At 33.3% G+C, this 72,089-nt stretch overlaps 4 protein-coding genes across 5 annotated transcripts; 2 read left to right on the top strand and 2 right to left on the bottom strand.

Annotated features, from left to right (window-relative positions):
• Nucleotides 1-11,669: 11,669 nt before the first annotated feature.
• LOC120071662 lies at nt 11,670-14,261 on the bottom strand. Its single transcript, XM_039024034.1, has 2 exons — nt 13,913-14,261; nt 11,670-12,358 (listed from the first exon to the last, which is right to left on the bottom strand). Exon 2 carries the CDS (start codon nt 12,308-12,310, stop codon nt 11,894-11,896), a length of 417 nt encoding a protein of 138 aa, XP_038879962.1. The 5' UTR covers nt 12,311-12,358; nt 13,913-14,261; the 3' UTR covers nt 11,670-11,893.
• Nucleotides 14,262-35,409: 21,148 nt separating this feature from the next.
• Nucleotides 35,410-39,270, top strand: LOC120071674 (octanoyltransferase LIP2, mitochondrial). 2 transcript variants are annotated; one of them, XM_039024048.1, is made up of 3 exons: nt 35,410-35,677; nt 37,538-37,738; nt 38,204-39,270. In XM_039024048.1, the coding sequence occupies exon 3, from the start codon at nt 38,550-38,552 to the stop codon at nt 39,255-39,257; it is 708 nt and encodes a 235-aa protein (XP_038879976.1). In that variant the 5' UTR covers nt 35,410-35,677; nt 37,538-37,738; nt 38,204-38,549; the 3' UTR covers nt 39,258-39,270. The 2 variants fall into 2 exon arrangements, with proteins under 2 accessions (XP_038879976.1, XP_038879977.1); XM_039024049.1 differs by lacking the exon at nt 37,538-37,738.
• A 13,890-nt stretch (nt 39,271-53,160) lies between these two features.
• Nucleotides 53,161-55,847, top strand: LOC120071602 (G-type lectin S-receptor-like serine/threonine-protein kinase LECRK3). Its single transcript, XM_039023947.1, has one exon. It carries the CDS (start codon nt 53,275-53,277, stop codon nt 55,714-55,716), a length of 2,442 nt encoding a protein of 813 aa, XP_038879875.1. The 5' UTR covers nt 53,161-53,274; the 3' UTR covers nt 55,717-55,847.
• A 12,135-nt stretch (nt 55,848-67,982) lies between these two features.
• LOC120072105 lies at nt 67,983-68,420 on the bottom strand. Its single transcript, XM_039024518.1, has one exon. It carries the CDS (start codon nt 68,418-68,420, stop codon nt 67,983-67,985), a length of 438 nt encoding a protein of 145 aa, XP_038880446.1.
• Between the last annotated feature and the right edge of the window lie 3,669 nt (nt 68,421-72,089).

Raw genomic sequence — 72,089 nt, 5'->3', positions numbered from 1 at the left:
GTAGATCTGCCTGATGGGGTAAGACCTATAAGGTGTAAGTGGATCTATAAGCAAAGGAGAGGTGTAGATAGAAAGGTGCAAACTTTTAAGGCTAGACTCATGGCAAAGGGTTATACCCAGGTTAAAGGATTTGACTATGAAGAAACTTTCTCACCTGTTGTCATGCTCAAGTCTATCAAGATACTCATGTCCATAGCAACATTTTATGATTATGAGATATGGAAAATGGATGTCAAGACTACCTTTCTTAATGGTAATCTTGAGAAGACCATCTTCATGGCTCAACTAGAGGGGTTCGTAGTTCCAGATCAAGAGCAAAAAGTTGCAAGCTTAATAGGTTCATTCATGGGATGAAACAAGCATCTAGATCATGGAACATTAGATTTGACAGTACGGCCAAGTCGTTTAGCTTTGATCAGAACGTTGATGAGCCTTGTGTTTACAAGAAGATCATCAACGGCTCAATAGCTTTCCTGGTACTGTATATGGATGATATTCTACCCATTGGGAATGATGTAGGGTTTCTGACTAATATTAAAAAGTGGTTAGCTACCTAGTTCCAAATAAAAGATTTGGGTGAGGCACAATATGTTCTAGGGATCCAGATCATTCGGGATCGTAAGAACAAGAGGTTAGCCTTGTCTCAAGCATCATACATCGATCAAATGTTGATCAGGTACAAGATGCAGGATTCCAAGAGGGGTTTATTACTATTCAGGCATGGAATCTTTTTGTCTAAGGATCAATGTCTCAAGACACCTCAAAAGGTTGAGGAGATGAGACGGATTCCCTACGCTTCAACTGTAGGAAGCTTAATGTATGCAATATTGTGTACCAAACCCGACATTTGCTATGCAATAGGGATTGTCATTCGATATCAGTCCAATCTAGGATTTGATCACTAGACGGTGGTATAGACTATCCTCAAGTATCTTCGGAGAACGAGAGACTACATTCTCGTGTATAGAGATAAGAATCTGGTCCTTACAAGATACATGGACTCTGACTTTCAGACCCATAGAGATTCTTGCAAATCGACATCAGGGTCAGTGTTCACTTTGAATGGAGAGGTTATAGTGTGGCGAAAGATTAAGCAAGGATGCATCGCATACTCCACTATGGAAGCCGAATACGTAGCCGCTTGTGAATCAGCTAAAGACCTGTCTCTTATACACATCTAGATGTGTATAAGAGACAGCATCTAAAGTGTTTGAGGGTCACCTGGAAAGTCTAGGTCTGCGAAACATGCGCATCTTGTCTAGGGCAAGTAGGAGATGATATTGGGGTATGCCCTAGTGGAATTCTGTCTCTTATACACATCTAGATGTGTATAAGAGTTGGGGTATGCCCTAGTTTATTGTATATTGTACATGTATTTATCTTGTATTGTACATTAGTTTCCCGAGGCATTAGGACAAGTGGGAGATTATTGGGATTGGTGTCCTAATTCTCCCAAAATCTCGTAGTTTGTAATTTATACACATTGTTCTGAATAAAATAAGAGTTATTTTATATGGCATTTACTCATATCCAATAAAAAAAGCTTCATGGTTATTGTATGTAAACTTAAGTATGTAGATGAGATATATAAGTGGATCATGCCTTAAGTGATAACCTAAATAGGTCTGTAGTATAAGGATTAAGAAGGGATTCCTGATCCTGGTGACACTACGGATACAACCCGCTTTGTAGAGGTTTGCAAGTGTTGTGTACTACTACAGATGATATATCCTGACCATTCATGTGGAGACATGCAAGCGGGGGTGTCCTATACAAAGAGTTTGTATAAAAACAGACCATGAGATGATTAGTCTCTGTATATAACATCGTCGATACTGGAAACTTACATCTCACCTAAACGACCATAAGTGACATGACCTCAATCCTAAGTGTTTTGGGAACTCCTGCTTTTGAGAGTGGTCCTTGATTAGTATGGGTGAGAATGGCCAGATTGCCAACTCAATATGCCTATTTTTTGGGGATTTGTCTGATTTTGGAGCTAGGAACTCAGTTACACAAGATGGAATTAACTCCTTCCCCGAACAGGGGTAAGTAGATAGATTGCTCCATTAAAGGCTGATTCTAGGGCTTGAACATAATGGCCATAGCTTCTCTTTGAAAAAGAGGACTCAGTCATAGTATGACTATGACTTATGTTTATTAGAGGGATCAGTGGTACTTAAGGAGTTAGATGTAACTATAGGGGCATAACAGTTATTGGCCTAGCTGTACTTACGAGCAATCTGTGAAAGGTTATCGCGCTGTTGATTGGTTGATATGGACACATAATATATTTGTAGTAAAGAGAGTTCAACTGTCGATCTTTAATGTAGTGCCTTGCAGTTAACAGATGGTGGATCCCGTGAATAAAGAGTTTAGTCAGTTATTCACATACTGTTGAAGCTTCGAGCTACAAGTCCATAAGGTCCCTTTGGTAGCTCAATGGATTCAAGTTGAGAATTAGTTCTTGGTGTTGGTTTGAAATGTTTAAATTGAAAAGAGTAAATTCGATTATATATGATATGATCGGTGTGATGTATGTGATACATCAAGTGGAGGATTAGTGTAAATAAGATGTACATTAAGTGCCATGAGATAGAAAAAGAATTATGGTTTATATGTTTCATGAGATGAAATATTAAAACTATAGGTTATAAATATAGTATGGTAAGTTGGTTATCATACATATTTATAATAATATTAATTTCTTTTTCTCTAATAACCAATTGAGTAGGAGGTTATTGGCAGTTTCATGGTAACCGTGAGATAAAAAGAAAAATGTTTTCCTAAATTTAGTAGTTGATGATTTGAGATTTTCCATTCTAGGAAAGAGTTCTCATGGAAAGGCTTTCAAGTGAATGAGATTTATTAAATGATAGCTAAAGAGAGACTATACGATCGTGGAGTGACACTGCACAATAGCTCACTCAGCTGGCCGATAGCTAAACAATCGCGGGGCTTTTGCTAAACGATGTAGTGCATTTGTTAAACGATTCGGCATCGTCTATACGATAGATTTTGTCATCTCCCACTTGCTCAATCGTTTACACGATTGTTCTTTCTCTCCGGGTCTCCGTCATCTAACCAAGTCCACATTGAGCTCACACTTCTGGATTCTAACATCGAGAATACAAGGTAGCCATTGTGGTGGTGTCGTACTCTACTCGATATAGTCGAGGTTTTTGGAGGCGTTCATTGTGTTCGTATCTTAGAGATCGTTGTGTTCATGGTCGTGTTGATCGTGTAGTGTAGCGGTTGTAGATTTCGAGCGTTTGTGATTATTGTCTTTTTTATTGAACGAGCATTCGGGATCAAGGGAAGTTGAAGATGAGTCTTCAAAGCTATGTGTAATTTATCCCTTGATCTGTTGTAAAGCATGCTGTAATTCATTTTGTGCATAGCCTGTATGTTTCCCGTTTCTTGATTGTAATTATGTATGTTCATATACGAATGAAATTTGGAACGATCATTTTGCTGCTCATGGAAATCCTCATGTCTGATTTCCTTTAAAAATGCGCTCAATACAAAATCTCCCACTTGTCATAAACTAAATGTGGCATATCCCATAGACCCATGCTTTGTAGGTGACCCTCAAACACCTTAGCCATGAGGGCCTTTGTCAATGGATCAGCAACTTTATGCTCCTAAGCTATTTGTGTGATGCTCACGTCCCCTCGATGTACAATATCTTAGATGAGATGATAGTTCCGCTCTATGTATTTCTCGTGCTTGTGATTCTAAGGCTCTCAAGAATTAGCCACAACACCACTATTATCACAATAAAGGGTGATGGACTTTAACATGTCTGGAACCACTTCCAAATCAGTCAGGAATTTTCTAAGCTATATAGCTTCCTTAGCAGCTTCACAAGCCGCTACGTACTCAACCTCCATGGTAGAGTCAGCAATACACCCTTGCTTGGTGCTCCTCCAAACTATTGCTCCTTCATTAAGAGTGAACATTAATCCTGATGTGGATTTTCTAGAATCCTTATTAGCCTGGAAATCAAAGTCTATAGATCCTATAAGGATCAAATTCTTAGAACCATACACAAGCATGTAGTCCCTTGCTCTCTATAGATACTTGAGAATGTTCTTAACGGTGGTCTAGTGATCATATCCCGGATTAGGCTGATATCTACTAACTATCCCCACCGCATAGCAAATGTCAAGTACAGTACATAACATCGCATATATCAGCCTGTCAACAATCGATCCATAGGGGATCCATCTCATTTCCTCAACTTCTTGAGGTGTCTTAAGACATTATTCCTTAGAAAATATAACTTCATGCCTGAAATAGAGTAAATCCCTCTTGGAGTTTTGCATCGAAAACTTGTCAAGCATTTTGTCAATGTACGATGCCTAAGATAGAGCTAGCATTTTGTTCTTTCGATCTCTAAAGATATCAATGCCCAAAATAAACTACGCCTCTATCAAATCTTTCATTTGGAATTGGGTCACTAGCTAATTCTTAATTTTAGTCAATAGTTCTACTGTTGGGATTAGTGTCCCCATTCTCCCGGAGTCTCATTATTTGTAATGATACATATTGCTTTATGAATAAAATAATTGTTATTTCATTCTGTCATTTAATCATATCCAATAAACAAAGCTCCATGGTTATCTTATGTAAACTTAAGCATGTATATGTGATATACAAGTAGATCATGACTTACTTGATAACCTAAATAGGTCTGTAGTATAAGGATTAAGGTGGGATACCTGATCCTGGTGACACTACGGATACGGCTCCTTTATAGAGGTTTGCAAGTGTTGTAAACTACTACATAAAGTAGATCCTGACCATTCATGTGGAGACATGCAAGCGAGAGTGACCTATATAAAGAGTTTGTATAAGACCGGACCACGAGATGACTAGACTATGTATATAAAGTCATTGATACTAGAGACTTACATCTCACCTAAACGACCATAGGTGACACGACCTCAATCCTAAGTGTTTTGGGAACTCCTGTCTTTGAAGGCAGTTCTTTGATTAGTATGGGTGAGAGTGGCCAGATTGCCAACTCAACATGCCTACCTTTTTAGGGGCTTGTCTGATCTGGGAGCTAGGAACTCAATACACAAGATTGAATTCACTCCTTTCCCGTAGCAGGGATAAGTAGAGAAATTGCTCCCTTAAGAGCTGATTCCGGGGCTTGAACATAGTAGCCACAGCTTCTCTTTGGAAGAGGGGACTCAGTTATAGTAGGACTATGACTTATGTTCATTAGAGGAATCAGTGGTACTTAAGGAGTTAGATGTAACTATAGGGGCATAACGGTTATTGGCCCAGTTGTACTTATGAGCGATCTGTGAAAGGTTGTCACACTGTTGATTGGTAAAGATGGACACATAATATATCTGTGATAAGAAGAGTTTACCTGTCAGTCTTTAGTGGAGTGTCTGGCAGTTAATGGATAGTGGATCCCGTGACTAAACAGTTTAGTTAGTTAGTCACGTACCATTGGAGCTTTGAGCTACAGGTCCATAAGGTCTCCTTGGTAGCTCAATGGATTCAATTGAGGATCAGTTTTTGGTGTTGATTTGAAATGTTCAAATTGACAAGAGGTAATTCGATTATATATGATATGACTAGTATGGTATATGAGTTACATCTAGTGGAGGATTAATGTAAATGAGATTTACATTAAGTGCCATGGAATAAAAAAAAGAGCTATGGTTTATATGTTTCATGAGATGAAATATTAAAACTATAGGTTATAAATATAGTATGATAAGTTGGTTATCATTTATATTTATAATAATATTAATTATTAGATAATTATCACTTTTTGTCTAATAACCAATTGAGTGGGAGGTTATTGGTGGTTTCATGGTAACCATGAGATGAAAGGAAAAATGTTTTCCTAATTTTAGTAATGTTGTTGATAATTATTGTTTTGAGATTTTTCAATCTCGAAAAAATACTCACAGGAAGTTGTCAAGTAAATTAGATTTACTAAGCGACAACTTGAAGTAAGGTAAACGATCGTGGAGTGGTAGTAAGCGATAGATACTCAACTAAACGATGAGCTAAACAATTGTATAGCTTTTGTTAAACAGTCGATTAGCTTTTCCTAAACGATTGGGCATCGACCTATACGATAGGTTCTTCCATCACCCACTTGCTCAATCGTTTACACGATTGTGGTTTCCTTCTTCTTTCTACCTCAAACCAAGTCTACACAGAACCCACCCTCTGGATTCTCTCATCGAGAATACCAAAGTAGCCTTCTTGGTGGTGTCATACTCAACTCGACACTGTCGAGGTTCTTTGGAGGCCGTTCGTGTTGTTCAGGGTGTTCATGACCAAGGCGATAGTTTAGTTTGAATGCACGGTGTTCGTGCAGTATAGCGGTCGTGTTGGACGAGCATTCGGGAGTTGCTATGTTGCTGTGATCGAGCATTCGGGAGTTGCTATGTTGCTGTGATCGAGCATTCGTGATCAAAGAGCTTTATGATGAGTCGACTAAAGTGTGTTGCTCTTGTCCTTGATCATTTGTATAACATGCTATAATTTATGTATCTTTGCATAACCGTATGTTTTTGTTGTGATTGTAATTGTAAAGTTCATATACGATTGTAATTTGGAATGATCTTTTCGTTGTTTATGGAAATCCTCGTATTCGATTTCCTTCACCTACATTATTCCCAATAAGTAGGATCGTCTACATATAACACTAGAAAAGTGATTAAACCGTTGATACTTTTCTTGTAAATACAAGGCTCATCAAAATTTTAATCAAAGCCATAATATTTTATCACAGTATCAAATCTTATATTCCAAGATCGAGAAGCTTGCTTCAATTCATAAATAGATCAATTAAGCTTGCAAACCTCTTGATCTTGGGTTATGAATCCCTCAGGCTACTCCATATAAATGGTCTCCTCAAGATTACCATTCAGAAATACAGTCTTGATATTCATTTTCCAAATCTCATAGTCATAATATGAGGCAATGGATAGGAGGATCTGGATAGACTTCAATATGGCAATAGGTGAGAAAGTCTCCTCATAGTCGACTCCCTCAACATAGGTCTAACTCTTTGCCATAAGTCTAGCCTTAAAGGTTTGCACCTTTCCATCAGCATTATGTTTTCTCTTGTAATTCATACCTATAGGTTTTACTCCATCAGGTTGATCTACAAGATCCCATATTGAATTGGAGTACATAGACTCCATTTCAAGATCCATAGCTTTGATCATTCATCTTTGTCAACATCCTCCATTGACTTTTTGTAAGACAATGGATCCTCAAAATCTGTGTCAGCTACCACAGCTAGGATTTCTGTTAAACCCATGTAACAGACAGGTGGGTTCGCAACCCTTCCACTACGTCGAGATTCCCCTCAATTACTTGAGGTGGACATGACGTAACAAGATGAACCAACTTCAACAACTCTTGTTGAGTGTTGTGTTCTTCAAGTTCATTTAAACACAATCTTACTCCGCGGGGGCTTATATGCTCCCTAATCTAGTCCTCCTCTAGAAAGTAGCATTTATCGATACAAACACTTTTATTTTTTTTTTTTTTTAGGATCTAAAAGTAACCTACCTATGAAGGCATGCATTTCGTATCGATTTGATATGCATGGGTGAGAGTGACCCGTTCGTCGACCCAATATGCCTACCACTTTTGGGGATTCATCTGATTAGGGAGCTGGAACACAGCTACATAAGAAGTTCACTCATTCCTAAGTCCGAGGTAAGTAGATAAATTAACTCTTAAGGGTTGATTCCTAAGCTTGAACAATGTGGTATCCAACACCTCTTGATCTGAGAAGGGTTTGGTCATAGTTGGACTAATACTTATTGTTCATTAGAGGGATCAGTGGACTTAAGGATTAGATTTATAACTAACAAGCGAAACAATATCATTTTGGCCCAACTCGTACTTATGAGCATTTGTAAAGATCATCGCAGTGCTTGACTGGTTTATATCCAATGGACAAAGAATTATTATCTTAGTTGCGAAGAGTGGTAGGCTGGTCAACTCTTTGTGGAGTGACGACAGACAGTTAATTGAGTTGGGTAATTTATATTAAGCAAAGTTTAATTAATGTTCCAAGAACCATTGAAGTTTCAAATCTACAGGTCTATAAGTTCCTCGGGTAGCTCTCGACTGGAGATTATTGAGAATGCAATATAAGTTAAATTAAGTTTTGTTAAATGGTTCAATTATTGAGGAATTTATTTATATGTTAATTAGATAATATATTAATCTTTGATAAAGCGCGTTAATCACGCATAAAAAGTTTATTTTAGAAGTATAATAATATCTGAATCTGATTCAAATATTAATTATATGAATTGGATTCATATAATTATATTTAAAATTTGATTTATATTAACTACCATAGATTGTTGAGAGAATTATAAATTATAGGTTATATTATATTTGATATAATATAAATTATATGTTATGTGTTATATCTGATATAACATATAGTTGCATATAATATGATAAATTAGTTATTGTATTATTATTATTTAAATTAAAATTTGTTTTAATTTATTTTAAATTAAAATTTGTTTTAATTTATTTTAAATTAAAATTTGTTTTAATTTATTTTAAATTAAAATTTGTTTTAATTTATTTTAAATTAAAAGGGAGGAGTTATTGAAATAACTTCCTTCCCCAATATCTCTCTAATTTTGATCGTGGGATCAAAGTGATTGTAGAGGGATTGATCATCTTATTCTTCCTAAAAGCGAAGATGGTCTGTGTGGATCAATAACGCTCTCCCAAGTTCTTCCCTATATATATATTTTTCTCTCAAATTATATATATATATATTCTCTTCTCTCAAATTCTCTTATTCTCCCCTCTTCCCAAAATTATCACGGAGTCCCACACTCTTGTGATTCTCAACCCTTAAGGAGAATACGAAGATCTCACTTTTGGTGGTATTTCAAATTGGAATTGGGTTTTGATCATGATTCATAAGGAGGAAGATTTTTCGTGACCGATCAAGAGAAAATTTATGAAGAATTATTGGACTTCAAGGGTAAGCGTGACTAACCTTAAATTTTTTCTCTTCATTGCATATTGAAAAAGTATGTTGTAAATTCTTTCTATAATGCATATTTAGGTATTTATAATTTTAATTTTTGTGACAATTGAAAATTGAGACTGTTCCTCACTTCGCATTAGACCTCATAGTCCTCCACCTTGTTGATATATGTAATAACTTTCAATTCTTGTAAGCTTTCTTAATCATACTTTTATGTCTTCAAGATCCCTCTCATTCAGATGTGATCCTGGTTCATTCATGTCTCCCTCCTAAACTCGAATCATTAGACTATGATTATATAGCAATTGCAAAATAAAAGAAAGATTAAAAGTTTACTAAAATAGATATTTAATTAAGATTTTTTAATTGAAGTTTGAAAAATCACAAGGTTAAATCATGTAATTTACCTCTAAATTGTATGAAATTCGACTATCTTATTCTAAAAATTTGCTACTAAAAACTATCTCATTCTCTTTCTTGTAACAACAAAAAAAAACAAAATTCATTTAAAATCCATTAGGATTTGAAATTCCTCAAAATCATAATTAAGTTCCAAGCATAGCATTGAGTATCCCAAACCAATGTAATGTTTAATTTTATATTTAAATGCTATTTTCTTACGATTAAAATTAATTTTAAAATATTAAAATATTTAGAGTGATTTTGAATCTAGAAAAGTGGTTTAAACAATTTCAAAATAATTCTCAAACATCTCATTAGTTGCTTAGATTTCTAATTAATTGAACAAGCCAATTGGCAGCCTAATTTATCTCAAATGATGTCAACAATGATTATTATAACTCTTTCTTGTTCAACATTTAGGAGAGACCTTAAAAAAAATAATAATAAAAAATAAAAAAATAAAAAAGATGACGAAAGAACTCTTGAGGCAATAAATCAAGTTTAAGAAAACTTGAGAACATAAAAAAGATATGGTAAAACCAAATTACTAGGCTTATTGAAGGATATCACAAGATGAAAAGATTGTACAAAACTTTAGACTTATTTGGTAATTATTTCATTTTTTATATTTTGTTTTTAAAAATTAGGTCTATTTCCTTCCTATCTTTTACAATGATTTGTATACTTCTTAAGTACAATGATTGAATTCTTAACCAAATTTCAAAAATAAAAACAAGTTTCTAAAAACTACTTTTTTTAGTTTTCAAAATTTAACTTGATTTTGGTAAAAAGTAGATAACAAAGAAAATAAAACTTGGAGGTAGAAGTAATGTCTATAGGCTTAATCTTCAAAAATAAAATAAAAAATCAATTAGTTACCAAACGGGACTAATTAATAAGTTTATGGTAACTTTTCAAGTTCCTAATCTTTTGACTTATTGATGACAAGAAGGTATTGTTAAGATTTCAAAAGATTCTTAACTTTAAGATTGAAGAAACAATGAGATGCTTGGGAGTTATAAATTAAAATTGGTACCATTTTTTTAAAGAGAGATCTAAAAAGGATTTAAATTTTATGAACCATCTTAATTTATTATTTTTGTATTTTTATATCAAATTATACGCCAATATCATGTACGTACATTCGTACTTATGATATGAAGTATATATTGAGTTGTCAACATAAATGAAGTAATTAACATTTATTTTTATAATGTTGTCAGCTTATCTGTTGTACCTCTTGTATATATCGATCCCTTTAATTGCCTCTAAATAGTTTGCAAAAGTATGGTAGATATCGTAATTTCACCAATTTTTTTTTGTAAGAAAAAGGAATATCAAACATATTTAAAAAAGGGTAAAAAAAAAAAAAAAGGAATATCAAACATATACTCAATGTACACTTTCATCAAAAAGCATCACATTGAGGAGCCAAGAAGCTAATGCAAAAAATACCAAAATCTAATTCACTAAGCAATCTCTTGAATTGAACCCTAATCAACACTCATTTTCTTTTCATATATTCTTTTATTCTTTTATTATTTTTAATGAATTCAAATCTCATATTTAGCTCTTTTATGCTTATAACTATTTTAGTTCTTAAACTTTCAAAATATCTATTTTGATATCTAAAACTTAAAAATTAATTACTAAACATATCCAAAGCCCCTTATCTATTTATTAAACAATCTTTGTAATTTAGATATACATTGAAATTTTGAAAAATCATAGACCAAAATAAAATAATCTTGATATTTCAAGAATGAACATCTAGAAAAACAATTTTATATTATGTCATCACCTACTAAACACAACGTGGTTTAGAGTATCTCACACGCTTAAGTTGTAGAGGGCTATTTCACTTTTTATGAAAACAATGAGCTGCACAATTTACTTTCCACTATGAGGACATTTATCTTATAAAAAAAAAAAAAAAAAAATGTTTATATTCTCAGACATAATAACATCTCAAAAAGAAAAGTAAGCCAAACCAGATCTTTTCAGCATCAAGACTCACTTTATTCAACAACCTCATTCATGATCATGCTTCATTTCTTGAATCCTTCTCAAGAAACCATTTTGCAATACATGTGATACAAAACTCAATTTCATGAAGACATTATTTATAAGCAGAAATTGTAAAGAATGTTGATCCAATTGATTCTTAGTTAGATTCTGTTGTAAGGGATGAGACAAGAGAGAAAAATGTCTGTTGAGAGCATATTGTGAAGAGAAAAACACTAAAAAAAATTCCAAAAATGGTAACCAAAAAGAATATTAAAACCAGCAGAGTGAATTCTCAATTCAACATTTTTTTTAGGAATAAGCAAAAAGGAATGGTGATGGAAATAGTTATAGATGAGATTGAGAAATAGAAAATATGGTAATCTAGAAGATCGCTATGCCTCATTTTCTACCTTGAAAATTCTATCTGCTCCTTTCAGAAAGAAAACCATATTCTTTTAACTTGTTTCACTTGCAGTTAACACCCGCTTCAGCAGCTCGCCGGGGTTTGCTTTTTCGCCTGCTTCCATTGTGACGAAATCCATTTGATCTTGTTGATTCATCAGTGCTCGATCGTGTTCCGTCCCCATTTTCATCTTTGACCGGATCAAGCTTTTCTTTCACCTGTGAGTTTCTTCTCCTCCTTTTCCCATTCTCTGCTGCAGGTGGGCTTTTCATCTCCTTGCTCACAATGTCACTGCCTTTCAGGTTCTCGCTGTCCTCATCTTCGATCTTTTCAGCTTCTTCCTCATCAATCTCATCCTTCAACGGCTTCTGTGGCCTTCCCCTTCGCTTTTGCACAGGAATCTTCTCTTCCTCACCACTTCCAGCATCGTCATGATTCGTGACGGTCAACTTCCTCCCCTTTCCTCGACCTCTACCCATCCTCTTTTAAGAACTCCAAGAACGAAAAAATCACACAACAGATGATCACTGCCAAGCACAAAACAAATATAAAGCAATTACATATGAAACAATTTGAATTCTCTTACAAATAAATAAATTTCTTTTAAAAAAAAAAAAACACTCGTGAATTAGATAAACGCAACTTGCTCAAATATCGTAACCAGCTAATGGTTATACTTCACACATGAAGCATCTGATGCAATTACAACTTCCTCAAACTTATGTGTATAGTACAGACCCTTGAATTCTTTAGGGATGAGATGAAAGAAACTAAGCAAATTACAGGTCAAGCAGCCTAGGAAAAGGGAAAATTTATCAAGCTTCATCATAAGTTCCATCTTAAATCATGAAATGTAAACACATAAAAACTATATATATAAAAGTTCAAATATAAAAAACTATATATAAAAAAGTTAAAATATATTGTGAACATGGTATATAAGTATGAGTTTCTAAATTTGAATGCTTTTCATATCATTTTTATCCTCCATTGATAACAACAGTTCTCATGCTTGGCTTCGAGAATCAAATTAATATCTAAGTCCACACATGGAGGGTGCATCAAGAGTGTTATAAAAGATTAAACATACTCTAATCTATCAACTTAAGATTACAGGTTCACTGGTATAGATTCCAAATCCCTACAATATGATTTCCTCCCGATTGATTTTTAAAGTTCACATGTGAGGAAAGTGTTAAACGAGTATACATAAAAGATTAAATATACTCTAACCTATCAACTTAAGATTCGAGGCTCACTACTATAGATTCTAAGTTCAAATCCCTACAACATCATTTCCTCGCATTGATATTTAAAGTTCACATGTGAGAGAAGCGATATTAAATATACTCTATCCTAGCAACTTAAGCTTTTGGATTCAACGGTAGTTTTTAACCTAAAGCGAATTCAAAGTTCCTAAAGGATGTTTTTCTTGCTTATACACTGAAGTTGGAGAAATGTTGAACAAAGTTTCTCAAACTTAAGTTGACTTCCCCTCATTAGGTAAGCTAACAGAGAGCACGTAATTCATTTCACACGATGTGAAAACTCAAGCAAATGCAAAACAGAATCAAGAACAATAGAGAAGGATTCCCAAAACAAAAGGCACAGCAAGAATACAGCACATTCAGAAGAACTACAACAGGAAAATCAAGAAGTTCATGAAAGTTTCTTCCATTCTTGAACCCACCCCTCAACACAAATTGCAGCAAAGAAGAGAATTAAACAGAACCAAAAAGATAAACAAATCTCAATCGCAGATAACCCAATTCGAAGCAACAAGATTCTCACAAGCAAGAGACTAAAAAGAAACAAACAATAACAGAATCAAGACTGAAAGCTAACAAGAACATTGAAAAGAATACCCCAACAGCAGAGACAAACAAGATCCACGAAAAAGCAACAGAATCGGATTGGTAGAAAGCAAGATTAGAGCAATAAAAACAGTTAATCGACAAACTAATTCAATTTCATAAGCAACAAAAAAGCAGAAAAGAACAAAAGCAACGATTAAAAGAAGAACAAGAAACAGACAAATTGGAAAAAAAGAAAGAAGAGAAGAAGTAGAGAAATGAAGAAACCTGATAAGAAACGAAGCCCATATGAATCATTGGAAAGGACCCATTAGAGTAAATGTATTGAAGATGAAGAAGAAGCAAAGGAAGTTCACAAAAACACAGAAAAATTCATGTGGGTATTGCTGAAATCAAGAGTACAGAGAGAAAAAGAAGTGAAAAATTGAGATGCATAAGCAATGATCTGAAGAAGGGATTTGAAAGAAGATTGAAATTGAGGATTTAAGAAGGATTGGGATATGGGAAACAGTGGGGAAGGCCACTTAAAGACTCGCCCATATGAATCAGAGAGAGAGAGAGAGAAAAGAGGCGTAAAACAAAGAGATATTTGTTGATAGAATGTGAAGAATTTGGAGCAAAAGTCCATTGTATTCCGAGGCGTGTCCGTGTTAAGAAAGGCTTCAAATTGCAAGGTCACTTTCGTAAATTTGCTATCACTCAAGACTAGACTATTAAATCTTTTTAGCACGACATGTGCGAGAAATGAGATTGAATCTTCAACCTCTAAGAAAGAAAGTTATGTCAATTTCTAGTAAGCTAATTTCATTTCTGGTGAATATTAAATTTCTATCGACTAAAATGTTGGAATGTCAATTTTAAGAAAATATCGATAAAATGTCATCTCTGGAAAAAAAATACAAAAATAAAAAAAATTATGCTACGTATGATAACTATTTCGTTTTTTATTTTTGAAAATTAAGTTTATTTTCTTCCAATTTCTTATAATGGTTTTCATATTTTTTGAAGTATAATGGTTATATTCTTAACCAAATTTTAAAAAGAAAAACAAAATTTTAAAAGCTAATTTTTTTTAATTTTTAAAATTTGGTTTGATTTTTTGAACCATTGATAAAAAGTAGATAACAAAAGAAAAATTTGGAAGTGGAAGTAATGTATATAGACTTGATTTTTAAAAACAAAAAACAAAAAACAAAAATCTAAATAATTACCAAATGGGGCTTTAAAAATAAAATTACTTGAATTAGTAAATAAATATTGGTTAAAATATTATTTTGATCTTTGTACTTTAGAGTTTGTTCAATTTTAGTTCTCATATTTCAAATGCTCAATTTTAGTTCAATATTTTTAATATATCTTAAATTTAGTCTCTTTAAGTTAATTTTTTTTTTCGAAATTGGTTAAAAAATGATAATATTTTTGATGCAATAAGATATAATATGCGCATATGTTTCGAAAATTTATAATAAAACTGCTAATAGATAATAAAAAGTATTCAAGAAAAATCAACAATAAACTAGTAGGGCCTATATTTAAGATTTATTAAAAGTAACAAAACTAAAATTAGCCATTTGAAAGTACATTCATTAAAAATGAATAACTTTTAGGGACCAAAATAATATTTTAACCATAAATAGTCCACTTAAATTATAAAACAAGTTAAATATTTTATTATTTATATTCTATTCACATTAATGACATTTTTGTACTTATTCTTTCGTGTTTCATTCATTTTTTTTACGATATCATGAAAATTTTAGTTCATCCCTTGTATCAATGTTGAACCTATTAAAATGTAGACATGTTGATATGTCGATGGAAATTGAATATCATGTTGATATGGCATGTCAAAATTCCTATTATAAATGTGCATGACTTCGGTTTTGATACTAAATTCATTAAGACATATACTTTCAAACATAAATTGAATATAATTCAACTAGTTAAGATATACACAGTTAACCGAGGATAAAAGATAAGAATATCTTATCGCTCAGCGTTGAATTAAAAAAAATAAAAATCTTTGACATTATATTTTGAAACAAGTGGACAAAATATATGTTTAAAAAAAAGTATATCAATAAAAAATAATATATCAATAGTATGATATAATATTAATAATAAGAATTCTTTACTAGTTTAAGACATGTGAAATGGTTGATTTTTAATTTATTGTTTTTTTTTTAATGAATCACTTGATTTTTATGATTTCTTTTTTTAAAATAACTACTTAAATGAATATTTTATTGACATTTTAAAATTTGAGACCTCCAAAATTTAAAACCTTATGCTCAAGAAAATGAATTAATCTTTTTCCAAAGTGTGTTGTCATGGGAATCCTGGGAAAAAATTTGGATGGCTCCCTTTATTCATGTGTGAATTTCATTTCTCTTTCTCTTTCTCTAATTGAATGAAACAAACTACTTTACTTTGTTTTACTTGAAGAAATATGATGAAAAGTTTTTGTTTTTATTTCATCATTTAAGACTTTGTTTATGTTAAATCTAAACTAAAAAATACATTTTTACCAAGAGAATATAATAATGTTTGTAAATTTATCATATTTTTAGCTTCTTTTTTTTCCCTTTATAAATCATTCCTAAATCTTGGGTTGAAATTATTAATATCTTTATTCAATTGACTCATTTGGTATTTAAAATTAAGGTTAAATTTCGATTACTCAGAATATGTTTGAATAACTTTATATTTGATGACTAAAAACATTTTTTAAAAAACCCTATGCAACAAAAATCACTTTTTAAATAATTTGTTTGGTAATTAGTCTATTTTTAATAATATGTTTAAGATGACTATAATTTTTTTATAGAAAATAATCTACGGTAATCTTAAGAAGGTTATTATACAAAATACCTCTAAACTTTTGAGTGGATTTTGGTTATACTTTCTAAACTTTGAAATTTTTATTTTTAATTTTCAACTTTAAAATTTATTCCAAAAAAGTTATTTTTATTAAATAGTATAAGTTTAAAGCACAAATAGTTCTGGTATGCCTCCATCAACAACTAGTTTGACTCAATAAAGTTTCTTATAATCCTTTTTCCCTCACCTAAAAAAGTTTGATTATATGCTTGAAATGAAAACTACTTACAATTTTCATTGTTGAGTAACAAAAATCCAATGTGACAAATTTGTTTAATAATATGACACAATTAGCAAAAGAGTGATGTTAAAGCTTCAATGATATAATGTAAATATTGATTCACATCTAATATTGATATCGAACTCATAGAAACATGAAAAATATTGACATGTCGACAGAAATTTAATACTATGATTTTAATTTGGTATTTAAGGCCTCGTTTGGTAACCATTTGATCTTAGTAAGTCTATATCATCCACATTTCTTACAACGGATTTGCATCTTTCTTTAAGTATAATGGTAGAATTCTTAGCTAGATTTCAAAAATAAAAACAACTTTTTGAAAGCTACATTCTTAATTCTCAAAATTTGACATGGTTTTTTAAACCATTGGTGAAAAGTAGATAACAAAGAAAGAAATTTAGAGGTGGAAGTAGTGTCCATATGCTTAATTTTCAAAAACAAAAATAAAAAACAAAATAGTTACCAAGTTAGACCTTAATTTTTTTTTCTTTTTGATTTTTCAAAATCAAGTCTATTTCCTTTCAATTTTTTTTATAATATTTTGTATATTTTTAAGTAAAAGAGTTGAATTTTTAGCTAAATTCTAAAAACGAATACAAGTTCTTAAAAAGTATGTTATTATTTATCAAAATCTAGCTTGACTTTTGTAAATATTGGTAAAAACTAGATAACAAAACAAGAAATTTAAAGATATAAGGAATAATGTTTATAAGTTTAATTTTCAAAAACAAAAAATAATAAATAAAATTGTTAACAAAGAGCCTAAATTTCTGAAAGCATCCTTGTAGTGCCCATGTTGAAAAGTAGAAATCCAATGGACAAGTTTGATTTTCTATTTTATTGATCATGAACTTTTGTAATTTTATATTTATTTAATTTCATAATCTATAATTCTTCTCATGTTTATTTTGCCAAAAAAGTTATATATGAAAAAATTATTTTAAGATTAAATAGTAAGTTTAGACCATATTTGGTAATCATTTAACTTTTGTTTTTTGTTTTTAAAAATTAAATCTATTTCATTTACATTTCTTAGAATGATTTGCATCTTTTTTAAGTACAATAGTGGAAATCTTAACCAAATTTCTAAAACAAAAACAACTTTTGAAAACTATTTTTTTCAGTTTTCAAAATATGGCTTGGTTTTTTAAACCATTAGTGAAAAGTAGTTAACAAATACAGAAATTTGGAAGTGGAAGTAGTGTCTATAGGCTTGATTTCAAAAACAAAAACAAAAAAACAAAATGTTTACCAAATGCGGCCTTAGTTTTTGAACTTTTAGATAGGCCTTATTCGATCTCAAAATAACTTTAAGTATTTAATATGCATCTAAACTTTTAATATTTGTATATATTTGGTCTCTAAAATTTAGAAAGCATTTAATAAGTTCTTAAACTTTCAAACTTGTATTTATTATAGGTCTTCAAATTGTCATTTTGCATAAAAAAGATCCTTGACCTAGACACAAAGTTGAAAATTGAAAATTCTATTAGACACAAATTCATTGTTATATCTAATTGTATTTACTATTTTAAAACTTTTAAATATTTTAGGGAGTTCATAGATACGAAAATGAAAGTTCAAGGATCTATTAAGATACTTCAAAAAAATCAAGAAACTATTAGACATATAATGGAAGGTTTTGAAATATATTATATATTTTTTTATGCTAAAAAACTCTTTAAGCACAAACTTTGAAGTTCAAGGCTTAGACTTCTTTCAAATTTTAGGTTAAACTTGTAATTTAAGCCTATTTTAATCTTCAACATTAACTTTTTCATCCATTCATCAATCAATTTAACAAAAATAATTTGTAAGGGAAAAGTGGATTGAGATTTTTATTTTTTGAAAAATTGAAATTAACTAATTTTAAGACTTAATTAAAATAACTAAATTTTAGATATAAGTAGAAGGACTAGTTCAAGAATCAAATTTGTATTCTTAACCAAAAATATTTTAGATTGTTGTACTTCATTCTCAATAATAATTTTAGCAAAAAAATTGAATAATTTATTTTAATACTCACATTTGATCTACTACACATGTGACCTTTTTCAAATTGCTCATATAGGTATTTACTCATCATGTAAATATAAACAAGAGATATGTTTTAGTAGAGATTTCTGTGGAAATATTTGTAAAATATATTAATGATAAAGATGAAAATAATAGTTTCAACAAATTTAATGACTAAAATAGAAAATTTTAGGGTAATTTTCAAATAAAAAAATAAGATAACTTATTTCTAAATATAGTAAAATTTCACCATATATCAGTGATAAACTGCAATAGACCATAACAGATATCTATCAATATTGATAGATGTCAGGTATCTATCAATACTGATAGATATCTATCATGATCTATCACAGTCTATCACTAATAGACAGTGATATTTTGCTATACTTGAAAAATATTTTCAACGATTTTTCATTTAAAACAATTACCCAATATTTTACGTATACATAGTCAAGTTAAAAATTGAATTCAAACTAAAAATTAAAATTTAAAAACAGACATTATTTGTAAAATAGGGTTAATAAAGTTAAAAAGAAAAATAATTATATTATACATTTTAAAAAAAGAGATTCTCAAAAATAGAAAATGAGGAAAATTATTTAACTAAAATAGCAAAATTTAATCATTTTAGTCTTCTATCATTTCTATCATTGATAGACACGGATAGACTTCTATCAGCCTCTATCAATGATAGATTTCTATCAGTCTCTATCACTGATAGACGCTCTGATAAAAGTCTATCAATATTTATTAATATTTTTTTTATTATTTCTGTAAGTAATTTGATAATTTTTTTCTATCGGTGAAAATTTTTCTTTAAAAATTACTTGGAGTTAAAAGAATTGAACCAAAGTTGAGATCCAACATGCAAGCATGTCCTCTATACAATTTTATTAACAACTTCATTTTATATTTCTTTATAATAATTCATTTTTTAAATTTTATTCTAGTTTAAAATGACAATTTTCTATTTTTTTTTTCTCTCTATACACCCATAACTAAAATAATTTCTTTGCTTCATTTAATTATTCTCTGACAAAATTAAATTTTATGTAAATTATAATATGCGGTTGCAGGGCATTATTTCTTTGATATTATTGCTAGCTAAAAGTCTACATTAACCTATGTTTATATAAAATTATGATATTATAATAGACTAATGAATATGAAATTAAAATTAAAAAATTAAAAAAAAAGATACCATTATAACAAAAATAGTTCAAAATTTTATGTGAACTATATCTTTTTTTTAAAAAAAAAATCAAGATGTTAATTGTATTTAATAGTTTATGATTGAGATTTTTAACAGGTATAATATATTTTTAGAATGGAAAACAACTTGTATAAAGCTATAATGATTTATTTTTCAAAATTCTTTATAATAATGATTGAATTGTTTCTTATTATTTCATAATAATTTACTATAATTAATAGGTAATTGGTAAGTGGCTTTAATAGTATATGTATTGTCTTAAAATATTTTTGAACCAGTCTTTTTATTACTTTTACAATAATTGAACCAATATAATTATCGATGTTAATAGATATAAAATTTTATATTCTCGATCAAAAAATTAAAAGAAAAAGTTTAATAAGAGAAGCATATGTAATTAGTGTTAGTAACTTTAAGTCATTAGAATTGGAGAGTGAAGAGAGAAATGAAAGAGAAGGGAATTCCATGAAGAGAGAGTTGGAAGAATGAAAGAAAATTATTGAATTTAGTCGTCCCCTAACAATTTTTTTTATGTGCAAGGTTAAAATTTGTTTACCCATTATAATATTGTTGTTCTATTTACCATTGATCCCAAAATTTAAACGTAAAATATATACCAATGTGATACTTGTCACACACATTTCGATACAATCAAATGGTAAAAGAATGTGGAAACTAAGAAGTTCAAGAGTAGAATTCTCATTACCTCTTTGAGAGTTACGATAATGTATTTATAAAAGTGATTAACTTAACTTGTCCTGGTACAGGATTTCAGAGTCGCTTTATGATAATCCTTTAACTTGTTAGGCCAAGAGGTGTGCTTTTTTTGCATTTAGCTAGGATCGACCTCATCCTTGGTTGAGACCAAATTGAAGGAGTATGCGAATACCCACAGCGGAAAGATCGTGTAACAATTTTTTTATTTTACAGAACACCATTAACTCAAAGGATGGAAACATAGATACAACATTCTAATTAGCATGCTTACACAATAGTTTAGAGAGGAAGAAGAGATTAAAGGACTTACCTCTGAGGACTGATAACCTTCATGAATCCCCTCTATTGTATTGCTCAAAACAATTCAAACTCTTCCTTTTCTCTTGAACACATGAACGCAGCAAATGGAGTTTCAAACTCCGGACACCACCACAAATGAACCCTCGTTATTCTCAAGGTAGAGAATAGATGAGAGCTTTTGGTAGAGAGAGGGAAAGTTTTTGTTGAGAAAGCAATTACACAGAGAGTTTTTCTTCTTGAGAGATCGATTGAAATTGAGGGAAGAAGAAGACCAATTAAAAACTCTCTACCTTCCATCACCCACGTTAAACGAGAGGGAGAGAGTGAAGAGTTATCAAAATAAATCCCTCCTTAATAATCGTATTAATTAAAACTTATTTTTAATTTTATTATATATATATATATTATATTAAACTATATGTTATATCTTATATAACACATAACCTATAATTTATATTATATCACATATAATATAACCTATAATTTATTGTTGTCTCATTTAATCTATAGTATTAATATGAATCATATTCATATTAATTTTAACCTATAGTTTTAAATATGAATTTCATTCATATAATTAATATTTGAATCATATTCAAATATTTATTTTCTCTCAAATAAAACTTTCTATTATAATGTATCATATACATCATTTAGCTATTGCATTTATTTTTCTTGTTGCTGGTCATATGTATAGAACTAACTTCGGGATTGGACACAGTATAAAAGATCATTTAGAAGCACATATTCTGCCAAGGGGACGATTGGGGCATGGACATAAAGTTCTTTATGACACAATCAATAATTCGCTTCATTTTCAATTAGGTCTTGCTTTAGCCTCTTTAGGGGTTATTACTTCCTTGGTAGCTCAACACATGTACGCTTTACCTGCTTATGCGTTCATAGCACAAGACTTTACTACTCAAGTTGCGTTATATACCGATCACCATAATTATTTTGGAGAAGTCGAGATTGTTTAAAAAATCGGTCGTGATCAAGATTGTTGTAGAAGTCGTTTGTTGGAACTTAAAGAGAATTTTTCATAAAGCTTGGGAATCTATAAAGGTAAGAATGATTCTAATCTTTTTCCCTAAAGCATGCTTACATGCTTACATGTTTATATTCTATTTTAGTTTACTGAATTTGTTTATGTAAAAATCGAATTGTGGGATGCAAGGCGTTCAGAACGCTTCCACTACGGGATTGGATCCATTCAATTGGTATCAGAGCCAATTTCTTGCATCCACGTTCTTCATATTTTTCGAAACAAAATCAGTTTAAAGGTGGGTTTAATATTTTGCATTTGGAATGTTTGAATGTCGGTTTGCAAGATTGGATGTTTTCGATTTTGACACATAGATTACTTTTAATTTAATTAAATCGTAAGGGTCCGTTGTACTTTTTTTTGGAAAATTTAATTCTTACTTTGAGTTTGTAAGTCCATGTCGATTGAAAGAGAAACAGTTGCTCGGGAAGAAACAGAAGTGTTTGGGGCAAGTTTAGAGTAAAAAAGATGTGAATAGCAACATTCTGTCGCTTAATGTCGCGATGCTGCTATTGCAATATTGCAACACTAAAAGGCAGACACAATGCAAAGTAGTCATAGCATTGCAATGCTTCGAGTTTCGACGGTATACTAGCGGCAAGCACGAGAACGGTTTGGCTACAGCTGTTCGGACCTAATTCCCGTTGTATTATTTAATCAATATTAATTAATTAAATTAATATAATAGTTATATTAATTTAATCAATATTAATTTTGAACTAAGGTGCCAAAATCGATCCAATTTTTGTTGTTTAAATTAATTTAATTATGTATTGGATGGATTTTTAAATTAATCTTAGAATTTATATGACATATTGTATGTCATATAGATTAAAAAATACCCACCTTAGGATAAACATGTACATGTATGATAAATAAATATAAACGGTTATATCTTATAGATGCATGATTAAATTAGCATACTCATGCATCATGATATAAGTGTTATGTTAGTGATGTATGAGTAACCTAAGCATGTCCATGCATCATACTATATATTAGAATTGTTATAATAAATAGTGGAATGATGTATGTGAATGTTTGGTTTTCATGTATGATTAAGTGTTATATTTATCAAATGAAAATGAAATTTGCATTGAGCATGACATTACTTAAATAAATATAATTTTTGTATTTAATTGATGTCTTTAGAGGCAAATTTATAAGTTTTAATAAAGCATTAAAAAATAAGTGTTATAGATTTAATGAGATAGTTTAAAATCTATAATCAAGAATTGCATGCAAACATAGGTCCAAATTAATTTTAAATAGTTTAAAATTAATCAAGCTAGACTTATGTTTTCTTTTCTAATGGGATTAGAAATAGGTTAATCTTTTTAATTTGTTTTAATAGAATTAAAATGAATTTAATTAAAATATTAAATTTATAAATAATTGCCCATAAGAAACCTTTGTCTAAAGAAGGTTCCATTTAGGAGAGGGTATTTAAGCTGACGGAAACAGAATACCTCCACCTGAGAACTGACCTGGAAGGTGAATTGGGCAAATATTTTATAAGCGTATAATAAATGATTGATTTTATTAAAAGATTTAATAAATGAAATGAAGTATTGTTAAATTATTCAATATAAATGTTATATTGAGAAAATTAAAAGAACTTAGATAAATTCATTAGTCGGGTTTTAACTAAACTTAGATAAATTCATTAGTCGGGTTTTAACTAAGTATAATAGAATCCTAAAAATATTAGAATACTTTAGTGGGAGAATATTGGTATATGTGATATATCAAATTTCAGCTCTCATGTCCCTAAAAGTTCACACAACGAGATTCGTGCTTGGCTTCGTGTCGCCCTGGTTGCGACCACCCTTCGAAAAGTGTTTGCATGGGTCAATAACAAGTTGAATAGGGAAAGTGTTCATAGTAAGTGGGAGAGGGACGCATGTCAACGTATCCTACGGTCTCCTCCATTAGGTTTCACTGTGAGATTACTGGTTCGCCTGCGTGTCATCCTAGAGCGACCATCAATTCGGAGGGTCTGATCATAGGGTTAGAATATCGCAAACTCCAGGAATGGATAGGGTTTCTTAGGTCAATCTTCAACAGTTGTCTTTCCTTCCGGTAGCCTGTTGAAGCACACCTCTAGGATCCAAAAATGGGAGGGTTGCACTTACGGGATGAATTAATTTAGTTAAGACATCCTTGACCAAGACAACAGTAGCTAAAAACTATAGGAATAAGAGTTATTTTGGTGTTAGTGACTGGTTGAGACTGTCTCAATTTAGGGGAGGAGCAGTTGATCACCCTTCGATGGCTGTTGCTCTAAACCTCTAAAGTATCATTGCGAAAACGAAAATCAATAGTTTAATTAGGGTTCTATGATTACATATGTTTTTGCTAAATTGATTGGAATATTAAGTAATGAGTTATGACAAATATAACTAATATGGTCAATTCATTGTTGTATGTTTTGACATGTCTTCCACAATTATATATTTTCTTAAAAATGAGACATTAATCGGTGAAAGCTATGCGACGTGAAAATATAACCCGAATATGATTCTAGTTATTGATGATCTGTCGTTTGTCTTAATGGAGGAATGTCCTCCAATCCTCGCTCGAAATTCATCCCAAGCGTTAAAGGATGCTTATGATGGATGAAGACCAATGATAAGTCTCGAGCCTACATCTTGGGAAGTTTGTCTAACGTTCTTACCAAGAAGCATGAGGCCATGATGTTTACATCAGATCATGGAGTCCTCCAGGAGATGTTTGGACAATCATCCATTCAGATCTAACACGAGGCCCTCAAGTAAATTTACAATGTGCGCATGAAAGAAAGTCAATCATTGAGAGAACATGTTCTCGACCTGATGGTCCAATTCAATGTCACCGAAATGAACAGTATAGTCATCTACGAGCAAAGTTAGGTATCCTTTATTTTAGAATTTCTTCCGAAAAGTTTTCTTCAATTCTGCAGCAATACAGTTATGAACAAAATACAGTACAATCTAACTACCCTTCTGAACGAGTTATAGACTTCTGAATCCCTTATGAAAGATAAGGGACTAGTAGAAGGAGAGGCAAATGTTGCCCATTCCAAAAAGTTCCATGAGGGTTCATCCTCTAGAACTAAGTCTGTTCTTTCAACCTTTGGTTCTAAAAAAAAACTAGAAAAAGAAAGGAGGGAAGGGGAAGACTCCCGATGTTAGGAAAGGAAAGGGCAAAGTTAAGGTTGATAAGGACAAATGCTTCCACTGTAATGTGGATAGTCACTGGAAATACAATTGCCCCAAGTACCATGCTTAGAAGAAGAAAGAAAAAGAAGGTAAGTATGATTTACTTGTTTTGGAAACTTCTTTAGTGGAAAATGACCATAATGTCTGGATATTTGAGAAGCCACTAATCACGTTTGTTCTTCTTTACAGGGAATTAGTTCCTTCCAATAGCTCGAAAAAGGTGAAATGGCGCTAAAGGTTGGAATAAGAGGTGTCATTTCAGCTCGTGCAGTGGGAGTTGCTAAGTTGTTTTTTGAAGTAGATTTTTGTTTTTAAAAAACTTATACATTGTTTCCAAAATGAGGAGGAACCTTGTTTTGGTTCTTGTTTAATTGAACAATCATACTTTGTTTCTTTTAATTCAAATAAAATGTTTATTATGAAAAATAGTGTGACTATTTGTTCAGCTAAACTAGAAGACAACTTATATGTGTTAAGACCAATTAAATCAAAAACACTTTTGAATCATGAGATGTTTAAAACTGCTAATACTCAAACAAAAAGACGAAAAATTTCTCCAAGTAACAATGATATGTATCTTTAGCATTGGAGATTAGGCCACATAAATCTCGAAAGGATCGAAAGATGGTAATGAATGGATTTCTAAGCAAGTTAAAAGATGATTAATTACCTCCATGTGAATCCTATCTCGAAGGAAAAATGACTAAAATACATTTTAGTAAAAAAGGTTATAGAGCCAAAGAACCCTTAGAGCTCATACATTCGGATCTTTGTGGTTCAATGAATAAAAAGTTAGAGGAAGGTACAAATACTTCATCTTTTTCGTAGATGATTATTCAAAATATGGTTACTTATACTTAATGGAACATAAGTCTGAAGCCTTTGAAAAGTTCAAAGAGTATAAGGTTGAAGTTAAAAACCTATTAGGTAAAACAATTAAAACACTTCGATTTGATCAGAGTGGAGAGTACATGATTTAGAATTATAAGACTATATGATAGAACATGGAATTCAATCCCAACTTTTGGCACTTGGTATACCTCAGTAGAACGATGTATCAGAAAGGAGAAATAGAACCTTATTAGATATGGTTCTTTCTATGATGAGCTATGCTCAATTGCCTAACTCGTTTTGGGGGTATGCAGTAGAGACCGTAGTTAACATCTTAAACAATATTCCCTCGAAAAGTGTTTTTGAAATACCTTTCAAGTTATGGAGGGGGCATAAACCAAGTTTACATTACTTCAGAATCTGGGGTTGTCCTGCACATGTGTTGGTGAAAAATTCTAAGAAGTTGGAATCTCGTGCAAGATTATGCCAATTTGTTGGTTACCCTAAGAAAACGAGAGGTGGTTTGTTCTATGACCCTCAAGAAAATAAGGTGTTTGTATTGACAAACGCTACATTTTTTTAGGAAGACCACATGAGAGATCATAAACCACGAAGCAAAATAGTATTAAGTGAAGCTACTAAAGAATTAACAAGGGTTGTTGATGCAGTTGGTCCTTCATCAAGAATTAATGAAGAAGCCAACACTTCAAATCAGTCTCGTCCTTCTCAATCGTTGAGAATGCCACGACGCAATGGGAGGATTTTGATACAACCTGACTGTTACTTGGATTTTACTGAAACTCAGATTATCATACCAGATGATGGTACTGAGGATCCATTGTCCTATAAACAGGTAATGAATGACATATACAAGGACTAATTGGTCAAAACCATGAACCTAGAAATAGAGTCTATGTACTCCAATTCAGTATGGGATCTTGTATATCCATCTAAAAGGGTAAAACGCATAGGGTGCAAATGGATCTATAAAAGAAAGAGAGATATAGCTGGAAAGATATAGACTTTCAAAGCTAGACTTATAGCAAAAGGTTATACTTAGAGGGAAGGGGTTGACTATGAAGAAACTTTTTTCCCTATTGCTATGATTAAGTCTATAAGAATTCTTTTGTTCATAGCCATATATTATGACTATGAGATATGGAAAATGGATGTCAAAATTTTCCAAGTTGAATCGATCCATTTATGGGTTGAAATAGGCATCCAGATCTTGGAACATTAGATTTGATACTGCAATCAAATCTTTTGGTTTTGATCAAAATGTTGATGAACCTTGTATCTACAAGAAAATCATCAATAATAAAGTAGCTTTTCTAGAATTGTTAGGATGCCCGCATGACACACGTAGGGGTAAGCCAAAACGAAGAGCGTAACTAGGTTCAACGCCGCATTTGAATAAGTAATCGCATAAGCTGGAATTGTTTTGATGAATGCTTTCTCAAGAGCTGAACGAAAAGTTGCGGTGAATGAATAAAAAGTTTTTGAGCAAAGGCTTGCCGAATTTAACTTAGAAAAGATTTCTTTAGAGAAGCAACCGAAGTGGAGGAGAGCATTGTGTCCATAGTTAGAGGCACGAGTAAATTATATTCTAAGAAGATGGTCATTGCAAAGAGACGCTGGAAGGTAAGTTAAGAATTTCTTGAGTATAACGCATGCTTGAGGACAAGCATGATTCTAAGTTTAGGGGGAGAAGGGGGTGATAACTGGCAGAAATGCCAGTTATTATAAGTCTTTTATTTAGAATCATGAGGGCTAATAAGTAGAAAATGCGGTGATAATACTTAGCATTTGCGAAAAATTGAGTTTTGCGTCGATTAACACCTAAATCCTCACTGACCCCAATATTATGTGTTACTCCATACCAAAGTATCTATTTTTGTAGCTATCGCAGGAATCAAACGCATACGTTTGAAATAAGCAATCGTAGACAAACGCATGTGCTGAAGCCAGGCGATCACAAAGACAAATGCATGCGCTGAAAGTTGGATCGCATGCGTCCATCGCATGGAAGTTGAGGTGATCGAATGCGTCCATTGCATGAAAGTTGCGATGATCAAGCGAATGCGGCGATCAATTGGGAATTGCGGCCATGGAGTGACAACCATAATAGAAGAACAATGATCAAGATGGGTAGAACGCGTTGATGCTTCAGCTGAATCAAGCTTGGATGCATACCTTGGGAGTATTAACAAGATAAGACGATGTGACATTGCCCATACCGCGACAAAAGCATCAGTGAGCCATAACGCAATCATGATAGTTGTCGGCATTTAAACTCTATAAATAGCCTTTGGATCTTCATTTCAAGACATCCAAACTTTTGCCTCAAGGCAGAGGTTTGCGATCACAGATGAGAGCTTGAACAAGATTTTCAGTGAGAATTCTTCACCTCCACAAACCAGACCGAGTGACGACCGGAGCTTTCGCCAGAGATAGAGCTCAAGAGAGACATCTTCACCATTCATCCATGACACCATCGGCAACCTTGACACAGAGTCATTCATTTCTCTTCTAATCTCTGTATTGTATTACATTTTAGCTTAAGATATTAAGGCATTTTGTGATCAATAAAAATCTTCATTCCTTCACTGTCGTCTTCTTCATCATCTTTATCTCTATCATTGTTTATCTTCAGCATTTATTTATCAAAGGCGATCACATACTTAATCGTGTAGTCTAGAGATAGGACACATGTAGCAACCCACCGAGAGGTATGTGTTGTGTGAGTATAGTGAGTTAATTCTCTTTGCTTGGTGAAAAGCTGTAGCAATGCTTGTCTATGGGTTATTGCATTGCTTTTCTATAAGTTAAATAGTCGTGTCTAACTGCCTGAGAAGGTACGAAATGGAACACACTAAAGCAAAGTTTGCATTGTTCCTAGAGATAGGCATAATCTTATGCTCAACGCAACCATGCACTATAGAGATATAGTCATGCGACTGACCACCGAGAGGTGTGCGATGTGTTAGTACAATGAGTTTGGATTACTCGGGTGATTTAAGATAATAAACATTGCTATGCGTTAATGGTTGTTGTGTATCTACCTATTCTCATTGCAAGTCTTCTATTGTTCAGTCTGTTTAGTTAAGATTAGAAGTAGTGTATAAATCTATTAAACTTCTTCTTTTTATTTTTATTCATCGTCTCAAACGCATTGCTTCACAAGCATCATTGAGTGATAAGTCCTTGTGTTCGACCTCGGATTACTCGAGAAACTTGCGTTCGCATTATACTTGGTGCGATCGTAGGAAAACTTGTGGTAGGAACGCGAGGTCATTGTATACTAGATTAACGCATCCTTATTCCAACGCATGACCTCAGACGCATGGGTGCAAACACATAAGCCATGTCTAACGCATGATTTCATGTACAACCCCATCCGTCCCTAATAATAATTTTTCTTCCAACCAACAATAACCCTAAATCCAATAAACTAACATCCAAGACTGTCTTATGAGTCTTGAACTGTATGTGGAGACATACAGGGATTAATGTCCAAGATATAGCCTGAAGGATCTATAGTATAGGGATAAGGCTAGGTACCTTATTTTGGTAAACACTATGGATACGACCTACTTTGTATTTGATACAAACACAATGATCCAACACATTTGTATAGTTGACATGCGAGTGGGAGTATCTTGTGTAATGAGTTTGCATAAGACCGAATCATAAAATAGTAACCACTACATGTAACACCATTAACTAGTTAGGTTCCTATTTCAATAGGATGACCTACGCAACTTAATCTTAATCATGCGTATATTATGAACCCCTGTCCACAAGAGGTTGTCTTTTGATTTATATGGGTGAGGGTGGCCAGTTCACCGACCCAATATGCCTACCATTTTGGGGACAAGATCGAGTGAGAAGCTGGAACATAATAATACAAGATGGAATTCCCTCATTCCCTTCTTAAGGGTTAGTAGATGAGTGTTCCCTTAAGTGGTGTCTCCGATAATTGAACAAAAGGTTCTACCATCTCATTGGCTCAAGAGGGGTTTCTATTTATTGGATGGACTATAGTATGTTTTTCATTAGAAGAGCACTGGTACTTAAGAAGTCAAAGGTAACCCAAGGGTAAAATGGTAATTTGACCCAGTTAGAGTTACAAACACTCATGAAGGACTAACTTACTGTTATTGGTCTATATCCATGGACACAGAAATATATCTGTAGCGAGAATAATGCAGTTGTGGGTCTTTAGTGGAGTATACCTACAATTAACGAATATTGATTAACTTGGTTAATGAGTTTAGCCAATTAATCTCATATCGTTGGAGCTTCTAATTTACAGGTCCACTAGTTCCCCTTGTTAGCTCACTAGAGAATATTTAAGAGGGATGATTTGAACTGTTCAAATTAATTTGAGGAAACCATATATTAATGTGATTAATATGTAATTGATTATGGATATGATCTATAATTCAAGAGAATTAGATTCACAAAGAATTAATTAATAGAGAGGTATTACACATATACGATGTTTATGATAATTATATATATATATACACATTAAATTCAATTTAATGTACAAATAGTTATTTAATTAATGTACAAATTAAATAAAATAAGTGTTATTTAATTAATTAATTGTAAAAAGGAAAAATAGAAAAATGATTAGGAAAAAAGCTTGACCCTTCTCTATATAAAGGTCTCCCTATGGCTCCTTTGCAAGACACGGACACTGATAATACATGACACACAAGTGTTATTGTGCAAAATTTTTCCTAAGACACAAAGAGAATCCTCTCTACTCTTCAAAACCTCTTTCTCCTCTCCCTTTTCCAATAGTTGGATACCATCTATCCCTCTATTGGAATCCTAGAAAATAACGAGGTTACTCTCTCGTGGTAGTGTTCAAGAAATTGTTCGTGATCAAGATCGTTGGAATTTAAAGAGAATTGTTCGTGAAGTTTGAGAATCTACAAAGGTAAAAATGGTTATAATTTTTTTCCCCTAAATCATGTTATATTACATGTTTATATTCTGCTTTAGTGTACTGAATTTGTTAATGTAAAAATCGAATTGCAGGATGCAAGACATTCACAATGCTTCCGCTGTAGGATTCGATCCCTTCAATTATATAATTTGATGTATCAATTTGATGAATTTATATAAATATGATGTATTAATTAATAAAACAATCAAAATCAGTTTACAAAATAAAGATAACATTTCGTGATTAAAAAATAATGAATTATAGTTAATCAATGATAAACTGACTATAATTATAAAAAAATCATCACATAAAATATTACTCATAATGATAACTAATTAATTACATATATAATTTATTGATGCATTAATATAAATCTAGAGCAGTTAAATTCAAACATTATAATTTAAAATGTAATATAATTTTCTAGATTATAAATTTAATATTAATATAAAATAAAAAAAATTAATTCATGTATTAAAAGAGAAGAGAGAGTGGACATTAAGAAAATCTACACTTTTAGATGGATATCATTCATGAGTATAAAGAATGCATGTGAATAGCTTATTCTCATACCCAAAGCTTTAAAATTTGTATCAAACAAGGGGATGTGTATCTATTATCTATTCTCACCCTTATTCTCATCTCAATTTCCTCACGCTAAATGTCTCCTTAAAGCAATAGCGAGAAAGGTTAATATTCTAAACAAAATTTTAGGTGGTAATGGTATGTATAATTTCGAGGTTTAAAAAGGACCTAATTTGTAGTTTCAACCAATAAATTTTCGGAGTTTTAAAATTGGCGGAAGAAACTTTTTATCATCTCGTCATCTATCATGTCTAGTTTGTTTTGTTAAGGACAATTGACTTTAGAAGCCCACTTAAACTTTGTAATCTAATCACGTATTTTTAAAATTTGACTAAATATAAATTAGGTTCAAATCCACATCCACAAGATCATATAAATTTTTTTAAAAAATTTCAATATCTAAAAATCTGAATATTTCTAAGTAATTTTTTTTTTGAGAGGGTAGGAAGGGTTCGTACGTGTGGCCACTTTTTAGGGGTCCAAATGAAAAAAAGGCTCAACGTTCAAAAAAACAATGAAATTTGACATTTTGCTCACGTCAGCAATATGTAAATTTACCATTTTGATCCCGAAATCACACCTGTCCTAAACCTATCTCAATCTCGCTTCTCTCTCCTCAATACACAATTTCTCTTCGTTCTTGATCTCCATCCTTGATCTTGTTTCTCTCTCCTCTCTCTAAATCTCGCTTCTCTCCTAAATTCAAATTTTGCTACACTTCTTGATCTCGATTCTCTCTTCCATCTCACTTCCCTTTTCCTCCAGAAAAAACACATAAAGAAGAAGAAAAGAAAACCAAAAGAAAAAAAAAAAGAAAAAGAAAGGCAGAAGAAAGCAAGAAGAAAAAGAAAGGCAGAAGAAAGAAGAAGAAGAAAAAATGAGCGGAAGAAGAAGAAGAAGCGGGTGGAGGAAGAAGAAGCCGACAGATGAAACGTGATAAAAAAAGGAAGAAAGAAAAAAATATATAGAACATGAAGGAGGAAAAGGAAGAAGGGTATAGGAGTTAAATTGGTAATTTCATGGGTGGATGATGTAAGCAAAGGACCACTTTTCATTTATTTTTAAAAATAGGGTCAAATTTCATTTGGGCCTCTTATTTTAAACCATTTATACAATTTTTTTTTCTTTCTTGAACTTATATATATACACAAACACATCAAACTAACATCTTTTACCAAAACGAGCTCACTTTTTTTTAAAGAATATGTGAAATAGAGGAATTAAACCTTTGACTTCGAAATTGATAATACAAATACTATACTAATTGAGCTATAGTCACAAAATGAGCTCAATTGACATAAAGCATGTTTTGATGTTTATATCAAATTGATTTCTAAATTCCAAAATTGAACCATAATTAGGACTCTAAAGTTTAGGAGATGCTCAATTTTGATTTCTTTAATAACATAATTATTAAACTTAATTGTACGCTAATGTGGCATTTTAGAAATAGAATGATAATTACTATAATAATTTTTTCTTTTATTTTTTAGTACAATAAAGAGTGAGATTATTCAAATCACATATTTCTTGATTATTAATATATATGCGAATTGAGCTATGTTTATTTAAGTCCTATACTTCTTGATTATTAACACATATGTTAGTTGAGCTATGTTTGTTTTGGCAAAGATCCATTAACTATTCCAATGTTAATAACAAGAGCTTATTAATCAATGAATAAGAGAAGTCACTTACCCATCATCACTAATTAGTCAAACGTACATGAGCTTACAATCTAATAACTCGTTGATGATGTATTTACAAGTCATTTATTTTAACAACCTACAAATAAACAGCCCTATTTTCCTTTGTGAATATAGCCAATTTTGAATTAGAGATATTAAAGATAAGCCTAATCCTTTTTTCTCAAATGAACCTTAGTTTTCTTTTCCAATCAATAAATAGGCTACTAGAGCTTGTCATGTCTCTCCCAACTATTTAATTTACCTTTTAAATCATCATCACCATCATCTTTTAGTCTTTTCTTTTCTTTATTCTTTTTTAATTATGTTTATACTATTCATTACAAGAAATTTGGTTTTTTCGATAAAAAATTTTCCAATAGTTTTAAAAGCGTGGGATAAAATAGTTTCTTCCAACAACAATTTGATCGTTGAGAGAAAACAATTATCCCGACACTTTTTCTAATTGCCGTTGAGATAGGTTGGTATTCTTGATGCCATTAATGTTTTTAGGACGTCGAGAAAAAGTGGATGAAAACAACTATTTTGGACCTATCTCGATGCTTTTTTAAATGTTGTTGCGATAGGTCACTTCTCCCGACGCTATCTTATAGAGTGTTAGGGGAGGATTTAGATTTCAACTTAAACTTTTTTGAGGACTTTTCGATGGGTAAACCGTCTAGAAAAGTTGTATTTTCTGACGCTATTAATGACATTAGGAGAGAGTTTTTTAAAACCCTCCTTCCTCTTTTCTGTTTAGATTACAACATTCCTTTTGATTGATTTTTTAGAGAACTTATTGTGCCATATTACGTATGAGAAAGGAAGTTTCGTTGCTGGTTTTCTAACTCTTCTTAGTAGAATTTTGAATGGGTTATTGATTAATTGTTTTAGCAAAGATTTCTAATTTTGTTGGTGAGAAATGTAATGATTAAATTAACTCATTATAAAAGATATCTCAATTTTTTTTGATTAAATGAGAACTTTAAAGAACATTTATTCAATAACCAAAACTAAAGTGGATGGTAAATTCTCTCATTAGAGTTTTACTCTAGCTAGTTGAGTTGTATAGATTGATTTAGAAATTTAAAATGATTTGGATGAAGTTTATAAATGTTATTAGAGTAAATTTGAAGTGATTTGTTTAGTAATTTTAGGGGATTTGTTTGTAGGTGATGAGTGAGAAAAAAATGAACTTGGGATTAACTTTAAGTTATATTGTTCTTATTTTAAAGTTGAAGGTTTAAATAAGTTTTTTTTTGGGGAAATTTCATGGGAAAATTTGAAAAAATTTTAAAAAATAAAAATTGTCTTGTTTTCCTGAAATTTCGGTGAAATTTTCTCTTGATGGAAAACAAGCTTTTTCAATATTATTTTCCATGGAAGAGAAGCTTTTTCGATGCGCTACTTTTTCTAATCTTCAAATTTTCCCAATTTTCAACTGGAAACTTTTATAAAGAATTTGAATTTGGAAAAATAAAATAAAAAAAAACTAATTTTATTTTTAATATCATTCATATTTTTTCTATTAAATTTTCACATACTTTAATCTCAAATTTGAATTGATGTGATGTTTTCCCCTTTTACCATCCAAAACTTTCATTTGCATATTTCAATCCTAAATTCTATCTAAAACTTCCATTTGCACATTTCAATTAAAAAAATATTCTTAAACTTTTATTTCATTTGGTATTTTTTTTTCATTTATGCTCTCAAATCGGTATTTACACAAATATTTATAATATACATCTAAATATTACTTTACTTTATGAAAATGATGATTCAAAATGATCAATTAGGACGTGTTTGGCAGGAATTGAGAAGTAGGAGTCTGAACTTCACGCCTTGTTTAATCCAAAAAATTTATGAGCAACATCACTTTTATGCCTTATCAATTCAGGCGTCGGAGTTCACATTTATTTAGATTCATAATTTATTGGAGTTGCTATTTTATACCTTCTCTAGAAATCTCGTTAACTAATTATAACAATTTTTATTGATTTTCATTAATTTTAATTTTTTTTCATTGATATCCATATTTCCATAAAATAGTCATAACTCTTCGTCTTCATGAGATGATGTCTTATTTAAAGAGATAATAATAAATAAAATCATCTCTCTCTCGTGGACTTAGCCACAAGAGACCCAGCCACCAGCTTTCTTCTGCCCTTCCTCATTCCGACGGTAGAGCGACAGTAGCAACGCCACAATCGATCTCCTTCTCTGTCACGGCGGCGAGGCGTCCATATCGGAAACCGGCGGCTTGGCGACTTCGCCCGCGGTGGACAGCAGCGGCGCTGCGGGAGGGCAGCACCGTCCCTGTCCGCATTGACGCCAAAATACAGAAGCACAGGTAAGCTCGCTACCAAGGGTGAAAGAGAGAACTTAGTATTTGTATATGTTGAGTTTATTCCTATTGGAGTCCTTCGTTTGTTTCTTTGTTCAAATGAGCTAATTGGAGAGGGAGATGGAGATTGGAAGGCAGACTAGTATGAACCTGTGTAGAAATTGAGGAAATATGTGTAATAGTTCTGATTTTGATTGCAAATGGCTGATGAATTAACCATTAGGCGAGGAAAAGGAAATTCAGAGCCACGAATCAAGAGAAAATTCTGATTTGCGCGTGGGTATCGTTGAAATTTCGAGTTTCTCCCCTTTATTTTCGTTACCCATGATCTTTTGACCCAAATTGGTTTTACCCCTTCGTTTTGGTGTTGGATATAGAGCTTGAAAGATTTCAAACAAGGACCAACTAGATTAATTCACATAGGTTGTTGGGAAAATTGCAAATATAGCAATAGACCCAAAGTATTAGCATAACATATATAACTCAGTGCAAAAAGATTTATAAATATAGTAAAATTTAGATCTAATTCTTAGCTGAGAGTCTAATACCATTTATCGGAGTCTATCAACAACAAAGTTTATCATTTTTCGTAAAAATTGCTACTAGTTTCCTTCCAATAAGGATGCAACAGTGCAGAATTTGGAGGTCTTTTTTTTAATAACCTTTTCAATTCAAGTATTCCCACAATTACTCAGCTTTACATGCTTTGATTCTATTTTGTTTGCATTAGTTAGGTTGTTGTCATGAAAAGAATCATTTTAGCCACTGGTGTATTCAGTACCAGGTTAGGATTCTGAGATAAAGAACTCATTTTAATCTTTTCTAGAGTAATTTGTACCCAAAATTTAATCAAACTCACCATCCATTCAACCAAGGTTTTCTTAGTTTACATGAATGGTTGTTGATAATGTAAGTACTTTCCATATTGTTTAAAATTTTTATCTATATGGTTGTAAAATTATCTTGATTGGTTTTTGTTGTTGAGTATGTAAAGTTATCATTTTATCAAGTATAGTTGCAAAATGAAAATGGTTTGGGTAGCTAACTAGCAAATTTATTTTCTTAGAACTCAAGGGCAGTAGGTGTACAACCTATAGAGATATCTGGTTGTACACAAAAGTTTGTCACTTAAAGGAAGACTACATGTAGGTGGAAATTATATGAGGCAAGAACCTATGACCTATCTTAAGGAAATACTAACAGTAAAGTATTTACATCAATAGCAAACGTTTTTAAGCTTTAGAAGGAAAGAAATAATTAACAAAAAACCAAGAAATAAATGGCCAAGGAATATGCCCAGATCCTGAGTGTAACTGACAGTATGTGAACAATAACAACCTTGTTTTCAAATTGATGACTATAATTTAGAGAGGAGCTGATCCATTGGTCATTAATTATGCCGAGGTTGTTGTGATTATGAGTAGGTGTTGTAATTGGTTATTTAGGACATGAATTTTTTTACTGCAGCTAATTGACCTTAATACACTATCTTTGGTTGATACTGATGCCCAAATATGTAGGGATTTGGTTGCATCTTAGTGAGTTGTGATGTTGAATTAATCCATTTTCTGTTGCTTTGTTTGTTGAAAGAAATAAATATTCTAGACTTCTTTGTAATAAAAGTTGTGAGAATTTGTAGGTTTATATGTTATTAGAACTTTGTGAGAATGTTTAATTAATGCATGGATTTGAGGGATTTCTAAGTATGTGAGTTATTTTAAAATGTGCATCAATCATACCTGTGTTCAACCTATGCCTAGTAACTATTCTATTCTTTCTTTCTTTGTTAATTTTCAAATCGCAGTTTTTGTCTATTTGCACAATACTTTTGAGATTTGATGTGTAGAGTTTGATTGATAACTACAGAGAAGTAGCAAAAAAGAGATATTCTTGTGAGGAATTTGATTCGAGATGTTTCTGCCTTGCGTCATGTCCTATATGAGAAGAGAATTACTGAACTTCTTAAGGTTGGAATGGACAAGAAAGCATTATAGTTAAGAGAAAGTTGGGAACTCATAAAGAGCTAAGTAGAAGTGAGAATATGTGCAACGTTCCTTGCAATATGAGGTACCACTAGCTAGATGACTTTCACTTTCCCTCATTATGATTGAATCGTCCATTCTCAGTCGCTTTTGACATTCTATCACTGATACTTCATGTAATTACATTTCTTTCCCATAATGGTACTAGTTTCCTCGACTTTTTTCTGATACAAATCTGGTGGTGGGGTGAAAAGAAGAAATGAAACTTGTGTGGTTAACTTTGAATAGCTTTCCATATTAGTCCTAGGGAATATTTGAAATAAGTACAATAGATATGCTGATGAATCTGTGATAGTTTTAAACAGTTAAATTGTTTAGATGGAATTCTATATATTTTAAACATTTAAAGCATGACTATTAGCATGATAGTTTTGTTAAAGCAACTCATATTATACATGTGTTGCACTCTTAATTGAGAGTTCAAAGTTCTCAACTATTTCTTGATTTTTTTTTTTTTTTTTTTAATATTATATTGTTTTTCTTCCTGCAGATTATTTGCAAAAAGAATATCCTCATGTTGAGATGGTTTGATGCTATCAACTTAGCCATATGTGAATGAAACCTTGGGATTGCAAGTTGTTTAGTTGGTTATTTGCAGGTGTGGATCTACTTCAATTCTCGAAGTTACATTTTGCTCTGCCTTCATTTTCATCTCTTAAGCAAATCAAACACTCTCTACAATCAATCTCAACAATGAAAGCATCATAGAGAGGTAAATTTCGATATTACTTCACAGAGAACTGAATCTGAATCCTTGAAATCCGCCCTTCTGTGTCCCGATATTAAGAAGTTACTTGGGTGTTAGAATCGTTTCTAGAAACCATTTAAAATAGGGAATGAGATTCCCACGAACTCTGAAGATATGGAAAATGGGAATTGTCAATTACAAAGATGCACTCCATCTACAAGAGAAGCTTGTCTCTGCTAGAAAAGCTAGTAAAATCCCAGACACACTCTTATCTCTACAACATCCACCCACATACACGCTTGGAAAAAGGCGGACCGATCATAATCTGTTAATCCCTGAGTCCGATCTAGAGAAGCTAGGAGCTGAACTTCACTACACTGAAAGAGGAGGAGACATTACATTTCATGGTCCAAATCAATCCATTTTGTACCCAATAATTTCCCTTAGAGATGTTGGATTTGGGGCTAGAAAGTATGTTGAGAAACTGGAATTGACAATGATTGAGATGGCATGTTTGTATGGAGTGAAAGCTAGAGCTGGGGAGAAAGGGGAAACAGGAGTTTGGGTTGGAGATAGGAAGATTGGAGCCATTGGAGTTAGAATTTCAAATGGGATTACTTCTCATGGCTTAGCTTTCAATGTGGATCCTGATTTGAGGTATTTTAAGCATATTGTGCCTTGTGGGATTGCTGATAAAGATGTGACATCTTTGAGAAAAGAGTCTGTGGAAGTGCTTCCTAGTGAAGAAGTTATGGAAGAGCAGTTGATTTCTTGTTTTGTTAAGTTGTTTGGTTATTGTAAAACTCAGGTGGAGAAGAATCCTACCATTGAATTAGATTTTGGGGATGAGATTTGAGAATTTGAAATAACTTTTAGTTGTGTAACTTACTCTTTTTTTTTTCCCCAATAATACTTTAAATTAGTTTCTAAATAAGCTCTCTTGCTTAGTTTGGAATGTTTGAAGTGGTAGATGATATATAAGTAAAATTATCTTCCTCTATCAGTTTAAGCTTTTGGGTCAATTGGTGATTTAAGATAGTATTGAAGTAGGTTGGTTCAGGAAGTCCTGTATTTTAGATAAAATAACTTAAGTAGATCTACTATTAAAATTTACATTTTAAAAAAATTTCAATAATATTTAATTAGTAATTGTCAAATTAATTATTTACGAGGTTAATTAGTTGATGACAAATATGAAATCATTTTTTTATATAATCAAGAGGGCTCAAGATATTTGAGGTATATTGATAATAATACTATGAATTCTCCATTTCTCTTAGCTCTCTAACCGTTGCTTACTCTATCGTCAAAGTGTTGGTGGCTGAGCACCTCGGTGTTAGATTTTCTTGTCTTACATGGTTTGTTTTGTTCCTTTCCGTTATTACCAATTTATAATTGGTCCCAAATTTTTATATCAACATTGAACAAGTTATAAAAATTGAAATTCGATGTACAGCAGCAACAAGTAGTAATGAAAATTGAAGATTTCTTTTGTTTTTTGCTATCCCCATAAAAGATCTTGGTTTTTTTTTTCCTTTATACAATAGCGGTTAGGGGATATGAACTCCAAGTCTTTTTATTTTCTTTTTTAAGCTGTGAGATAAAAAAATATTTTATGTATCCTACTTTCGTCAGATGCATAATCAATGAATTAAATTGTTTCAAAGTAGGAATAATTTTTTATGTGACATTATGATTGAACAATTTGGTAGGATGTATAAAGATATTCTAAGTATTTTTCATATAAAACATTTACGTAAATAATCCATATAGATCAAATATTTCAAAAGTAGAAATAATATATGCATGAAAGTTAGCATATACCGTAGTTTATATTTATTTATATATATATATATATTAAGACAATATCATTATTATCTAATTTATGGTATATATTACAACATATATGTAATGGAAATATATTAATTCATGTCATAGTATAAATGCGTAATAGACATATATGTTATATTTTCACACACGTGTATGTATACATGCATGCATACACACACGTAGTAATTAGTATATACCACATCACATATAAAACAAAAATAGCCATAGAAAAAGTAGATGTCTTACAAATCATGGAAGGGATGGATTTTTCCTCATTCCCTTTTCATTATCAATACTCTCTTTTCCTTTTATGATTTTCCTTATTTTTTTTTAAATGTTTAAATGGTTTTAAGGGTTGAAACGTAAATGTCTTGCAACCTATGTGAAAAAAACTTAGTCTATCATTCATTTGTGAAAAAAATTTGGATATTTGGACAATCGTGTAAAATAGTCCAATTTTAAGGCTATATATGTTAAAAGCCCTTTCTGCATATTTTACTCTATCGTCCAAACTAAAGACTCTTTCATTACGACAACCTTATCACCAAATTTCATATAATCTTTGTTTTATAGTGAAAAAACTAATTAGAATAATTGATAGCGATTTACAACAATGAGAGGCCAAATGAAACAATTTGAAAATATATAAGCATAATTAAAACATATTTTATAAAAAAAATAATAAAACTTATTGCTTATGAGTGGATGTGTGAATTTCTATTTCTATCGTTCACCGTCACTTCAAAATTTTGGCTTCATCAGAAAACATTATTATTATTATTAATATTATAATAGAAAATAGGTGTTCATTGTTTAGTGTCCCAAATGTCACGTGTCACCATTCATGTTGTCCATATGCCTTATAGTTATATATGCTCAATGTCCATGTAAATCTAGATCCTACTTGCCACTTTACCTATAAATAGTGACATTTAGTGGATCTTAAAATCACATATACATTGGTGAAAATTCTACCTACACTAATTTTCATATTATTCAATTTCATGATTTTGGTTATTTTATGTTTTTAGTTACTTTATTTTATAATTTTAGTTTTTATTTATTTATTATTATTATATAAAAATATTATTATATTATATTTTTCATATCCATATTCTTGTTGTGCTTCTCAATTTCATAATAAGTTATCGGCACGAGTTCCTGTCGTTTTTCCCGCTAAAGGTAGGTCCTAAAGGTATGTCGGTTTTTTTCTCTTTGTTATAATTAATAAATTTAATGTTATTTTGCATATTCAATATCTATTAAATTTTTAACATAAGTACAATATTTTATGATAATGCTGCCATGACAAATCTCACAAAATTAGAATTTTTCGCCCTTGATATTAACGACAATAATCATTTATCATGGGTTCTTGATGCCAAAATCCACCTAAATGCTATGAATCTTGGGGAGACTATTAAAGAAGAAAATATGACATCCAGTTAGGACAAAGCAAAACCTATGATTTTCCTTCGTCATCATATCCACAAGGGATTGAAAATGAAGTATCTTACAATAAAAGATCCCTATATCTTGTGAAAATTTATGAAAGAGAGTATGATAATTAAAAAAAAATAGTTATTCTTCCTAAAGCTCGTTATAAGTGGATGCACTTGAGGCTACAAGACTTCAAATCAGTTAGTGATTACAACTGCGCATTATTTAAAATCAGTTTAAAATTGTTGTTATACGAAGAGAAAATTACTGATGCTGATAAGTTAGAGAAGACATTTTCTACATTTCATGTCTCAAATATGCTCTTGTAGCAACAATATCGAGAGAAAGGTTTTAAACAGTATTCTGAATTAATTTCATGTCTTCTCGTGGCCAAATAAAATACGAGTTATTGATGAAAAATCATGAATCTCGACCAATCGGAACAACACCATTCCTTGAAGTGAATGTTGTGAATTTTAATAATAACTGTGGTTGAGGTTGTGGTCGCGGTCGAGGTCGTGATCATGGCAGAGAAAGAAATAATTATTATTTTCGTGGTGGTCATTCTAATCATTTAAATTTCAAAAGAACCACACAAAATGATGATCACAAAGGAAAAGTTCCACAAGATAAAAGTTCAAAGAGTGTTGAAAATAAATGCTTCCGATGCGGAATGACTGGACATTGGTCACGTACTTGTTGTATGTCAAAACACTTAGTTGACCTCTATCAAGTCTCCCTGAAGGAATAAGAGAAAAATGTGGAAGCAAATTTTGCATACTAAGATAATGACATATTTAACCCATTCCATATGACAAATTTGGATCTGGCAGACTTCTTTAAATCTCCTGAAGAGAAGATTGACACAGTTGGTGGCACATCAAGTATTTCTTTTGACTTTGAGAATATCTAGACTTAATGTTGTTGTTTTCTTTTATCTATCTTCATGTTTTTTTTAGTAACTTTTATATATTTTAAGTGTTGTTTTTCTTATTGTAATTATATTCTTTTAATGAAGAAACATGGATCATTTTCATATGTTGGGTGACTAAAAAATGAGCAAAGAAGATCTATGTCTGGCAGATAGTACAACTACACATACAATACTTACAAATAAAACATACATTTCCAAATTGACAATGTTGAAAGAAAAAGTAAATATAATATCAGGTTCTGCAAACTTGATCGAAGGTTTTGGAAAAGAAAATATTATTTTGCCTAGAGGAACAAAATTTACAATTGACAATGCATTGTTCTCTAGTCAATCAAAGAGAAATCTTCTAAGTTTTAAAGATAAACGTTACAATGGTTATCATATTGAGGCTGATAGTAAGAATAATGTGGAATATCTACATATCATATCCACTATCTCAAATGAAAAACGTATATTGGAAGAGTTGCCTGCTTTATCTTCTGGATTGTATTATACTCATATACTTTGAAACACATGCAACAATGAACCTGAAGTTCATGAATCCAGACATATTTACAATTTGGCATGACCGATTGGGTCATCTAGAATCTATAATGATAAGGAGAATTATTGAAAATTCAAATTGATACCCATTGAAGAATCAAAAGATTCTTCAATCTAATGAATTATCGATGCTTGCTCTCAAGGAAAATTGATAATTAGACTATCACCAGCTAAAGTAGGGACTGAATCACCTGCATTTTTAGAACGAATTCATGGTGATATATGTGGACCCATTAACCTACCAAGTGGACCATTTGGATATTTTATGGTATTAATAGATGCATTCAGCAGATGGTCACACGTGTGCTTATTATGAAGTCAGAATCTTGCATTTGTAAGATTACTTGCTCAAATAATTAAGTTAAGAGCACAATTTTCTAATTATACAATTGAGATCATTCGTCTTGATAATGCTAGTAAATTTACATTACAAGCTTTTGATAATAATTGTATGTCAATTAGGATAAGTGTTGAACATCCTGTAGCTCATGTTCATACAAAAAATGGTTTAACAAAATCATTTATAAAACATTTGCAATTAATTGCAAGACTATTACTTATGAGAACTAAGCTTTCTTCATCTATATGAGACATGCTATTTTACATGCAACATCACTTGTACACATTAGGTTAGTAGCTTATCATAAGTACTCACCATTACAATTAGCCTATGGTCATGAGCCAAATGTTTCCCATCTGAGAATTTTTTGATGTGCAGTATATGTTCCAATTGCTCCACCACAACGCACTAAGATGGGTCCTCAAAGTAGGTTAGGAATATATGTTGGATATGATTTCCCATCAATTATTAAATATCTTGAGCCTCTGACGGGTGATGTATTTACTGCACGATTTGCTGATTGTCATTTTAATGAGACAAATTTTCCAACATTAAGGGGAGGAATTAAGAAGTTGGAAAAAGGAATTACATGGAATGTATCGTTATTGTCTCATTTAGATCCCCATACATATCAATGTCAACTTGAAGTCAGAAAATAATTTGAAAAATATAGCAAATCAATTACTAGATGCATTTATAGATGCAAAGAAAGTAACTAAGTCACATATACCAGCTGCAAATGTTACATAAAAAATTGATATCCCAACACAACATGAAGTTGTCACTAATGAGTTTGGAACACACCAAAAGCGTGGTAGACCAGTGGGTTCCAAAGATAAAAATCATCGAAAACGAAAAATAATTAATAGTGAACAAGATTTGGTTGAGGATGTAAATACCCATAAAAAAATCCTCGACATGACTAGTGAGGAAGGTGAAATACCTAAAGATAATAATGAGATTTCAATAAACTACGTCATGACAAAAAAAAGATGGAATCGAACTAATGTAATTATTGACAACATGTTTGCGTATAATATTGCTTTTGATATTATATCTGAAAATAAGGATCCTAAACCAAAATCTATTGAAAAATGTCGACATAGAAAAGATTGGTTTTAGTGGGAAGAAGCAATTGAGGTAGAATTAAACTCACTTTTAAAACGTCAGATTTTTGGACCTATAGTCCGAACATCAGAAGGTGTTAAACCTGTGGGATACAAATGAGTATTTGTGAGGAAAAGAAATGAAAATAATGAGGTCATAAGATGTAAAGCAAGACTAGTTGCACAAGATTTTTCACAAAGACCTGTTATTAATTTTGAGGAGACGTATTCTCCGGTAGTGGATGCAATTACATTAAGATATTTAATTGGCTTGACTATGTATAAAAGTCTGAATATGCATCTTATGGATGTAGTCACAACATATTTATATGGATCTATTGATAATGATATTTATATGAGAATCCCAGAAGGATTTAAGATACCTGAAACATATACATCAAATTGCTGGAAATTGTATTCAATAAATTTACAGAGATCAGTATATGGATTGAAACAATCAGGACAAATGTGGTACAATCGGCTGAGTGGATATTTATTGAAAGAAAGATATTTATTGACTGGATGAGTCTGAATCGGGCCATCAAAGTCTGAACTAGACCAACCAAAAACACTTTGAGGCTTAACCGGATTGGACCTTGAGAAAACCGGTCGAACCAGCTACTCTCGGTCCAACCTCAAAGTCTTGCAAAGGTCAATCGTGTAGCGCTGAAAGCTATCGTGTAGCTCCATCGCCTTGTGTTATAAAAGGGCTACACGATCGCTTAGTGTTTGCCTCAATTAAACGATCGTTTAGCTTTATCGCATAAAACTAGACGATTGCTTAGTGTCTACCGAAGCTAAACGATCGCTTAGTTCTATCGTATAAAACTACACGATCGCTCAACTCCATCGCTTAGTTATCGCATAACTATCGCTTAGTTCTATCGTATAGAACTAAACGATCGTTTAACACCATTGTCTAATGCTTCATGCCATCGTTTGGTATCTGCCTTAGCTAAACGATCGCTTAGCTCCATCGTATAGAACATCATCGCGTCGCTTAGCATTTCATCTACACGATCGCTTAGCTTCGTATCTAATCGATCGCTCAGCACTATCGCGTAGCAGTTCATCGCATCGCTTAGCGCACATCGTTGCTAAACGATCGTGTAATACCATCGTATAGTAAATTCAACGTATCGTTTAGTTCCTACGCCAAAGCTAAATGATCACTTAATGCCATCGTATAGCAAATTGAATGCATCGTTTAGCTCCCGCAGGTACATGATCGTCTAGCGTTCATCATCACAATGACCAGCGCCCTTTGCTATACAATCGTCTAGCTTTTCTTGTCACACCCCACCCCAGATTACCCTCTGAGCCTGAGAAAGGATGTGACTGCATATCAACCCTTTTGCTAACACTTACTGCCTAATAACTCTTACAGAAATAACTCTGATACCAATGAAAAAATTCAACAACACAATAACCACTCACCTTGATTGGTTAGGAACTTTCCTTTCCGAAGTTCCTTAGGTTTCCTTGGTTTCCCTTTTGAACCTTAAATTCCAGATTCAAATATAAGCTTAGATTACTCATAGTTCTAGATCTTATTTTAAGATACTTCCTTCTGCAAACATGTTCTAAAATGTCTCAGGAAGCTTACCATAAAATCTTAGCTCATACATTCTCGTGGTTTAGCCGGAATCATCAAAACATCAAGACTGGCGCAGCTTACCCGACCGCTTGACCCCTTTGTCTTTTCCTCATTCTCCAGCCTTAATCCTTAGAGCTTCTTCTCCAAAATCCCTACCCTAAAAACTAGACTCTCACAAACGCACGAGTATTCTAGGAGAACTTCTTTTCCCAAGTTGATGTTACTTCCTGTCCTTTCTGTCCGACAACATCTCTTCTTTTGGAACCTCTTGACCAACGCATGGTCTTGCTACCAACGCATAGTCTCTACCTAATACACTCTTCGTTGTGTCCTTTGAAGAGATTTTGAGTTCTCTTTTGAAGTACTTGGCCCTATTTATAGGTGTCCAAGATTTCTCTAAGGCCAACACCTTCTACTTGGCCGCATGTCCAAGTGTCTTTTCCTTACACTATCAACGCAATCTTGCATCAGCACAAGTCAAGGTGTCTTGCTCCCTTTTTACCAACGCATAACCCTCAAATTTGCATGGATTTTTATGCATCCACCTCATTTGCTTAAGGCACTAGATTTCTTCCCAACAAGCCATATGTCTGGATGACATCCTTTAATGCGTCCATCCTCCATTTGCGTTCATCCTTCATATGCGTTCACCACAAATGCGCCCATCCAATTGTCGCAACCTACTTATGTCCGGACGCCATCAACCAACGCATGCGTCCATTCACTCTTACCTTGTGCATCTAATCGACGCAACTTAGTCACAAATTCTAGATGCTCATAAGCTCATCTTTGGCTGCATATGCATGGCTTACCTTTGCTCTATGTGCTCAACTAGGATAATGACCAACACTCCTTCAACGCATACTACTAGCTTGTCCTATGCGCCCACAAACCCTTGGATGTTCAACGCATAGCACATGTCCAGCACATAGTACATCACCAACACATAGCACATCACCAACGCATAGTACATCACCAACATATAACACATCACCAACACATAGTGTAGCACTACCGCATCCATCATTTCCATCGCATCCATTGCTACTTACCATCGCATAGCACTGCCGCGTCCATCGACGCATGCCTCGCACCGCGTCATCACATGCCCTCGCCTCATTGCATGCCCTTGCACCGTATGCCATCCATCGTCGCATGCTACCAACGCAACCCTTTGGCTGCAAACCATCGGCCACATACTGTCGCGTCCAACGCATCCATCACGCCTGCCTCCATCGCCGCATGCCTCTATCCATCACATCCAATGCATCCATTGCAGCCGTCGCACCTCATGCGTTGATCTAACATTCAAAAGCAGTGATTGCCGCATGGGTTATTCTTGGCCCTACTTCAATCTCTCTCCATGTCCAAGTAACCTCTCAAAACTTTATGGCCAACGCATGGCACTACATCAACGCATAGTCCAACACTTAGTCACTTTCACCTTGGCTTCCAACGCATGGTTACTCTTGGCAATGCCTCTTGCCAATACTTCGGCCAATCATGTGTCCAACCTTACAAACGCATGGTTTCCTTCTCAACTTATGCGTTAATGTCCTCTAATACTTCACGCATGGGTTCTTTTGACCTTACACTTAGCCAATATTTCATCAATTAAAGCTTAACTCAAAACTACTCAAGGAAAATCTATTCAACACTTAGAAATTTCCTTCATTTCAACATAGGATTTAACTTCCACCTTCTTAAGTAGGAAAAATGAAAATCCGGGTTTCACATTTCTTCACATCGTGTAGCATCTGGAACTAGACGATCGCTTAGCAACTGAAACCTCAACAATGAATTTGAGCAGAAGCTAAAAAATTGGAACAACAGCTCGGCCTCCTTCACTTGTTTCTTTAATTACACCTTAATTTCAACTCTAATGACTCCAAATAAATTACAGACTCTTGCTAACAGATAAAAGCTCATCAAACAAGAGCCAATTACAAATTTAAATGAGAAATTAAAGAGAATTAGAATGCCAAAACTCAGAAAACCATATCAGTACATCAGTTTCATATTTCTCATATAAAACACCCACTAAACCAAAATTAAACCGAATTGAATGCTTATTTGATGCTCTGATACCAATTTTAGGATTGTATCAGTAATAGCAGAAGCACAAGAATCATCTAAGCATTCAAATTCACAAATTTTGGCAAAATCTTAAGCATGCTCTTACTGTAAACAAGTTAGTTTCAAGACATATCTCTTGTAGAACTTCTTCAAAGCTCCTTCTCCAGCTGCTATCTTCTCCAGCTCTTGTTGTAGACCACCTCAAGATCTTCCCCCACTATTCTCTTGGTGCTCTAGATTGAGTTGTGGGACTCAAAACAAGCTTGAATTAAGGGATGAAGGAGAAATGCTCACTGCAGTAATCTTATTGAAGAACTCTTTCTTCAACCCGAATTTTCTCTAAAATTCTCTATAGATTCCATCACTGATTTTTACTCTAGTCTCTTCATTATATTGCAGATCAACATGCAAAGGAGAGGCTTGCATGAGTTGCAGCTCATGCTTGGAGAAGACAAGGCCAAGAAGATGCATTATGTGTGAGCTACTTCAAAGATGGATAATGGAAAAACCAATTTTTCTATTTGTGTATTTTGTTTTCTCTTTTTCCATTTTATTTCAAAAATAAAAATTAGATTTTATTATTTTGATTTTAAAATTGAAAATTTTAATTAATTTCATAAATTAATTATTAAATAAAACTTAATTAATTTAATATCAAATATTAAATTAATTTTAACACATATCCATCTTTATATATTTAAATCATATTTAAATATATAAATTCTTCTATTCCATTCAATCTCAAATTAAACATGTAATTGTATCTCATATAATTACTAATTCTCTTAATTCTAATTTGAATGATTCAAATTAACTTATCACGCTATTCTAGAGCTAGTCCGTTACGAGCTAGTAGGGGATCTCGCGGACCTACATATCATGGCTCCAACGATCCGAGATTAATTGGCTAAACTCATTAGACCAAATTAATCTCCATTCGTTAACTAATAGGCCACTCCACTAAAGCCCATAATTGCACCCCCTCACTGTAGATATATTATGCCCACATGATTTAACCATAATCAACAAGTCGACCCTTCACAGGTTATTTGTAATAACGACTGGGTCAAATATTTGTTTTACTCATGAGATTACATCTTATTCCTCAAGTCCCTACTGATCCTTTAATGAACAACTGGTTTGTGATCCAATCACTAAACCAAACTCTCTTAGCCCAGTGAGAGGGTGAGACCCCTTGTTCAAGATCTGGATTCAGTACTTGAGAGAATAACCTTTCTCCTATCCCTAAATCGGGTAGGCGTGAACTCCGTCTTGCACCCTATGTCCCCAACTATCTATCCGGTCTTACCCCTGAAATGGGAGTCTTATTAAGCCGGCACTGTTGAGCCAACCCTCAACTATGAAAATCTAAGGGCAATCCCGAATAAACAGGAGTTCGAGTTACCTGGGTCATCTAGGTGAAATAGTCAGTCTTAAATAGTAAACGGCGTTATAAAGTAAAAGTGACTTATTTCTTGATCCTGATCTTATGCAAACCCATTGCATAGGACACCCCCACTCCTCAGTACGAATTAGGATCACATCGTATGTAGCATTTTACAACTCTTTGTAATAATTACAAAGTAGGCCGCATCTAATGGTGTTCCCAGAATAAGGTACCCAACCTTATTCATGTACCATAAATCATTTTGACTATTTACTCGAACCTGAACCTGATCCACTCTTATGTCTCCACATAAAGTTGAAGTATTCATATAATAGTCATGGGTCTTAGTTTATTGGACTTAAACTTTCGTAACATTTATGAAATCAATAACAAATATATTGATTATAGAAGATGTTTATTATTTTACAAACTGCGAGTTTTTAAGACATAAAACTCAACATTAGAAAGTCTATTGGCAATAGTAAATCAACTTTGGTCTTTGGAGATATTTGGATCCCGTCCAACCTCCAAGACTGCTTACTCTAGATGTTAAAGGTGATAGAAGCGTTGTTGCTGATTATCTTAATTTATCCGGTACTTGGGATTTGGAAAATTTAAATGCGTACTTTTTGCTAGTGGATGTAGATGAAATTATGGGAATTCTCATTAGTCTTAATGATAGGATGATCATCGGATTTGACACTTTGACAAGAGGGGGGAGTATACCATAAAAAGTGGTTATAAGTGTGCTCTTCCTGGACGAACGTCTGATAAAGGCTCTAGCTTGGATCATCAATCTTTCTATGAATACTTACCTACTGGAGTTGTTTTACGTGAATGAAAGTTGGACTTAATTCAATGGTGTCTGATATGTAGAATGAAGGAAGAAACGGTTAGCCATGCTCTTTTTTTAGGAGATTGGTTATGCAACTCAAAATATTTGTGTTGTTTTGATATTTTGTTGAAGCATGCACCAGGAGTCTTAATGATGATAGGTTGGCTAAAGCATGTATCATGGCTTGGGCGATTTGGGGTGGCAGGAATAAATCTATTCTCTCAAAACTGATTCCTTCATTTCATCATCATGTGATTGAATTTTAGACTATTTGACTTGTGTTGAAACTAAACACTTTGACAATAATAGTTTTAAATCCATTGTCACTCCATCGGAAAACTTTGGTAATAGGTCAGTACATATACCTCATGTTGATGTTGCTTGCTCCTCTAATTCGAATTCAATTGGGTTTGGTGGTATTATTGGTATGACGTAGGGAGCTATTTTGGTCACTCTAAGTGGGAATCATGCGTTATTTTCAAGTGTGTTGGGTGCTGAAGCAAGAGCTATTTACGAAGGCTCAGATTAGCTCTTAAAATGGAGTTTAATGATATTGTAGTCCTTTCTGACTCTCTATCACCATTTATATGCTTAATTGCATTTTGGATCCATATCTGGAAGTGGCTAATTAGGTTGTAGATATTCAGGGCATCCTTCCTTTCTTTCGGTTGGTGGCTTTTATTAATATACAAAGATCTCATAATCGTACAACACATTGGTTGGCTCATGAGGGCCTGTCGGGGTTAGGTCTATTACGGGTTAATTCTTTCTCATTTGATATATCAAATATGTACTCCAGTGATATGTCTTTTTTAGGTGAATTTGTTGATTAATTTTTTCCTCTAGTTTGTTCTGGATAAAAAAAAAAAATTGTGAAAAAGTCTAACTTAGTTTAACAAGTTATTAAACAATAATAAAAATACACGTGGCCAAAAGTTGACGGAGTCAGTTTGCCCTTTCCATTAACTTCGATTTGACCCTTCAAATGGAAGAAAAAAAATGTTAGAAACACGTTTTTTAAAAATATAATAAGAAAAAGAACAGTTAAAATGTCAAATTACTACATCAAGGACTGATTAAAAGTCAATATACCAAATCTTTGAATTCAAACTGTAAAATAAAAATAAAGAAAGATAAAGAAAGATAAAGAGGAAGATAAAGAAGAGGAAAAATGACATCAAAATGGTGTAGTTTTGATAAATTTTAAGCACTTGACTTTTTTAATTTATAGATCAAAATAAAATAAATATGGAAGTTGAAGATTGAAATCAACATTTTATAAACTTAAGAATTAAAATAAGACTATCCACTCATTTGTGATATATGCATTTTAGAATGAATATAATAAAAAGTTACCAAAACATCATTAATGTGAGCATAATATTTGAATTTTATGTCTTGAAATTGTCAATTTCAATTTTTTGTCGGGTAGATTAGCGAATTTAAAAAGAAATAAAAATTAAAAATTTAAAGACTTATTAAATATAAAATGAAACATTTAAGAATTTATTAGACGATTCTCATAGTTCATAACCTTTACAGATCAATATTATAAGTTATAGATTTTTCAAAGACATATTAAACACAAATTTGAAGTTTAAAAGCCCTACTTTTCAAAATTTAGGGACCAAATATATATGAACTCCAAAATTCATAGTTTAAACTTATACCTTAACTCAAATATATTATCTTCTATATTTAAAACCTTATCTTTTGTGTTAACATAAACATACCTCAAATAACACAAAATTCATAATATCAACTCGAGGTTAGAGATTCACAACCCCCACCTCATACATAGTAATATATATATACATAAATAAATGTTAAATTAAAAAAATTACCTTTAAACTTTTGTACTTTGTATCAAAAACACCACTGAACTTTCAAAACTTTCAATAATACTTTTAAACTTTAAAAATTAGTTAAAAAATATCCTTTATTGTTAATTTTGGATGGAAATCATTAATACTTGAACTCTCAAAAGTTTTAATAATATACCTTTAAACTATATATATATATATAAAAGTATATGAAACAGACAGAAACCGTTAATTCCTTATTTAAAAAATATTCTTAAACTTTCAATAAAAAAGTTTGAGACTACTCCAGTAACTTTCTAAAAAAATATTAATGCAACTATTGAAAGTTTAGAAGTTTGATATAGATATTAATCGTTTTTGTTTATATACTAACAACAAGCGTATTTTAATTTTTCTTTTTCCAATTTTTAAAGTATTTTTGAAACTTTTTGAAATTTTATGGAAAGTTTTGACGCAAAGTACAAACTTCGAGGGTTTTTATTTTGGGAGATTTTCAAAAAAAAAAAAACTATTTACACCAAAAAAATAAAATTTTAGTATTCTTTGGTAGAGATTAATGGAGGTCGATAGAAGTCTATCGGTGTCTATTAATGATAGAAATTCATGGAAGTCTATCACTAATAGACGTTATTAGTGTCTGTCTGTCTATATATATATATATGTATATTTTGCTATTTCTATGCGTAAACATTTTTATTTTATTTTTATTTTATTTTTATTTTTATTATTTTTTAATAATGAAGCCATAAATAAACATTGAAAAGGGAAAAAAGACTTGTGACTTTGTGGGAGAAGGGGTCAAAAGTTTCATTTTTGTGGGAAATTTCAAACTAAAAAGTCATTTTCAAAAACCAATTTTTAAATAAGGCAACAACTTCAGTCCATTATTCTGTTCATCTCCAATCCTTCTTCATCTTCTTCTTCATTTGTTCATTCAAAATCAAAGTAACTGAAAATCTTCCATGGCTTCACTAAGCATTCCTCTTCTTCTGTTACTAAGTTCCGTCGTTGTGTCAGCTCAAACCAACGGAACTCGAATTCCGACCGGTAGCTCTCTAATCGCCGGTAACTCTTCCGTTCAACCATGGTGTTCTCCTTCAAACGATTTCGCATTTGGATTCCACAACATTGATGATGATCATCATCTTTTTCTTCTCGCAATTTGGTTTTACAAAGTACCTGAAAACAACATCGTTTGGTTTGCAAAATCAGACGACAACGATCCTGTTTTTGCACCGAAAGGATCGAAGATTGAGCTCACTGCATCAACCGGATTGGTTCTTCGAAACCCTAACGGTGGAGAAATTTGGAAATCGGAACCTATTACGTCCTCTATTGCATTCGCCACTATGAATGATACAGGCAATTTCATGCTTGTGGATGCAATCAATGGATCTATTTGGGAGAGCTTCAAATATCCAACGAACACGTTACTTCCTACGCAGACATTAGAGGTAGGAGGCGTTCTTTCCTCTCGTAAATCGCTTGGTAATTTCTCACTTGGAAAATTTCAGTTCCGTTTGCTTGGAGATGGAAATGCTGTTTTAAACACCATACATTTGCCCTCTGGTTATCCTTATGATGCATATTATATTAGCAATACTTATGATCCTGCTAGTAAACAGAATTCTGGTAGTGAAGTGATTTTTGATGAACATGGATTTTTGTATGTGCTGAAAAGAAATGGAGAACAAGTTAACATTACACAGTTCAGTGTTGGTAATCCTGTAGAGGCTTATTATTACAAAGCCATCATGAATTTTGATGGAGTTTTGACTGTAAGTTCTTATCCCAAGAGTACTAGTGGAGTTGCTAATGGAAGCTGGAAAGATTTGTTTAGAATACCTGATAATATCTGTCTTTCTAATGTGAATCCAATTGAAAGACTTGGTTCTGGAATTTGTGGATTCAATAGTATTTGTTCATTGAAATCCAATGGAAGGCCGAGTTGTAATTGTGCACAAGGGTATTCTTTCATCGACCCGAACGATGAATTTGGTAATTGCAAACCACATATTGCACAGGGTTGTGAAGAAGAAGAAGAAGAAGAAGGTGTTGATAACTTCAATCAGAATCTGTATGAAATGGTGGATCTTCAAAACACTAATTGGCCAATGTATGATTATGAGCGTTTTCGCACTTCGAATGAACAAGATTGCAAAAGTTCTTGCTTGGAAGATTGCTTTTGTGCGTTAGCGGTGTTTGGAGGTCTTGATTGTTGGAAGAAAAGGCTACCACTCTCGAATGGAAGACAAGATGCAAGTATTACATCTGTTTCTTTCCTTAAAATAAGAAAAAATGTCTCTCATGGGAGTTTTCCAGATGCTGATAGAACACAAAAGAAACAAACCACAATAATTATTGTCATGTCTGCACTCTTTGGTAGCTCTGTTCTTATTATCTTCATATTATTGGGTTTCAAATATCTAGGAATCTTTGTCTTGAAAAGAGAGATATTATATGAAACTTGCACAAAGAATTTCTCTTCAGAATGTAACTTAATCCAGTTTGCATATATGGATATTTACAAAGCAACAAATGGTTTCAAGGAAGAATTAGGAAGGGGATCTTGTGGGATTGTTTACAAAGGGACAATAGAGGCAGGTGCTATTGCTGTCAAGAAATTGGACAGAATGTTTGAAGCAGAAAGAGAGAAAGAGTTCAGAACTGAAGTGAATGTGATTGGCCAAACACACCACAAAAATCTGGTTCGTCTGCTCGGATATTGCTACGAGGGAAACAACCGAATGCTTGTTTACCAATTCATGAGCAATGGCTCATTGTCTACTTTACTCTTCAATGGTGATCTAAAACCAAGCTGGAAGCTCAGAACTCAAATAGCCTATGAAATTGCAAGAGGGATCTTGTATCTACACGAAGAATGCTACACACAGATCATTCATTGCGATATAAAGCCTCAAAACATACTTCTTGACGATGATTACAACGCCAAGATCTCTGATTTTGGGTTGGCAAAGTTGTTGAAGATGGATCAAAGTAGAACTGAAACTGGGATAAGAGGGACAAAAGGATATGTGGCTCCAGATTGGTTCAGATCTTCGCCGATAAACGCCAAGGTCGATGTGTACAGTTATGGAGTGCTGTTGCTAGAGATCATATGTTGTAGAAGGAATGTGGAGATGGAAGTTGGAGGAGAGAGAGAGGTTTTGACAGATTGGGCTTATGATTGCTATGAACAAGGAAGGTTAGATGTTTTAATTGAGGGAGACATGGAAGCCATAGATGACTTTGTTAGAGTGGAAAGATTTGTAAAGGTAGCAATTTGGTGCATTCAAGAAGACCCATCCAAAAGACCAACCATGGAGAAGGTTATGTTAATGCTTGGAGGGAATGTAGATGTTTCTCCTCCTCCATGTCCTTACCCATTTAGCTCCATTGTTTAAAAGTCTTTTATGATTTGTTTTTATGGTTGGACTATACTTAACATCTAAGTACTCTCTACCACTTATCACTAAGTTCTTAAACTAAGGGAGGAAAAGGAGTTGATCTTGAACCTTCAAAGACAAACATGTAACTTAATCATAATCCTCTACGTTTAAGTCAAAATCAATTTATTCAAAATAATTGTCAAAATTGGTCAAAATAAAAGTATAGGATTCAGATTGATACAACGTGATAAGTTTAGGGAAAAAGTGATGTTTTACCATAAATTATGGAAAATTTACTTTAAAAATAGGATTTTTTTTTCCAGAAATAGAAATCTAATTTCAAATCGTTTTTGCGAACCATTAGACTAAAAAGGTAATTTTTGCTAAAATTATTCTTTTAAAAAAATCTGGCCAAATAGTAAGATAAATTATCACATAATTCTTTATAAATAGAGGAAGACGAGCGAATGAAAAATTGTATACTTCCTATTCGATTCTCTAATTTTTCTCTACTTTGATGATCTGATGAAATTGATTTTTTTTATTTACAAAAATGGATACAAACTGATAAATTTATAGGTAGAAATTTTATTTTCCTAAGACTTATTTTGTTGTTAAAAAACGAGTGAAATGATTATTTATTAGTTTAAATATTTTTAATATAATTCTTTCGGCATTGATGTTTAGTACATTAGTCATATGTTTATAATAGGTTAGTTTCTAATGTTAGTATTTGATCCATACAATTTTGTTAAATCTTTCCAAACAACTATGACATTGTTAATGTTGACTATAATTTTCTTATCTAACACATTTGTTTAAAATGGTGGTTTATATATATATATATATATGTTTATATATATATATATATATGTATATATATATATTTACATTATAGAGTGGACAAATTAATCTAAAGAAGAAGAGAAAAAGAACTCATATAAGAAAGTAGCCGATATTACATATTAGTTAATTGAAAAAGGTTAAGAAAATGAGTAAATCAATTAAAATTTTAAGATTTTCGAAAAACAGAAAAAGCAACAAAAAGTATAAAAAAGGGGAATTTTAAAAAATGGAACACATTTTATGTTATATTATAAATATTATAATAATAATAATAGATGCCCATTAGTGTCCAATACCAAGTGTCATCTTTTCATTACCACATATGTTGGCCATGTATCATTCAACCACCTATGCATAGTGTTCAAGTGTGTCAATTCCTACTTGCCAAAATTCTTTATAAATAAGTGGTATTTGTGGATTTCATAGATACATATATATTTATTGTTGAAATTTCAAGAATTTTGGAGAAAGTGGAGATTTTTTTGAGGAATTTTCTATTTTCTATAATTTTCCTTATTTATTCTAAATTTAGTTATTTAGTTATTTTATTTTATTTTATTTATATATTATATTTTCTTGATATTCGTATTTCTGTTGTGCCTTGTTTTTCTCCTCAAATTTACAACAAGTTATCAACACGAGCTTTTGTCGTTTTTCCCGCTAAAGGTAGGTTATAAAAGTATGTGTTTTTTCCTCTTTGTTATAATTAATAAATTTAATGTTATTTTGCATATATAATATCTATGAAATTTCTAATATAAATGCAATATTTTTATGATAGTGCTACCATGAAAAATCTCACAAAATTAGAATTTGTCACCCTTGATATTATTGATATTAATTATTTATCATAGGTATTTGATGTCGAAATCCACTTGGATGCTATGAATCTTGGAGAGACTATTAAAAAAGAAAATACGACATCCAATCAGGACAAAGCAAAAGCTATGGTGTTCCTTCGTCATCATCTCTATGAGAGATTGAAAATGGAGTATTTTACCATAAAAGATCCCCATATCTTGTGGAAAAATTGAAAGAGAGGTATGAGATAAAAAAAGAAAACATTTATTCTTCCTAAAGCTCGTATGAGTGGATGCACTTGAGGCTACAATATTTCAGATCAATGAGTGATTACCACTCCGCATTTTTTAAAATCAGTTCAAAATTGTTGTTATGTGGAGAGAAAATTACTGATGTTGATATATTAGAGAAGACATTTTCTACATTTCATGTCTCGAATATGCTCCTGTAGCAGCAATATTGAGAGAAATGTTTTAAACAATATTCTTAACTAATTTCATGTCTTCTCATGACCGAACAAAATAACAAGTTATTGATAAAAAATCATGAATCTCGACCATCCGGAACGACACCATTCCCTAAAGTGAATGTTGTAAATTTTAATAATAATCGTGGTCGAAGTCGAGGTCGTGGTCGAGTCATGACTGTGGCAAAGGAATAAATAATTATTATTTTCTTGGTGGTCGTTCTAATCATTCAAATTTCAAAAGAACCACACAAAATCATAATCACAAAGAAAAAACTCTATAAGAAAAGAGTTCAAAAAATTGTTGAAAATAAATGCTTCCAATGCAGAATGACTGGGTATTGGTCACGTACGTGTCGTACGTCAAAATACTTAGTTGATCTTTATCAAGCCTCCCTGAAGGAAAAAGAGAAAAATGTGGTAGCAAATTGTGCATACTAAGATAATAACATATTTGACCCATCCCATGTGACAAATTTGGATGCGACGGACTTCTTTGAATCTCTTGAAGAGAAAACCAGTAGAATTGATGGAACATCAAGTGTTTCCTTTGACTTTCAAAATATCTAGATTTAATGTTGCTTTTTTTCATCTTCATGTTTTTTTCTTCTCTTGTAGATGTTAACCTTTGTATATTGCAAATGTTGTTTTTCTTATTGTAATTATTTTCTTTCAGTAAACCTGGATGATTTTCATATGTTGGGTGACTAAAAAATGAGTCAAGAAGATCTATGTCAGTGTAACTACACATACAATACTTACAAGTAGAAAATATTTTTCCAAGCTGAACATGTTGGAAGCAAAAGTCAATGCGATATCAGGTTCTGCAAACCTGATTGAAGGCTTTGGAAAAACAAATATTATTTTGCCTAGATGAACAAAATTTACAATTGACAATGTATTGTTCTCTAGTCAATCAAAGAGAAATAATGTGGAATATTTATACTTAATTTCAAAGATATACATTGCAATGATTATCATATTGAGACTAATAGTAAGAATAATGTAGAATATCTATATATCATATCTACTGTCTCAAATGAAAACTAGAAGAGTTGTTTGTTTTATGTTCTAGATTATATTATACTCATATACAAGTAATTGAAACATATTCAATAATGAAACTGAAGTTCATGAATCCAGACATATTTACAAATTGGCATGACCGATTGGGTCATCCAGGATCTATAATGATGAAAAGAATTATTAAGAATTCAAATGGACATCCATTGAAGAGCCAAAAGATTCTTCAATCTAATGAATTATCATGGGATACTTGCTCTCAAGGAAAATTAATAATTAGACCATCACCTGCTAAAATCGAGATTGAATCACTTGCATTTTTAGAATGAATTCATGGTGATATATGTTGGACCTATTAACCAACCAAATGGATCATTTAGATATTTTATGGTATTAATAGATGCATCCAACAGATAGTCACATATGTGCTTATTATCAAGTCGAAATCTTGCATTTGCAAGATTACTTGCTCAAATAATTAAGTTAAGAACACAATTTCCTAATTATACAATTACAATCGTTCGTCTTGATAATGTTGGTGAATGTACATCTCAAGCTTTTGATAATTATTGTATGTCAATTGGGATAAATGTTGAACATCCTGTAGCTTATGTTCATACACCAAATGGTTTAGAATCAATTCATAAAACATTTGCAGTTAATTGCTAGACCATTACTTCTGAGAGCTAAGTTTCCTACATCTATATGGGACATACTATTTTGCATGCATCATCACTTGTACGCGTTAGGCTAGTATCTTATAATAAGTACTCACCATTACAAATAGCTTATGGCCATGAGCTAATTAATATTTTTCATCTGAGAATTTTTAGATGTGTAGTATATGTTCTAATTGCTCCATCAAAATGTACTAAGATGGGTCCTCGAAGGAAGTTAGGAATATATATTGGATATGATTTCCTATTAATTATCAAATATCTTGAACCCTTGATGGATGATGTATTTACTGCATGATTTTCTTATTGTCATTTTAATGAGACAAATTTTCCAACATTAAAGGGAGAATTAAGAAGTTAGAAAAAGAAATTACATAGAATACATCATTATTGTCTCATTTAGATCCCCGTACAGATCAATGGGAATTTGAAGTTCATATGATAACTCATTTGTGAAATATAGCAAATCAGTTATCAAATACATTTATAGACGCAAAGAAAGTAATTGATATCCCAATACAACAAGTTGTCACTAATGAGTTTGGAACACGTCAGAAGCATGGTAGACCAGTGAGTTCCAAAGATAAATATCCTTAAAAAAGAAAAATAATTAATAGTCAAGAAGACTTGGTTGAGGATGTACCCATGAAGAAATCCTCTTACTAGTGAGGAAGGCGAAATACCTAAAGATAATAATGAGATTTCAATAAACTATGTCATGACAGGAATAAGATGGAACCGAACTAATATAGTTATTGACAACATTTTTGCATATAATGTTGCTTTTGATATTATATCTGAAATGAAGATTCTAAACCAAAATTTATTGAAGAATGTTGACATGGAAAAGATTGGTTTCAATGGAAAGAAACAATCGAGGCAGAATTAAACTCACTTTCAAAATGTCAGGTTTTTGGACCAGTAGTTGTGAAACATGTGGGATAAAAAGAGTATTTGTGAAGAAAAGAAATGAAAATTATGAGGTCACAAGATATAAAGCAAGACTAGTCGCATAAGGTTTTTCACAAAGACATGGTATTAATTATGAGGAGACATATTCTCTGGTGGTGGATGTACATATTTATATAGATCTCTTGATAATGATATTTATATGAGAATTCCAGAATGATTTAAGGTACCTAAAATATATAAATCAAATTCCTGGGAATTGATTCAATAAAGTTATAAAGATCGCTATATGGATTGAAACAATCAAGATGAATGTGGTATAATTGCTCGAGTGGATATTTGTTGAAAGAAGATATCAAAACAATGCAATATGTCCATGTATTTTTATACAGAGATCACAGTCTAGATTTTCTGTTATAACTATAAAGGTTGATGATTTAAATATAATTAGAACTTCTGAAAAGCTTCAAAGGCAGTAGAATATCTTAAGAAAGAATTTGAGATGAAAGATCTTGGAAAAACAAAATTTTGTCTTGGCTTGTAAATTAAGCATTTAGCATAAGTGATATTTGTTCATCAGTTAACTTATATAGAAAAAGTTTTGAAAAGATTTTATATGGACAAAGAACATCCATTGAATATTCCAATGGAAGTTCGTTCACTAAATGTGAAGAAAGATATATTTCAATCTCGAGATGATAATGAAGAACTTCTTGGTCTTGAAGTATCATATCTTATTGCAATTGGTGCACTTATGTATCTTGCTAATAAGACAAGACCAGAAATTACATTTTCAGTAAATTTATTAGCAAGATACAATTATTCAACTAAAAGACATTGGAACGAAATTAAGCATATGCTCTGTTATCTCTAAGGAACGATTGATATGGGCTTGTCTTATTCAAATAAATCAAATTTTGATCTAGTTGGTTATGTAAATTCTAGATATTTATCTGATCCACACGAACCTAGATATGAAATAGGTTATCTGTTCGCATGTGGAGGAATTGCTATGTCATGGAAATCAGTGAAACAAACCATAATAACCACTTCCTCAAATCATGTTGAAATTCTTGCAATCCACGAGGCTAGTCAAGAATGTGTATGGCTAAGATCAATAACTTAACACATTTGTTAAACATGTGGTTTGTCTTCTAGTGATGTTGCATGTGGGGTTACAAATATATTCTTTTAAAAGTATAAATTATATAAAATATGTACTCTTTTTCCTTCTTTAGGATTTTTTCCCATGGGGTTTTTTTCGATGCCCTGTAACGACCTGACCCCCTGGGACTTAAGTTAGACCGTTACTAAATACATGCATGCATGGGACTCAAAATGACACTCGGTTATGACGAAATAAATGCTAATTAAATAAGGTAAGTTCAAAAAACTTTCATTAAATTCAAATACTAAAACAATAGTAGGGTACCCATAAATCAGAAAGAAAAAACAATTCTTAAAAGTAAGTTTTAAACATCAAAACTAAAAGTTAAGAGAAATTTGAAAAGAACTTTAAATCTCATGATGCGGAAGCGTAAAAAACTAGTCCCAGTGGCTCGATCACGAATTCTGCTTGTCGATCGCCGGTGCATCTCTACCCTTACCGAAACAACAACATGAGAAAGAATGAGTATAAAATACTAAGTAAGTAACCCCACTACTAGGGTCAGGCTAGGCATCTATGTCCTCTAGATACCCACCTCTGGTGACACATATACACTGCTCTTGTCCTTATGGGACACATATATACATGAAACAAGAAGGAGACTGAGTCCTATCCTACTGTAGTTAAGTATGTCCACTACCTCTGGTGAATCACGAAGGAGACACAAAATGGTGAATCCCGAAGGAGACACAAACTGGTGAGTCTCGAAGGAAACACAAACTGGTGAATCTCAAAGGAAACACAAACTGGTGAATCCCGAAGAAAACACAAACTGGTGAATCCCGAAGGAAACACAAAATCTAATGGGCATCTAACTAATCAATAAGGACATTTTCACAGACTCAACATCATAATCATCACTGTACGAATCTATAACATACATATAAACCTCAACATCATGGCTCTACAACATACACATATACCTCACCATCATGGTTCTACAACATACATGTATACCTCAACATCATCAGATCAAATACAACAATGGAGGCACATACCATCTCATTATAACATTCAAGTGTGTATGTGCATAAATAAATAATTCGGATCTCGTAATAAAACATACTTTAATCATGTTATACTATCAATCTTTCTTGTTGTCATTCTGCCATAACCTTCATTTAACATGCTAGCATACATCTAATGCCTAGTCCGTGGGCAGTTCCAGTAGTAAGATTACTTACCTCAAATTATGCCTAAGTGGCAAGCAATTTAATCTTTTTCCTCGCTTAGATGAATCTTGAATCAAGCTCAAAGTATAGCTTGTTCCAAAACTGGCTTCGATCTCTCAAACAAATGCCTCAATCTAGGCAATTCAATAATAGTGGTTAGAACCTAAAAACCAAACAACTATATTTTAATTTAATCCTTCGAAGGCTTGATATACTTACCAAAACGTTGCTTGGTCCAAAATTAGTTTCGAACTTAAGTTCATTTGCGAACCCAACTTAATCCTTCGCAATGCCTGACAACACACTTCTACCTTAAAATTCCACCAGTGCTCGAATCTATGGCCAGAACACAATGGGTATTAATAGATGAAGCCAAAACTTGATGGATAATAAAAATCTTCAAGAAAACCCATAAAAGTAACATAACCTTACCTAAGTTCCAAAATTTTGGCGACTGGCCACGGGTTCCGGTTGCTGTGATGGGCTGAAGAAGAGGTCGCCGGCCGGACGTGACAAGCCAAGCGAGGACAGCTGGAGCGGTGGTGTGCTTCGACGGAGATGACGGAGACTGACGACGCTACGGGATGAGGCGGGGATTGCATAGCTGAGGCTGGAGCAGATCTGGGCAGCAGCTTCGGTGGTCAGTCGGTGAGCGCGAACGGACAACCAAGTCGGCAGCTGGATCTTGCGAGGATAGACAAGCGGCAAAGGTTTCTTGCAGCATGATTAGGTAGACGAAACGACGTGGACGTGAGGGAGTGGGTGTCACGGCTGTGCGAACGCGAATAGTTGGGATTCTGTAGAGGCGTGGTGCACGGCAGATGCTCAGCGTCCGATCTGGCGGCGACTAGGGTTCTCGACTGAGGAAGAAGAAATTAGGGGGGGGGGGTGTTGGGCGGATGCGTGAGGAAGAAAGGAAAGAGGGTTTTTTTTTAAATAATAATAATAATAATAATAACTAAAAAAGGAAATAAGTTAATTATAATTTAATTCCTTTTTCTTATTCCACTTTATACTAATTAAATTCCTTTCTTTCAAAAGAAAATTAATTCTTGCCATTTAATTTTCAAATTGAATTATTTCACGCCCAACAATTAAATCCCGCACTTACACTTGAAATCCAAAATTCCAAAAATGCCCTCCAACTAATAAAATGTACTGAAATTCCAAATAATAAAGTTACTAAAATTACATTATTACTAAAAAAATGTGCGGTGTTACACTCTTCCTCCTCAAAGAACTTTCGTCCTCGAAAGTTCATCTTGAAAAAGCTCCGTGTACTAGGCCTTCATCTCATTCTCCGCTCTAAGTAGCCTCCTTGAACTGGTGATTTGCCACAGGACTTTCACAAAAGAAATTTCCGGCAGCACAATGTTTTTAACCTTTCTGGCGAAACTCTATAGACTTCTCCTTGTGTAGCAATTGTCATTGAACTGTAAGGCTCAATAGTCAACTACATGGGACGGGTCTATCACATACTTCTTAGCATCGAAACATGGAAGAATTATGAACTGAAGACAGTGTTGGGGGCAATGCCAATCGGTAAGCAACGGGCTAACTCGCTCCAAGACCCGAAAGGTCTAATGAATCTCGGACTAACTTCCCCTTCCTGCCAAACCTCAGAAATACTTTCATTATGGTGCCACTTTAAAGAACACTTTCACACCAATCTACAAATTCCAAGTCCTTACGTCTTTACATCGGCATACTCTTCTGTCTGTCTTGAGCTGTTTGCATACGAGCCCTGATCTTCCTGTATTGCCTCATTCATGGTCTACACCAAATTCACGTCCTAACAATTTCCTTCTCCTACTCATCTCCCAACAACAGGGGACTGTAAACTCTTCCCATTATAAGGCCTCAAAGGGCGACATCCCAATAGTGGACTGGTAAGTCTTATTATAACAAACTCCATTAATGCAAGTGAGCATCCAGCTTTCTGAAAACTCTATGGCACAGGCACGCAACATGTCTTCCAATATCTGATTCAATCTCCTCTGTTTGCCCATCAGTCTAAGGGTGGAAAGCTGTACTGAAGTCTAACCGGGTCCCCAAAGTTACCTGAAGACTTTTCCAGAATTTAGACGTGAAACAAGGGTCTCTATCCGACACGATGGACACGGGCACTCCATGCAATCTCACCACTTCTTCATGTATATCTGAGCCCACTTATTCATTGAAAAGGTGGACTTCCCAGGTATGAAATGTGCTAACTTTGTAAGTCTGTCTACCACAACCCATATCATAGTGAACCCTTTGACTGTCCGAGGCAACCCCACGATGAAGTCCATAGACACATGCTCCCACTTCCATTCTGGTACACTCAATGACTATAACAAGCCTGCTGGTTTTTGCCTCGAGGCTTTCACCTGCTGGCACACCAAGCACTTACTGACGAACTCTGTAACCTCTCTTTTCATATAATTCCACCAGTAATAACGTTTCAGTTCTTGATATATCTTGGTGCTGTCGAGGTGAATCGAAAATAAGGAACTATGAGCCTCTGAAAACAACTCATCTTTAATATCACTAACTGCTAGCACGCACAAATGCCTTTGATAAAGGAGGCCACCTTCCGTTGAAACTGAGAATTCGCCACCCTGGCCTGACTCCACCCTACGAACTCTATCTTCCCGATAAAGGTTGTCACGCTGCGCATTAATAATCTTCTGCCTTAGACTTGGTCGCACCGACAACTGTGCTAACTGTGCCATGACCTTTCCCACAGTCACTGCAATCTCTGCCCTCTCCAGTTCCCTGCACAAGTGAGTCTGTCTGGTAATGAGGGCTGTTGAATGAGCCACCTTTCTGCTTAGAGCATCTGCCACTACATTTGCTTTTCCCGGATGGTACAAAATTTCACAATCATAATCCTTCACCAGCTCCAACCACCTTCTTTGCCTCATGTTTAACTCTTTTTGAGTGAAAAAGTACTTCAAACTCTTGTGGTCGGTGAAGATCTGTATCTTCTCTTCATATAAGTAATGCCTTCAGATGTTGAGAGCAAAAACCACTGCTGCTATCTCCATGTCGTGCGTGGGATAATTCTGTTCATGCTTCTTTAGTTGACGTGAAGCGTAAGCAACTACCCTACCCTGCTGCATCAATACACATCCCAACCCATTCTTGGACGCATCACTGTAAATGACAAAACCACCTGATCCATCCGGTACTGTAAGAACTGGGGTTGAAACCAACCTCTGCTTGAGATCCTAGAAACTGTTTTCACAAGCCTCATTCCAAACAAATGCTGCTCCCTTCCGGGTCAACTGAGTCAATGGGGCGGCTATGCGAGAGAAGTCCTTTGCAAATCGTCTATAGTAGCCTGCTAACCCTAAGAAACTGCGTAACTCACTGACTGTGGTTGGAGGAGCCCAACTCGTAACTGCCTCAACCCTTGCAGGATCCATAGAGATACCTTCCTTCGATACTACATGCCCTAGAAAGGACACCTGCCTCAACCAAAATTCACATTTAGAAAACTTAGCATACAGCTTATTGGCCCTCAACGTCTCCAAAACTTTCTACAAATGCTCCTCATGCTCGACCTCTGTCTTGGAATAAACCAAGATGTCATCAATAAAAACAATCACAAAGGTGTCGAGGAATTCCTTGAACACCCTATTCATCAAATCCATGAACACTACTGGTGCATTCGTCAAACCGAACGACATCACTATGAACTCATAATGTCCATACCTCGAATGAAAAGTTGTCTTGGGTATGTCACTGTCCTTTATTCTTAGCTGGTGGTATCCTGATCGGAGATCAATCTTAGAGAATATCGTAGCTCCCTGCAACTGGTCAAACAAATCATCAATCCTGGGAAGGGGATACTTGTTCTTGACGGTCACCTTGTTCAACTTTCTATAATCAATGCACAAACGTAACGATCCATCCTTCTTTTTCACAAACAAAATAGGTGCACCCCATGGTGACACACTAGGGCGTATGAAAACCTTTGTCCAACTCTTGCAATTGGACCTTCAGTTCCTTCAACTCTGCCGGGGCCATCCTGTATGGAGCCTTCGAAATAGGGGTTGTGCCTGGCTCCAACTCAATAGCAAAATCTATCTCCCGCTGCGGGGGCAGTCTGGGAAGATTCTCTGGAAAAATGTCTGGAAAATCCCTCACTACTGGCTCCGAAGTCAAGGTGACTTCAGTCACTCTAGTAACCACCACACTGGCCATAAAGCCCCAGACTCCTTGGTCGAATAGTCTACTGACCTTCAATGCAGAAATCACTGGAATACGATCCCAACCCCTTTAAACTTAAAACTAGCTCCTGTAGGAGGGTTAAAGATGACCTCCTTACGAGAGCAATCTATGCTGGCATGATTAGCAGCTAACCAATCCATGCCCAATATCACATCAAAATCGCGCATATCTAAAATTATCAAGGTTACAGCTAATGCGCGATTGGCTACCTTTATCTGACATGCTTTTATCTTTTCTATACCTAACATGATCTCTTTTGATGGACTGGAAATGGACAATGCAAATGGCAAAGGTTCTGAGTCTAACATGGCATGCCACACAAATACAGTAGATATAAACGAATGCGAAGAGCTAGAGTCAAATAAAACTAAAGCATGGTGCCCTAAAATGGGAAGTGTACCTATCACCACTGTGCCTGACTTCTCGGCCTCACGTCGAGTGGNGTCAAATAAAACTAAAGCATGGTGCCCTAAAATGGGAAGTGTACCTATCACCACTGTGCCTGACTTCTCGGCCTCACGTCGAGTGGTAGAAAACACCCTACCCTGCTGTTGCTGACGACTCATGCCTCCCTTAAATGACCTTACGGGTTGGCCCCTATGTTCAGACGCGTTCCTCCTCGGGCATCTATTTGACATATACCCCTTCTAGCCACATCGAAAATAGATCCCAGAGCCGGCTAGACAACGTCCCCAATGTCGCTTACCACAAGTGGTACATATTAGCCTATCCTCCCTGCCAGTCACAACTTGGGAACCCTGTTATCCCCACTGACATGAAGCATTCATTATGTTCTGGCTCCTCTGTTGATGCTCAAGAGCCTTGTGTTCAGCCTTCCTTTTCTGACCTACAGAGGTTCCAATCCCGAGCGACCTTCTGTATTCCTCTCCCACCTGAGAGTCAGCATCAATTCTCATGGCAGCCCGTAGTGCTGCAGCATATGTCTTGAGATCCAAGGCATGCACCATCCCTCACAGTCCGCTCCTCAGGCCCTGGATGAATCAATTTGTCCTCGCTGCCTCGGTGGCTACCAGTTCAGGAGCAAAGCGAGACAACTTATTGAATTCCTGCTCGTATTCCTCCACCGACATAACTCTCTGCCTCAAGTTCAAGAATTTTGCCTGTTTGTTGTATCGGATGTTGGCCGAAAAGTACTTCTCATAAAAGCGCTCCTTGAACTGCTCCCAGGTTGCAAGTTCACCACCAGTATCAATCATCTTTTTTGCTGAACGCCACCAGATTTCCACATTATCAGTCAACATGAAGACTGCACATTGAAGCTTGTGCTCTTCCGGGCACCTCATAAAACGGAATATTGTCTCAATAGATGACAACCACATTTCTGCTTTGGTGGGGTCCCCCAACGAGCAATCAAAGGGGCGAGGGTCATACTTCTGGAAATCCCTCAGATGTTTAGCCTCAAGAGACAGACCCTGCATGTCTCTATCCTATGGTCGGGTCTGTTGTAACGGCTCGGGTGGCATCGGTTCCTCCTGAGCCTGGGTCTGGGCAGCCTGTCCTACCAAAGTGTTACGAATCAGCTTCTGCAACTTTCCCATTGGATGCAACAACTTCACTTATTCTAGCTTCCATTTTCTTTTCATCAATTTGGGTCATAGGCGGATTTGGAGCTGCCGGAATAGTCTGGCTACTCTTAGCTCTCTCTGCTTGTATTTTTTCTCTAACTGTCTTTCTTGTTCTAGGTTTAGGTGCCATGTCCTGTCATAAATTCATACGTTAACTAGCTATTTCTAGGTCTTTCTCAGACATCATGCATTTAAAACACTACATCACTATTCTCATATATGCATTGAAACTTTCATTAGTAGAACGTACCTGGCGATGACGAGGGATCCATTACTGGGCCACAGGGACTATCTAGACTTACGTAGTAAGTCAGTCTACAGAACCCAAAACATGGGCTCTGATACCAACTGTAACGACCCGACCCCCTGACTTAAGTTAGGCCGTTACTAAATACATGCATGCATGAAACTCAAAACGACACTCGGTTATGGTGAAATAAATGCTAATTAAATAAGGTAAGTTCAAAAGACTTTCATTAAATTCAAATACGAAAACAATAGTAGGGTACCCATAAATCATAAAGGACAATAAATAAATCTAAAAAAACAATTCTTAAAAGTAAGTTTTAAACATCAAAACTAAAAGTTAAGAGAAACATGAAAAGAACTTTAAATCTCATGATGTAGAAGCGTAAAAAACTAGTCCCAGTGGCTCGATCACGAATTCCGCTTGTCGATCGCCGGTGCATCTCTACCCTTACCTGAAACAACAACATGAAAATGAATGAGTATAAAATACTCCGTAAGTAACCCCACTACTGGGGTCAGGCTAGGCATCTATGTCCTCTAGATACCCACCTCTGGTGAAACATATACACTGCTCTTGTCCTCATGGGACACATATATACATGAAACAAGAAGGAGACTGAGTCCATCCTACTGTAGTTAAGTATGCCCACTACCTCTGGTGAATCCCGAAGGAGACACAAACTGGTGAGTCTCGAAGGAAACACAAACTGGTGAGTCCCGAAGGAAACACAAACTGGTGAATCCCGAAGGAAACACAAACTGATGAATCCCGAAGGAAACACAAAATCTAATGGGCATCTAACTAATCAATAAGGACATTTGCACAGACTCAACATCATAATCATCACTGTACGAATCTATGACATACATATAAACCTCAACATCATGGCTCTACAACATACACATATACCTCAACATCATGGTTCTACAACATACATGTATACCTCAACATCGTCAGATCAAATACAACAATGGAAGCACATACCATCTCATACTAACATTCAAGTGTCTATGTGCATAAATAAATAATTCGGATCTCGTAATAAAACATACTTTAATCATGTTATACTATCAATCTTTCTTGCTGTCATTCTACCATAACCTTCATTTAACATGCTAGCATACATCTAATGCCTGGCCCGTGGGTAGTTCCAGTAGTAAGATTACTTACCTCAAATTATGCCTAAGTGGCAAGCAATTTAATCTTTCTCCTCGCTTAGATGAATCTTGAATCAAGCCCGAAGTATAACTTGTTCCAAAACTGTCTTTGATCTCTCAAACAAATGCTTCAATCTAGGCAATTCAATAATAGTGGTTAGAACCTAAAAACCCAACAACTATATTTTAATTTAATCCTTCGAAGATAATCCTAGATGTTAATTTATTGGTTTGTGGTTAATGCAACTAATTTCGAAATAAAACATCAAATATTTTATTACATAGATAAAATGTTTGTACATTACAAATACAAACTATAGAACCCTATGAGATTTAGGGCATCAACCTTAATATCTTCATCATTTCCTACAATTCCATTATATTAAACTTAATCACATCAATGCCCACATATTCATCTTTTACATAATTTCTATCTCATACAATCATCATTTCCCTTAATTGCCACATGTTAAGCATGCATGGCTTCACCAACTACATCCACCTCTTGCTACATGCATCCACCTCACGTGTCCACACACACAAAGCGAACCATACTCGTAGTGTCACCAGGATAAGGTATTCAGTCTTATCCATCTACTACAGACCATTTAGGTTATCACTTAAACATGATCCACCCGTATGTCTATACATACATGTTTAAGCTACATGATAACCTTAGATGTTAGTTTATTTGTTTGTGATTAATGCAACTAATTTTGAAATAAAACATCAAATATTTTATTATATAAATAAAATGTTTGTACATTACAAATACAAACTATAGAACCCTATGAGATTTAGGGCATCAACCTCAACATCTTCATCATTTTCCACAATTCCATTATATTAGACTTAATCATATCAATACCCACATATTCATCTTTTACATAATTTATATCCCATACAATCATCATTTCCCTCATTTGCCACGTGTTAAGCATGCATGCCTCCACCAACCCTTTTGCTCATACACACACTTCTTTGGTAGTGTCCAACCCTTTTGCTAGGTTATTCCACCCTACACCATACTCTTTATTTTAATCTTATTTCAAATTAATTTTAATAAATGCAAGCTACAAAAAGAGTATTTCATTCTCATCCCACAAGTTTTTATTCTCATTCTTCAGGTTAAATGGTAAGTTTATTCTCTAAACTTTTAACTTTGTGTCTATTTAGTCCTTGAACTTTAACAAATATTTGTCAAATTGAAAAGAACAAACTACTTTCTTAGACTTAGAATTTCATTGGTTTTGTTGATAATTTGTGTTTGTTGATGCATTTATATGTTAGATTTGCAAGAATTGAGATATTGGACTGGAACAGGCTAATCAAAGTGAAACAAAAATACCCCTTGGAAGGTAAAAGTTTGACCTAAGGTTTGTTTAATGCATTGCAGGGCTGGTTTTTATCAAATATTGTGTTTTCCCATTATTTGAAAAGGAGAACGATTATAAACTCCACAGAAACGTACCGAAGTCATTTTTTGGACAGGGGCAATGAATGTTTGGAGCTTCAGAGAACTTGATGATCGAAGAGAATGTTGGAGAGTGATCCTAAGCTTGATGACGATAATCAAGAGCCCAACTTGATCCTTCTTCCCTCTTTATTATTTTATTTCTCTATATTTGTAATGAAGTGGTTGTCTAAGTTTTGATTGTAGTCATGAGTTGCTGAGTTTGTAGTTCTTATAGTTTTGATTAGATTATGGATTGTTAAAATTGTTTTAGTTGTTTATTGGAATGTTTAATGCATTTGTTATTCTAGCATGTTTAAGCTTAATGTTGTTGAACTTTTGGCCACTATTTGATTGATTTTTATATAATGTTTTTCTTGGGGGAGGGGGGGAGGAGGGGTTAGCTTAGATCTAATGTGATAGACTATTATTCAATTATGCATGAAAGTGAAAGAAGAGTAATAGATATCAATGATGAAAAAACTATAAGATGACTCGTCACTTGAAACATAGATGTTAAACAGAAAGCACAGACAAGCACTGTAACAACTAACAAAACCAACTGCTAGAAAGCAAGTAAAGGCACACAGATGTTGGTAACCCAGTTTGATGAAATCCACCTACGTCTGGAGGGTAGTGTGCTCAGGAAAGATAATCCATTA

The sequence above is a fragment of the Benincasa hispida genome, chromosome 2 (assembly GCF_009727055.1).
Source record: "Benincasa hispida cultivar B227 chromosome 2, ASM972705v1, whole genome shotgun sequence".
In the NCBI taxonomy this organism is placed as follows: Eukaryota; Viridiplantae; Streptophyta; class Magnoliopsida; order Cucurbitales; family Cucurbitaceae; genus Benincasa; species Benincasa hispida.
The sequence above is the reverse complement of the archived record's forward strand: the minus strand, read 5'-3'. Positions and strand labels throughout refer to the sequence as shown.

Excerpts from the sequence above, each read along its gene's own strand:
- LOC120071662 (XM_039024034.1), bottom strand. The coding sequence starts at position 12,310 with ATGGGTAGAGGTCGAGGAAAGGGGAGGAAGTTGACCGTCACGAATCAT.
- LOC120071602 (XM_039023947.1), top strand. The coding sequence starts at position 53,275 with ATGGCTTCACTAAGCATTCCTCTTCTTCTGTTACTAAGTTCCGTCGTT.
- LOC120071674 (XM_039024049.1), top strand. The coding sequence starts at position 38,550 with ATGAGATTCCCACGAACTCTGAAGATATGGAAAATGGGAATTGTCAAT.
- LOC120072105 (XM_039024518.1), bottom strand. The coding sequence starts at position 68,420 with ATGCAGGGTCTGTCTCTTGAGGCTAAACATCTGAGGGATTTCCAGAAG.